The sequence below is a fragment of the Amblyomma mixtum genome, chromosome 3 (genome assembly GCF_055824585.1).
Source record: "Amblyomma mixtum isolate Tamu chromosome 3, ASM5582458v1, whole genome shotgun sequence".
Lineage (NCBI taxonomy): Eukaryota > Metazoa > Arthropoda > Arachnida > Ixodida > Ixodidae > Amblyomma > Amblyomma mixtum.
The window spans coordinates 427,192,389-427,264,477 of NC_143014.1; the positions used below are offsets into that span (position 1 = coordinate 427,192,389).

The following is a 72,089-nucleotide window of genomic DNA, read 5'->3' on the forward strand; positions in this document are numbered from 1 at the left end:
GGTTGGTTCAAGAAACATCGATTCGTTTAGCCTGTTGCCCAAAAATCTAGACATACCTGGATTGTTAGGAGAAGGTAAGTGACGCCAACCAAGTAAAATACAGGAAAAACACGACGTTTCGGGACCGGCTCGGCCCCTTCTTCACGGTGTGACTACGGGCGAGCGCAGCTTGGCTTTTTAAGCCCCTGTGTGGAGGACCTGCGGGTCAATGGCCGCAGCCCATGGACGTAGGATGAGGGGAGAGTCCCCAGGGAACGATTAACATTCTCTCGTGTTTGCTGTATGTGCCACGACTCGAGTAGAAGCCTCCTGCGTGGGTTAGCTTCCGTTTCCAATACAATGGTGCTGTCGAAGTCAATTGGGTGGTCACACCCTTCACAGTGTTCGGCCACGGCGCTGCGTTGACGATTCATGTGACGGACGTCCGCTTTGTGTTGGTTCATCCTTTCCGCGAAGTTCTTCGTTTCCCCTATGTACGACGCCGGGCAGACGGAACACGGAATTTTGTACACGACGCCCTGGGCCTTTTCTCTGGGCTGCCGGTTTTTTGGGCGGGGGAGAAGGCGACCGATAGTGCTGGTCGGTTTGTGCGTTGTCAGCACCCCTTCTTTTCCGAGAATGCGACCGAGCGTCTCGCTCACGCCTCTCACGTAGGGGATGCAAACACGTTTCCGCTTCTGGCATGCGTCTGAGGAAATAATGGACCGGATTTTGTTTTGCCTTTCTTGTTTCCTGATAATGCGCCGGATGAATGAGCTTGGGTAGCCGTTCTTTTGGAGGTCAGAAATGACTCGGTTCTTCTCCTTCCTTTTATCTTCACTTGAGGAACATATGGAGTCGGCTCTCTTCAGTAATGACGTCACGACAGATGCTTTGTGCGGGATGGGATGGTTCGAATCGAAATGTAGGTACCGTCCTGTGTGGGTTGGCTTCCTGTGCACCGAGGACTGCAGGCCTTTGTCGTGCCTTGTAAGTAGGACATCCAGAAAAGGCAGGCTGCCCTGCTGTTCATGTTCAACAGTAAATTGTATGGCCGGTTCAACTGAATTTAGATGACTCTGGAGGTTTTCTATCTCTGAGGTTTTCACCACACAAAAGCAGTCGTCTACATAACGGAGGAATAACTTTGGCTTGGGATTAAAGGAGGAGAGGGCCCGGCTTTCGACGTCTTCCATGGTTAGGTTAGCCACTGTGAATGAAATTGATGCCCCCATAGCAGTTCCGGTTGTTTGCTTGAAAAATTCTCCGTTGTAGGTGAAAAAGGTACTGCGCAGACAGAGGTCGAGAAGGCGACATACCTCATCGACGTTGAGTGGAGTTCTCTCGTGCAGCGTTTGGTCGTTTTCGAGTGCGCGGCGAGCAACGGACACAGCAAGGGGAACCGGTACGCAGGTAAATAGCGACACTATTTAGTGTCGCTATTTACCTGCGTACCGGTTCCCCTTGCTGTGTCCGTTGCTCGCCGCGCACTCGAAAACGACCAAACGCTGCACGAGAGAACTCCACTCAACGTCGATGAGGTATGTCGCCTTCTCGACCTTTGTCTGCGCAGTACCTTTTTCACCTACAACGGAGAATTTTTCAAGCAAACAACCGGAACTGCTATGGGGGCATCAATTTCAGTCACAGTGGCTAACCTAACCATGGAAGACGTCGAAAGCCGGGCCCTCTCCTCCTTTAATCCCAAGCCAAAGTTATTCCTCCGTTATGTAGACGACTGCTTTTGTGTGGTGAAAACCTCAGAGATAGAAAACCTCCAGAGTCATCTAAATTCAGTTGAACCGGCCATACAATTTACTGTTGAACATGAACAGCAGGGCAGCCTGCCTTTTCTGGATGTCCTACTTACAAGGCACGACAAAGGCCTGCAGTCCTCGGTGCACAGGAAGCCAACCCACACAGGACGGTACCTACATTTCGATTCGAACCATCCCATCCCGCACAAAGCATCTGTCGTGACGTCATTACTGAAGAGAGCCGACTCCATATGTTCCTCAAGTGAAGATAAAAGGAAGGAGAAGAACCGAGTCATTTCTGACCTCCAAAAGAACGGCTACCCAAGCTCATTCATCCGGCGCATTATCAGGAAACAAGAAAGGCAAAACAAAATCCGGTCCATTATTTCCTCAGACGCATGCCAGAAGCGGAAACGTGTTTGCATCCCCTACGTGAGAGGCGTGAGCGAGACGCTCGGTCGCATTCTCGGAAAAGAAGGGGTGCTGACAACGCACAAACCGACCAGCACTATCGGTCGCCTTCTCCCCCGCCCAAAAAACCGGCAGCCCAGAGAAAAGGCCCAGGGCGTCGTGTACAAAATTCCGTGTTCCGTCTGCCCGGCGTCGTACATAGGGGAAACGAAGAACTTCGCGGAAAGGATGAACCAACACAAAGCGGACGTCCGTCACATGAATCGTCAACGCAGCGCCGTGGCCGAACACTGTGAAGGGTGTGACCACCCAATTGACTTCGACAGCACCATTGTATTGGAAACGGAAGCTAACCCACGCAGGAGGCTTCTACTCGAGTCGTGGCACATACAGCAAACACGAGAGAATGTTAATCGTTCCCTGGGGACTCTCCCCTCATCCTACGTCCATGGGCTGCGGCCATTGACCCGCAGGTCCTCCACACAGGGGCTTAAAAAGCCAAGCTGCGCTCGCCCGTAGTCACACCGTGAAGAAGGGGCCGAGCCGGTCCCGAAACGTCGTGTTTTTCCTGTATTTTACTTGGTTGGCGTCACTTACCTTCTCCTAACATTAAATTTCCCAACCAGACAGACTTCTGTCGAATGTTTTCTTTTGAGTCTATACCTGGATTGTACTGACTGCTTCCAACTTCAGTGAAATATTGGTTGAAGGCATTTGCAAGGGACGGCCCAGCGATTTCCTTGCCATGTATAACTAGGCTCGCGAGGTCCTGATGTTGGTTATTTCGATTTAGCAGAATATTTAGGCGTCTCCACTTTTCTTTCGGGCGGTCTGAGGGATGCGCATTAAACAAGTTATTATAGTAGGCAGTCCTGGATGATTTAATTTCGCTATTTAAGCGGTTCCTTAGCGACTTATAAGTGGCTAACACATCGGGGGCTCTACTTTTTATGAAAGTCGCGAAGAGCTTGTGTTTCTTTTTTACCAGTCGTACCAAGCGAGCAGTCATCCATGGCTTTCGTGCTTTTTTTGAAGGTTTTATCTCAACGATGGGGAAACACTCAATATAAATTGGGAGAAAGAGCCGAAGGAGCTCACTGTATGATTCATCGGGTGTTGTGTGCTGGAAAACAGGATTCCAGTTCACAAGTGAAATACTGTTCCTGAAATGGTCAAGGCGGCTTTGGGAAAGTAGCTGTCGACGGACTTTCAAGGCTGTCTTTGCGGAAGGTTCTTTTTGAAGACGGACGAAGATAGGAAGATGGTCGCTAATGTCTATCGCAATACGACCGGCAAATGACGCATCCTCGCGATTGGTGGTTAGTAAATCCAAAGAAGAAGAAGAATCTGAGGTAACACGTGTAGGTCCGCGGATTTCATTTTGGAAGCCAGCTGTTTGTATGGTGACTAACATGCGCTCTTGCACTGAACTGCCTGTGCTCATATCTATGTTGAAATCGCCCCCGATGCACGCCAAGAAGTTTTCAGAAAGAAAAGATAACTCGTGTTCGAAGCTGCCAAAAAAATTGCTATATTACCATGTGGGGGACGATAAACAACGCAAAAAGCTTGACCGCCACACCTAACTGTCAGCATTTCTATGTCATCGTTACTTAAGCAGTGATCAGATAAAATGTCACAGGGATAGTTTTCTTTGATCAACATTGCTACGCCTCCGCCCCGCTTCGTAGTACGATTAAGAAAAAATGATCTGTACCCGGGAAGATGGATGACGTCAACGTCTGAGCGATACCATGTTTCCGTCAATTGAATGACATCGAAGGGACAGGTTAAGCTGCATAAAAAGTATGTTGGTTGGTCAGCTTTATTTACGGCCGATTGCATATTCAAATGTATGATTTGGCAGCATTTGTCTTTGATTTGGGAAAAATATGCGTTGAGCTGTGAAGGTGTGAAAAGTGGCGATTCCTCCATTGGCAATGTTAGAAGAGCCATTTCCACGTGTGCTGCTTTACGGCGTCCCTAATTCATCTTCGATAAGTCTGCTTGTGAGTAGATGTGAACCACCGAAGAATCGTCAGTTTGGCGGGCTAGAATAGTGCCGTTCCTCGTCCACACATGTTTCCACGAGACCTCCTTCTTTCTCGCAATCGCAGCGCCTAGAAGCCTTTTGTTGTCTGGTGTAAGGTGTTCATTTACATAAATCGGTGGTGAAGTTGGCAAAGAACAATCTACACTGATGTCCCCATTTGTCAGACGTACTTTTTTCACCTTTTCCAGCACTGCGTTCCTTTTTACATGGGATTTAAACTGAACAACAATGTTTGAATTATTAGGGTCACGAGTGGGCACTCGGTGGCAACACGCTACGTCCGACTCAGTGATAGGTTCATGAATAGCATCTCCAAGGTTTGTAACAAGATTAAGAACATTTTCCTCGTCTTGCTTCAGGACACCTTTAATTTCAATGTTCGACCTTCGTGAATACTGTTCTGCATGATTAAGCTTTCTTTCAAGCTCCTTTGTCTGCTTTTCTAGAGCAGCACACGCCACGCTCAATTCGTTGGTTACTTGCTCCAACTTGGCGTTCTTTTCCTTTTCATTTTTTAGTTCCTTTTTTAGGTCCTCAATTTCAGCATGCGCGTGGTCAATGCTCTTAATCATCTGTTTTCTCATTGCGAACTATTCGGATTTCATTGCGCAGGTTTCGTTCGACAGATTCTCGTGAAGCTTTCAGTTCCTGCTTTATCTCTTCTTTCAACTTTGACAGGTCGGCTCGCATTTCGTCCTTTACTTTTGCCGCATCTTTTGACATTTTCAGAACAACAGGGCACACACCAGTTGGCAGCAGCGGCGACGGAAAAGAAATGAAAAATTTCGATGTGTAAATGCCAAGCACTAACCTGCGGAACCGGGCAAACGGAGCGTTAGGCGTTGTTTTCCGTGCGTCGTCGCTAATGCCAAGTGATGAGGGTAGCCAGCGATAGCGGTTTTATAGCCAGGTCGCGGTACGTCACTGCTGCTGGTGATAGCAGACGCCCCTCGTCGGTGACGATTACGTCCCCTGGTGCCGGTTGTCCGGTAAAGGGCAGAGCGTCCAAGCGGAGGGAATGCTCGGTCGGCTAGAAACTGTCGATGCAAAGGGGCGGGAACGACCTGCGGAACCGGGCAAACGGAGCGTTAGGCGTTGTTTTCCGTGCGTCGTCACACGGAAAACAACTAACATCTCAACCACACATCAGTGACACAAGCAGCAACATCGCGCTAAAGCCTTTCGGCTCACCGCCCTTTAGGTCAACAAAGTGTCCCCCTGAATTTTTGGATCGAGATTGCCAAAATTTGTTGAGTCACAGCGCCGAGGGTAATCGCGCTTACGAAATCATAAACCCTGATACGGCTGTTGCAAGCCGCCCACTCCAATTGTCCAATTTCAACCAAGCGCCTAACTGTAACATAAAAATTTAACAATCAGAATTTATTTAACCATTTCACTGATTAACGTATGTCTCGTGTTTTCGGATGTCCGCCAACACTGGTATTACTTTGTCACTTAAAGCCATCTTTTTACATTAAAATGTCATTCTTAAAAATAGCAGTCGGCTTCTCTGAAACATCGGGAATAAGGTGTTAATATCTGCTTTTTTGCAATAGTTGATTAGTGCCCATGTTGACGGTACATTTAATCGACAATCAAAGTTATACGAAACGCAGTTTCTACTGAAAATCGGGAATAATGAAAACACTTTTTGAAGTCTTACAAGCAATTTGCCAGAAAGACTTCGGCTGCTGTCACGTGTCGCGCATGTCTCCAAGTGATAGAGGCTGATGTCTAGAGTGAAGCCAAGAATTGTTGCAATTCACTTGCTGGTGAAGAACTCAATACCGATTGTAGAGACCAAATGACATGACACGGGTGAAGCGGCATCGTAAAACCACCGTGACCGTTTCTGGAAATTTGTTGGCAATGTTTGTTAGTGGATGCTACACGAAGGCAGTTCCAGTCACACATTGGTGGTCGACAGCATACTGTGCACCGGTTTCTTAAAGCCACCACTGAGCCATGTATAGATTACCTCGGCCAAATGGGCATGAAAGATGTACGAAGATGACAGAAAAATTTGAATGGCAGACAGACGTTTTTATTTAGTTTATTCCAACGCACGTTGTAGCTGAACTTTGATGAGGACGTCCCGAAGTTTTCGGGTTCTTCTTTGCGCTACGATTTTTTAATCCGAAAGCGTCATCGGAACAAAATAGTTAATGAAAGTGTGAACACGGTCGCACATTTTCTTCGTACGAGAGCAAATGTTCTCTTTCTTAAACTAAAGGGAAATATATTTGCCAAATATGAGTGTTGCCATGAACGTACATAACGATTTCTCAGCGTTATGCCCGATAGTTCTCTATCACAGCTTTCTTCATGCTCTGTGTTAGGGGCATTTATGCTTTCAGAAACGTGCACACATGTCTTATGACAAGAGTCCAGACTTGTCGGTTAAAAAAAAGACTCATTTGTTTTTTTTTAAGTAACAGTCTGAAGAAAAATGTCAGTAATTACCTTTCTCGGTAATACGAATAGAGAATGACGCTCGGTGGGGACATAAGACCATAAGTTAGATGGGGAAGCTTGGGACTTCCATGTATGCTAAAATAGCCACACTAAACACCTTGTAAGCAAACCCATTGGGCTAATTACTTTTGGCAAATGTTTTATTTTTTCTTCGGTGCGGAGAACGGACTAGACCACGCTATGAGACAAGCAATGCAGGACGAGTCTGCTAATAACATGTCCTATTTCTTTGAGGTTTTGCCGTGCAACTTTTGCGTAGGCCTCTTTTAGCGAGCTTCGGAGATCTTTGCCGGTGGCTGAGCGAGGGATGTTTTCCATGAACTCCACACCAGCGTACAAGTCCTTGTGGGCAGCGAGACGGCCTGAAATGAGAAAAACGTTGGGTTATTTTACGCTCGGTACTCGTCCGCAGTTCACCACCACAGAAGCCGTCAGCACTAGACAGCAAGCCATAGCCTTCTCTTTTAGAGCAAAGTGGTAGCAGTATTCTTGAAAGGCATGTTATTGGAGAGGTATTTTTTTAGTAGCTTCTGCGAGTCAAGCGTCATCGTAGGGATAAATTTCAACTTCCTGGGTGTCCTTAGCATGCAGCTTACGGCTGTTATAATATTTTGCTGTGATTAATTCCGCAACTTGTTTTGCAGTTCAATTATTCGTTTTTATTTTTACAGAGTGCTACTTGTTTTTACAAGTTATAGCATTTTTTTCACGCATGCGCACAACTCGACCACGAACACCTTGTTTACAAACAAGCTGCCCTTCGGTCACATGTAGAGATGCTAATAAATAGCAATGAGAATAACAGTGCCACAATGCGAGGAGCGGAGGGCGAGTCAGGAATCAATGCATCGTGTGTTTTTAAACAAGGGCCTGGAAATTAGGCTGTCATAAATTTTTTCGAAAGAACTTCGGAATTCCGAATCAGTTATACTCTGGTGCACAACACATCTAAGAAAGGCAGCAATAGTTGAGCGGTTATAAAGCTGGATTTCCATTCCTGGTATGTCTTTAATTTACAGCGAGTGTTCATAGAGAAGGTGGTCTACAACAGTATAGCTAAGCGCGCCAGTTGGTGATACATTATGCAAAAAACTGTGCGAACAAACAGGGACGGAAGGAAGAAAACACAGGAACAAGCGCTGACTCTCAACTAAAGTTTAATCACAGGAAACACGCTTATAAAAGGAAACAGAAAACGAAAAACACCAAAACCAGAGCGCACGTGCTACTAAGTGATATCCAGTTATGCAACCTCAGAGTCACGCAGGAGCAGGGATGGTTTGCTGACACACAATCTTGCTTTCTTTGCCATATTATACGCCTCGATGATTTCCCTGGTCAACTGGTCGGGGTGTTTGTACAAAATGTCAGTACAATGCAAGGACGGAAAACAGGATTGACACTCTCGGCAATGACCAACTAGATTAGTGGAGCGATTAGAATGTAATGAATTGAGATGTTCTCCGAGTCGTGTGTTAATACAACGTCCCGTTTGCCCAATGTATATCTGACCACAGGTCATTTTGTTTTATTTCACACAATTCTTCAAAATAGCTCGAGTTTAAAGAGAGAAAAAATATCACTTATCGGCAATATTTTCGCCACAATCGCAACACTTCACCTCCTCTGGTATTTAGAGGTGTCAGTGTGTGAGGCAAAGCTCCTCACGGTGTCAAATGGACTGCTCAACACGACGCACTTGCATCGCAACAGATCGTAGCTGATAATGATATCTTAGTTTTTTTTCGCATAAGGATCAGTTCTTGTGAACACAGACTGGCCGCATTAGAGGGATGTTGCGACAGATGCTTTGAAACGCAACAGCCCAGATTACGTACCACACAGGGCTCATTTTAATAAAGCAATCAAACTTCCATTGTAATCTTATACACAGACCACTAGCCGATTCGCTCTGCTACCCGAACTACTAATTTTTCGTCCACGGTAGAGCAGCGCCCAGCAGAAGCCCAAACAGATCCGCCTCAGATTCGGAAGGTGCTTGGTTCGACCTCCAGAGTCGCCGGGTGCCCACCGGTTTTCTAATGGCTACAAATTTCCCCCGAACTGGTGCTGGGCTTTTCTAGGGTGAACTTCTTGGTAAAGGGTCCTGGACCTAACCATCGATAATATTCAGATTGCAAAGCGTACCATGTTACGCTATTGAAAGAAAGAATCCAATATGACCAGTGCTTTTGGCTCCATAGAAGGAGGGTCTTTACTCATTCGTGCGCAAGTAAAGGGGGAAATCAAGGGAGAGAGAGAGAAAGCAGCAGGCAGCCTGTTTTGCACATCGTTTCCGACAGAAGGGTGTAGTTGAAGCGCGCAAACAAGTCCATAAATTCATAATGGAAATAAGCAAAAAATAGTGCCAACTACAAAGACCATTAATCTTCTGCGGGAGGCGGGAAATATAGAGAAAGAAAAATATTGAGAGTACTGTTACCACTGGTTAACGCGAGATTCAGCGACTGCTGTTAAGGTATTGGTATTTGATGCGGCAGAGTATCAGAGCGACCTTACACCTGTGTAGTCTAGGGTTTGCTCTTTAGTTTTTCACATATCGTCGTTTTTCGTCTAGGTCTCCTCTGCAGACCACCGTTCTAGAAGCGCGGCGCCGCCGATGATCCCCACGTTTGGCGTCGCTTTTCGCAGTGGCTTCACAGAGGGCCGGTGCTACATTCCGCTCCTCTCACCATACCGTCTCTCTTCCTTGCATCGTAACCTAGTTGTCGGTGGTTGCCGTGATACGCCTTCCTACACTTTCGCCATATCCTCCCCCTCTCTCCATACCCTCCTCCCGCAGCAATCCTCCTTCTCATTCCCGTATTACTCCTTTTCGGTTGGCTCCCATGCCAACTACTTACCAGGTGCACATTCTCACTCACTCTCTCGCCATATCCTCTTCCTTTTACGGTAACCACCTTCCAGACGGTTACTGCTGAAGCTAACCTCTGGTGACGCCTTCCTATGCTCTCGCCATAAAGCCTCCTTCCAATAGTATACCTCTTGTTGTCCTTCCAGGGTAACTACCACCCGGATGGTTTCTGTGACAACCGCCGACTGGTTGCGCATTCTTACCCTCTCGCCATTCCCTTCGCCTCCCACGGTAACCACCCTACAGATGGTTCCTGTGGTTCCACCTGTTAAGCATATTCAACACAAGTGATACCTTCCTCCTGGCATGGTAACCACCCTCCAAATGGTTCTCATAGCAACCCACCCGCCGGTTACGCGGACAACTACGACAGGCAACGACATACTACTACGGGGTGAAACCTAAGAACGGGCACTTAACAGCTGTCGCTGTAAAATTGGCTGCCTGGTTTGGATTTGTGCAGTCTCTACATTCTAGCGCGGGGGTCTCAGGTCCCTTGATAATACTGGTGGGGGGCCCGGACCACCTGAGACCCACCCACATAACGAGGCTATCACATGTACTGCCGTACTTCTCTCTAACTTGCTTGAACCGTCACCGCTTCCGGGGGTTGTCAAAATCGCCCATCAAGAATCTCAACCACTTCCGCCGCTTCTCGCCGTCCCCTCATTCACGTCTACGCCAGATGATGGGGCTATAGTGCGTCGCAGAATGTCCTTGACCTAAAAAAGGCTTTACCCATCGGAGGGTGAGTAGCTCGTAAAACGCCAGCTGGTTTTGATAGGTTGGCAGTGAGTTTAAAGAGCTCTTTCGACAGGTGTCGATGCAGTCTGCTAAGGGGCGGCTACTCCAGTCATCCACTGAATCTTTTTATCACGTAACTCTAAAACTCTTGGAACACCAGACGCGTTGTGAAGTCATTGTAGTAAATCGAGTTTTACACAAGTAACTGAATTAACGCGCATTCTTTCACGGCTATAGTTAAGCCCAGAACTGCCCAAAGACGGGCATGTGCGAGTGTAAGTAGCATGTCTACGAGAGGGCTTAAACAAATAACTGCAGGACTCCAGCGCTGGCTATGATGTCAGAGGATATGCCATGGAGACGCAAGGGCTGAGAATTTCATGTGATGAGCAAAAGATCGCGTGATTGGATTCCGGATGAGGCGTCCCCACCACATTCAGTTGACGATAAAGATACCAGGTGGTAAAAACAGCTCCGGAGCTGTCCTTTAACGCGTGTCTGATAGTTCACATGAAGCTTCACGATGTGAAACTGCATCACTACACCAGGCACTACCATGACTGGTGATATGTGAGTTCTTGGAAGAGACAGGTGCAGCAAAGGCTGAGGATCGCGTTCATTATAGAAACGTCCAGGATAGTAACCCGTCCTGAACGCGGATTAATATTAGTGCGACTAAGTTCACGCGAGCTGCGGTCGCCAAAGTGAAATAAAACAAAGTGAAGTATAGTCATTCCTGTAGTGGCATCAGCATCTGATTAGAGAGGCTCTTTTGTGAAACGGCAATGCCCTCCAGTAGCCTGTCCCCAAACCAATTTGAATATCAAAGAAATTTTCGGACTCTTGAAAACAAGTATGGAATATGCTTTTCTATTGTACCGCGATAATGTTTTGTAAACAAAAATTTTTCATGAACATTTACGCACGCATAAAACCACTTGCGTTTGCGCTGCTGGTTTTTGAAAGTCAGCGGGAAAATATTGTCTGTAAACCAGGCTACACGTCAGGCTCGTCGGTTAATCGTACAAAAAGCAAAAGAGGGGTGTGACAGCACCCGAAAAAAAAATGTGGTGGTATTAAGTGCCGCCTTCCATCGAAAGTAGTCCGAAACCCATCCATCACTGGTCAGAGCTTTGGCAGAGTCGAGGGAAGGTAGGTGGGAACACTATGTTTAACTGCTATATATAGAGCCTCAAGTTCAGCAAATATCACTAGTTGTCCGACTGTATCCCGCGATGTTACGCGTACAGTTGGGTTTTACGGCTCAGCTTCATCGCGTACTTTTTTTCATGACAATGGCGCTTCTGCATTGCTGGTTAGCAACAGCAATCAGCAATGCCACCACCGTTCAGCGCGACAATTAATACCGGCCACGAGCTCCTGCAGTCTCTGGGCCTCCCTCAGCTCTTCGAGGCTTCCCGGTTGGTGCAGTCGCCGAGGCACCACAAAAGCTCGCGCCGCCTCTCCGTACTGAGGATGTGGCACTCCAACGACGACTACGTGGCGCACTTCAGGGTCGGAGCAGAGCAGCTCTTCAAGCTCGGGCGGGGCCACCTGCTGGTCCATGCACTTGATGAGCTCCTTCAGTCGGCCACACACGTAGAAGCGGCCGTCGGGAGTGTAGTAGCCTAAGTCACCTGCAACGCGACGAAAGAGAACAGCAGTGAAAAATCCTCGTGGCCCTCCTTTCGCATTCTGTACATCATGCACTTTGATTTCACACCTCGTACGTAAAATCACTTTGTGGACGCCACTAAGGTAGCGCTATGTAATTGCTTCTTAAGCAACTATAAGTTGTGGCCCTGCTTAGTTGTCCACATACAATAAGCCTCCCTTAAGAAGAGTTTAAAAAACTAAACTGATTTCACAGCCATGTGTTTATTCAGTGGTGTGATAAACGCTCCTGATTCGCATAATTTATTTGCTGCAGGTGCACTTCATACTTAACTCTGAAGAGAGAGCTTCCACAAGAAGCGACAAAGGATGACTTCAGTAAGATTTCTTTCCGCACACAGTGATTACATGCCCAGCTGCCTGACTCCTTTTACAGCGGTAGCTGTTAATGCGAAGGCCCTCGGTAATCCCGTAGTCGGCGTAAGCATTCGTGTCCGCGGAGGAGGACGAGGGGAGTGGGATGAAGAGGAAGCAGGTGAGGGACAGGAAGAAGCGTGTGAGGAGGAGAGCACAGGCCTTTACCTCAAGCCTCATGCTGCCTTCGTAGTTGAGTGTTGGAGAGCGCGATCACGACAAACATCCACAAGGCGTCTGGAAACGCCTCTCAGAATAAACATCTCGAAATATTTTAAGCCTTCCCTCGTAAATTTCGTTCGCACTTCGCTAACCGGAAGCTAGGTAACGTCCTGACTGTGGGGGCCGTGTTTCAATTCCGGTAAAACGCTAAAGACACCCATGTGTTGTGCGATGTCAGTGTACGTTCAAAACCCGCAGGTCGTCGATATTAATCCGGTGTCCTCCACTACAGTGTCTCTTCCTTCTTTAACTCCCTCCGTCATCCCGACCCCACTGAGCGGCCGAGGTTCTCGCTCTAAGTGAGAAGTTACTGCGTCCTTCCTTTCTGCACAACCGATGATGTGCGTTTTATTTCTTCCTTGTGCGTACTTCATTGACGGCGGCGTAGCAGACAAGCCATTGGTCGTCTACAACTCTTCACGAAACTTCACTCCCGAGAGCGATTCAACGCATTCGACAAAACCGCGCTACACCACCGGTGAACAGCCTGCGCGGTAAAACTGTGCCTAACGTGCTTTTAGAAAATAGCTCTGGGAAGACCTTTTAAAGATTGCAGTGCATTTTGAAGTGCACTACAGAAAAGAAAGGGGGAGCAAAGCCTAGGATTTTGTGGCCCCTCATCTCGCCTGAAGGCCGTGCAGTGATTCGTCATGAAGGCCAGACTTTGACGCAGGCGAAATGCAGCGCAAAATAACCCGTGATACCACAGCTAGGCTGCTCTGAGCGGGGCAGCAAAAATAATTCCAAGTGCTTCCTTGTGGCTGTGGATTTTGCACTAATAACAAATACAGCTTTCTCTACCGAATTACAGTTACCAGTCTTTTCCCTTCTGCATGACGACGGTAAAAACTAAGGGTGACAGCTGATCCTTGATTCCTTTTGTGAATGTTCATACTATGCAGCGTACTATGTGGCTGGCAAACTCAACTGCACAATGAAGAGAACAGGTAAGGAATAAAGCAATCTTTCAATTACAAAAATAAAATGGAGGATGCCTAGTGCGTCCGTCGATCACCACAATGAAAGTTGACAAGGCAGTGTCTTCTGTTGGGACGCTTTGCCTTACTGTGAAGGCTCACTGCATCAGTTATGGGATGGCCCCAGAATGACTTGAGGTCAGGCAGAAATGAGCGACAGGCTGCTATGTGCCTGTTTTTCTTCTTTTGTAGAAACCGCACTATACGAAAAATCGGACGATAACTGCCTCAACTGCCAGAAAATTAAACACCTATTTAGTTACTAATTTAAAATTAAATAAAATCCATACAGTATTTGCATCAAACATGGTTCCACCCCTTTAGCTATCATCTTTATAACGCCGTCCTGAATAGAAAATAAAAAGTGTGCCCCACCGGTGCGAACGAAGCCGTTCTCGTAGGCTTCAGCCGTCGCCTTCGGGTTATTCAGGTAAGCCTTGAAGGCCCCTGGGCTCTTCACACATATTTCTCCATGCTCGTAGGGACCCAGAGTTTTCCGAGTGTTCTGCTGCACCACCTGAGCACAGCACGGCAACATCAAGAATGTCAGAAGTGCTGATATATTGTTGAAAGCTTCTAAGAATACGAATAGAAAATGAAGACGGGAAAGCGGCTCTCCCTAGAGTACGACTTTGGCGGGCGTCACTAGTTTTGTATGCATCAATGGAGGACTTGCAAGCATAAGCTGTTTCTCGTTTTTGTTTTATTTTACGCCTTGCTTTTGTTGAATTATTTCACGCCACTGCGATGACCGATACTAAGGAAAACGTGTACTCTAGGTTGTGATTTCATTGGGCACTAAATTAGCGTAATGCAGCTGGGTGTCTCACTTGTAGGCTTATCACTGTTCCCACGGCCATAGATTAGATAGTGTTATGACATATGTACCTCTTTCTTTGACAGCACGCATGCATTAGATGGACGGATTTTGGTAGGCCGCTTAAGTTTGTCAAAGTTCCATAGAGGCAAAGGATACAATGTAAGCCGTTATTTTCACGTCTCAAAGCGACCCATGCAGCTGCAGCCACATCAACAGCAACGTCAGCATTGCATAGGGAAAAGAATGTTCTGATATTGGTTAATTTTCCTGCCTTCGGACATGTGCTACCGTTAAAAGCAATAAAGAATAAGTGTTGATGCAGCCGCGAAGAGAACACAGCATCACAGCAGACGCTGTGCGCTGCTTGCACGTGTGTCAAGATTGCGGGCAATTTTCGTCGAGCCTGTCATACGGGTAGAAAATAGCCGCAGGAACTTCCGCCTTCTAATTGTTCTTCAATATGTAGCCAATTGATTCAGCGCTAATAGGTGTGCTGTAAATAAAAAAATAATAGCGGTTGATAATATTTTTCTGAACGTTTAACTTGCCAAAGTCAATACGGGATCTGAGACGTGAGCACTTAATTTAAGATATATCAAGGCTTGCTCTATAATCTAGGGTTTGAGTAGTAAATTAAGAAACGGGCTTAACCCTTTCAGGCGCCATTTCCAATTTCAATTCAAAACAAGCATCACTTCATTAATGCTGCGATTGGGTGTGTTGGTGAGCTCAGGGAAAGAGCTCGCATATTTGCGCATGGGCAAACGCTAGTCCCTGGATCGGACATTGTTGCAAGCTCCGATCGGAGTTGTTGCAAGTTCAGTGCTCACACTTGTCTACTCTCTGTTCGCGTTCCCCTTTTTTTGCGATGCTTTATATTATTTCTAAATATTATTTGCAATAAATAACATATCCAGGCCTCAAGAAAAGCAATGCCTGAGTTTTCGAATGAGCACCAGTGGTTAATTTTTACAACTGTTTGCGAGACGAAGGATGCTAAATTCGCCTAAAACGCAGAAATTTGTACTAGTCAGAGGACGCTCTGCAAAAAAGGTTTGAGTTCACAATGGGCCGAATTGTGTTGAAAGCTCAAGAAAGGGCTATAAACCCACGCGGTATAAAAATAAAGGTGAAACATTGCTTTCCGAAAAACAAGGCAAGAAAAAGCAAGAAAGTCAAGAAAAAAAAGTATCAATGCCATTCTTATTCTTATTGAGCTCCCTACAAATGTACCTGTTTAGGCCGTTCGACATTCTGGACATATTCGCCAGTTTATTCTGGAAAATTTTATACCTTCATGAACAATAAATTGCACGGTTTCTCATGGCAGTAGCTATTGTTCTTTTTTTTTCCTTCTCTAATTGAAACGCTGGAAAATCTAATATTTTAGAATAGCCTTCTCTCGGAGGCGCTCGCCTTCTTGTTGACAAGATGGCGCTCATTTTATTGCGGAATTGCACCTGCTGTGAACGGGCGAACGCTGACGTAGTCTAGCCCTCGCGGTTTCCGACCTTTGGTTTGAAAATAAAATAACTGAATAAAGCTTTCCGCTGTGAAATGACGGTGTTTGCAGTTGTTTTCGTTACACTGCAGTTTACTACTGAAATATAAAAAGCTTCCTATCTGGAAAAGCAATAAATAAGCTTTTACAATTTTTTACCGTTTTCTTCTCTTGGCTTGCAATAAGTGGGAGTCTGGAAATATTTCCATCGAAGATTATTGTACAGGCAATAGCATTCGTATATAGGAATTTTTTACCTCCCGAATGTCTTCCAGTTTTTGTAAGAAGTTTAGTGAGAGAAGTAAGAATAGAAAAAGGGAATCGAAGACACAATAGAATGGAAAGCTGGGCTAGTTGTAGGTTGTTCATGTTGAAAATTTCTGGGCGCGAACAAACAAAGGACAGCGAAGAAACCAAACCATGGGACAAGGCGCTTGTCCCGTGGTTTCTTCGCTGTCCTTTGTTTGTTCGCGCCCAGAAATTTTCATCATGAACAATCGAAGACACAGCTCAAAAAATACATTCACACTCATCACCTTACCTCTTCGTCACAATCTCAACACAATTTATAAAAAATGTGTTGCCTTTCACAGCTACGGGTATATTTTTGATATGACATAACTTTGTTCATGATATTGCGACAACATATTTCTGATGCTGCTATATGAAATGAAGTGAATGGTTGGATCGGTAAATGCGTACCTGTTCATGGGCGACAGCAATGCACATATTAGTGTCTATTATTCGCTTGGGGACTTTTTTTTTTCCTAAAAAGCCCTTCCGCAGGGTACTTTTTTTCTGGGGGCATATCTTCCGGGGACATTTTTTACCACGCCCAGGTATACAGAGATCTTATCGAACAGCACAAGCGCGAAACCACGGCAAATGTGTTTTTCACTAAGCGCTCTAAGATTAGGTAGAAGAGCTCTCCCCCCAGAAGACGGATCACGTAGGCTGATCCTGAGAAGAATCTTCCTTCTTTCCTTAGGCAACATTTTTGTTACACCCATTCTCAACTAGTCCAAAAACAGGACGAGCACTTCGTTCTTGTTTGTCCTGCGTACATGGGACAACTTCCGCACCTAGTAACGACAGCGCATCCACATTTGTCTCTTCACTCCGCTGTTTCTCCCACTACGTCCGTTAGTTTTAAAAACGAAAACCGCATTGCACAAAATTGCGAGCTCTAGAATTTGCCATTTTCCAGATATTTCAATTATCAGTCGTGATTTTGTGTTGGGCATGCGGCTTTAGGGAGGAAAGCATAGAGTGGAGTCTATTCTTGATGTTTTATTTTTCTACAAAGAATACTCACTTTCATTTCCACAAAAGGCCCCGGATTTCCAACACTCCTGACGTCATTCATTGCTGGCGTCGAATATGCAACGCAAGCGCCCAGCTCTGTCATACCATACACTGAATTACGAGAGAAAAAATACACAAGCACGTACTTATTACACCGGTCATGGCAATAATTTTTCTCGCATTCAATCAGTTCAAAAAATATACAAAGCAACAACTAGCTTGCGAGCTGACTCCAGCGTCCTAGAAATTCATTTTCGGAGCAGTTGCATTCCGTTGCTCACCTTGGATTTCAATACAATAACAATTTGTAAAAGCACCAGAACGGCAATTAGTGAAGAACACAGAAGAGACTCATTGATTATTCGTAGGGCAATATTGCTAACGAGTGCGAAGAGGTGACTTGACTGCAAAGAGTAACCACGCAGGTTCCCGATTTATTCTATCGTTTTCTCCCCCAAGCACCCCTAAAGAGAGAAAGCTGCTGAAGGTACTTTTTCTAAAGACTTGAGTTTTTTTTTCTTGAGAAGCATTCCACGAAGTCCACGGTCATCTTAATGCACCCTTGGGCAGTTTCAGGGCGCACATGTGCAAAGATGCTGTAGCTCATTAAAGTGCGAGAATGTGCTAGAATGTATCGGAACTTTCAGCGTTTCTGAACAATTTCCCAGCCGATTATCAAGCCCGTTTACTTTACCGAAAACTGAGTGAACTCTGAGTTCAGTTGTAAGCTGAGTTAAGTTGAACTAAACTTGACTCTCACGGCTGGTCAGTCATATTTAGAGAATTAAGTAACTGACCTTAGCACCACTGCCAAGTGGACCTCACTTTAATGGGCGCTCGCAGGAAAGCCTGTGTGTCGCGGGAAAATGCTGGCCACGTTTCTGTTGATTCAGTCTTTTCTTAGCGAATGATGTTTAGCTGAATTCAATCACCTAAGAACTTTGGTGCGTCGTACTGCGATGATGCGTTAGTTTTGTTACCTGTTATTGAGGCCTGGCATGGATATGCTAGCAGAGCCTGTTGTACAAAATAGCTCGTCATAGATTGCTTTTTCTTAGAGGAGTGTTTAGTTTTAACCACACAAAAAGAGAGCATACAGTGATGATCCTGTAGGCATGAGAACGCGACCCCGCAGCGAACGTCTGCAGGGAACATGTGGAAGGCATATACATCTGGCTATCTTCATCACAGTCATGGTTCGTCTAAATATAGGTCTGGAGTCAGCATTTTGCAATAGACCCTTCTCGCTGTCTCCCTCTTCCTAATCCAGAATAGTTGCTAGTGTTCTCTACTCAACACCACCGTTCCTATAAGAGTGCATGAATCACAAAAAGAAAGCGCTCTTAAAGGCGTCGCTGTGAACAGCGTTATCTCTGTGATCAGCCACGCGACGTTCTAACCTGCTCGTCACTAGACAGACTTGTCGCAGACTGGTTTCGAGCCTGCCTCCGCGGCATCCCATGCCAAAAAAACGTTGAGCACTCCTAACCGCGGAATACTTCAGAGATTCTGCAGCAAGAGCCACACGCAGAGGTAAAAGGGTGAGTGTTTGTTTCTTTTATAAAAACTGCTACGAAGCGAACTGTTTCTACGTCGCACAGAAATCCCTCTTGCGAATATGCACAAGCAGCTGTCCTTGAGCACTTTGCAAGCCAAGGCCCCTTTTCTGTGATGATAGCTTTCACACAGCGCTACTTGCGCCACCATTCATTGCCGGTCGGAAGCTGACGGAGCAGCCTTTTCATCGGCTCAGAGCGTAAAACGAGGCGCACCTGGTGCGCTTGACTAGAACTGGGGGCACTGCGCTATGGTACACGGGCAACAGAAGAGGGTTATGGACGGGTCGTGCTGAGCGCGCATTCCGTTCCTGCCTTGGTAATATGTTATGATGCTACATTTCAAACTACAGGTGAAATTTACAAAATCAAATATTCTTGACTGAATAATAAATTGACAATGACAGGGATGAGTTAACATACCTTGTATGACGCCCTTCAAGCCGAGCTTCATTATGATTCTCGGCAGTACAGACGAGTTCACGGAGTTCCCACCTGTTATAAGCTTTTTGACGCTAGTTGTGTCCACATGGTTCAGCAATGGATGTTCCTCAAATTTCGCGAAAAATACAGGGTACAGCGGAAGCATTCATTGTAGGCTGTGAACAGCGGAAAAGGTTGTGTTCACTTTTACAACCTGGCTGTTCTTACAGTGCTAGAATGCCTATTTTCTGACTTTCTTTAAGCGATCTCAAGTTCGTCCAGCGAACAGGCCGCGTTACTGGAAATAAAACCTTGTGGTTCTGTGAACGTTAGGAGGAAACTGCAAGCTTTGTTGTTTGCGTGGAGTTGCCCCAGAACTGTACAGATAAGTGTACGACGCCATTTGCTTCGGATCGGCGCGCTGGCAGGGTTCGATTAACGAAATGACACCATATATGCTGCTTACATCACTAGGTGCTGACCACTGCAGCCTTGTGCCGGAAAATAGCCTGCGCGATTACATCACACTTGCTTGCGCTGAAGTCTGCTTACCGTTCCGAACTAAATGCGCAATGAAGAGGCAAATATGAAGAGATGAAGAGTGTACCAAGTAATCACTAATTATGCGCGTTTGCCTGCAACAAGCCGCCAGTTTTTTTCATATCTAAACGAACAACTCCATGCATTAAAATTATTTGATTGGCCGCGGACATGCACGAATCAAAAGTTTACAAAGCTGCAGACCGCCGCAAACACCGCAGACTAACGCTACCTTTAAAATGCCTTATTCACCACTCCATACTGTGTTTTCTAGCCGTTCTGGAAGTAGACAACTAAATTTTATTTGGTCGACATTTGCCATAACGCAAAGATATTTATATAAATATCAACGTATATATAAACATATAGCATATAAATATATTGTATGTTTCCTACGCTCAGCGTGACTGGGACGTCAGTTTACATTTCGTCACGTTCATCTAAAACTCCTCAAGCCACGATAACGCGGATACTCCCCCTTCTATCTGCTCCTTGCCCGCGACTCTTAGCTGCTATTCGGCAGCTTACTGTCTCCTGACGAATATACAGCAGTTATGCTTGTGTTGCCACTACCTGCACTGATGACACCCACCATTTTGCTCGGTACAGGCTCCGTGCTTCTCAGTTCGCTAAAAAACACCGTTACGACTTGAGTCACCGTGACTCCGATACCCCCCTCAGGCTCTCCGCCCAATGTGTGGGCCTGGGTGAGAAGCTACCGTCCCTTTTACGTTAGTCCTTACCTCACCTGGGGGCAAATGGTCAACTTGACCAACAGAATTCCACCCCTGCACCACATGTCTCCTGGCGGGGGGCAGTTACGATATTCAGTCGCAAGACGACGAGGACATTTTTCTCGTGCGGTGCTCTGGATGATGACGACATTGCGTCTGCTTCTGGTGCGAGCTTGTCTGTGTTCACGACTACGCTCTGTTGCAGCTGCCGCTGAGATAAATCACCGTAAGAATATTTACGTAAGAAAAAGTTTAGTCGATCGCTAAAAACACTACTTCAATCCATTTCTCAGTCGAAGAATATACTCGCATTGTCTAAAAGTTAGCTCCGTGCTTCTCCAAATACTCAGTGCAGAGTAAGCCTCTCCCTATTCCTAAGTATTGCAGTGTGGCGATCATTTGAAACTAATTTGAAAAGAGCAGCTGTGGCTTCTTGCAGTTCTCAACTTGTGAAAGGTGTAAAAGACCTATCTTCACTCTATTGTCGGATACAACTTAGGTCTGCAGTGAAGCTCCGCCCACATTCAGCCTCCGCGCTTAGAATTCTTCCACGACGAAAAAGTAGACCGCTACCTAAACGTCTCTTACTGCGTAAACACGAAGCTTACCACAACAAAAAAGTTGTGAGCTCTAGAATTTTGATACGTGTATTGTTATATAGTCAAACATTTAAAATCTGATTTCGTTTACAGTTGCGTTTGGCCAACGTAGTAATGCAGGACGCCGCGGACCGAGGCACAGTGCTACCAACTGCAGTTTAAGTTGTATCCTACTATAGTAGAAGATCACCAAAGGTCTGCGCTAAGACATTCTTCACCTGGTTCAAGTTTGGCCGATATGAAGAAGAAATGGAACCGCTACTTGAGACTAGGGCAGAGAAATAATCGGTACAAGAAGCGGTAACAAGCACATGTGCTCCAACCACACGCTGAAAACTGGTTTCCATAAGGTTGGCTCTTAGAAAAATTACATCTAGCAGCGAATTGACTCCCGTAGGGATGGTAACTACATGGGCGATTCATAGGTAAAGTGATATAGCTATCAATTCTCCTGCTATTGAAACAACAGTCAGATCAAAACATCGAGAGCCAGTCAATACCAAGCCCATTGAAATTGCTCAGTCAAAAGAGGTTGGGTATTGCAAGGCTGCGTATGAACTGGCCTCCAGAGTGCCCGACTTTTTCTGAAGGTGTCTTCCAAAAGATTTCTTCTTCACTGACACGAAGCAAAGTCGTCACGTGAGCATTTTATCCCCCGCAATGATTTTTCTTCTTCACTTAGAGTAGCGCTCGTGCCCCCTTCCTGCAGCTTGCGTGCCGAAACAATATTGTGGAGCCCTCACAGGAAATCACAAGAATTGTAGGTATTTTAACACGCTTTTAACAAGTTAACACTTGAATATATTTATGACAACGTCTATCAGTGTCATTAGCAATGGTCTGTCAATATATGACTTTCAAAAATGATGTTTTCGATAATATCGGAGTAATAAGAGTAATTGGGATTAACAAGTGAAAAGGCACGTTCAGGATTAGCGGCAAAGTAAGGACTATTTATTTTTACGCGATACGTAGAGCTGTAAATAGTTGTTACTTAGCGCTTTCTCTTGTCTTTATGCTTTTTATGCTGTGTATGATCAAGCTTTGGTGCACCGAAGCCATTCCTTTGGCCGGCGTCACCCAGCCTTAACTCCTGAACTCGATCTGTTCGCCTAGTGGAGGATTTATTCCATAGTGCTGCTTGAACCAGTCTATACAGCTGTTACTTCTGTCGTAATCGTTGAAGCTCAGCTAAATTTTAATTAAAATGCATATCTTTAAAACAAATGCTTCTCTATGGCAAGTCTCAGTAAAAGTTGGACGCCTCATTAAAATGGATTGCTTGGGTAAGCAAATGAAAGCCCGAATTTTCAGACCTGTAGAAACGATTGAGCAGCTTGCAAATAAAACTCTCCGGTGACCTTTCGAACCATGATAAACCAGTGTACGGTAGCGAAGGCGCTCGTATATCAGTGATCGCCCGAACAGGTCCGAATTCAGACCTTGATTTGCTGGTTTCATTTGTAGCTTCCAATAACATGCCAATAAAAAAAAATAAAAATCCGCTATGCTCCTCGCTTTCGGTGACCGTTGGCCTCCGTCATGTATGACAATTTGTAGGAAGTTAGACTACAAGGAGGCCGTGCCTACATGCTGCGATCAGGAATGACTAGGATGCTTCAGGAAAGTCGTCGAGGGTTCGACTTCGTGCCGTCTGGTCAGGAATCATGGTTTGATGAGATTCACTGGCCACTGACTATGGTCAAACACAAATGATGTTTCGGGAGCGCTACGGCTCCCTTGTTCACAGTAAGCAACCGGCTGGACGTCCCGTACGTCCGGACAGCCGGTACGTCCAGCCGGTGGCTCATTGTGAACAAGGGAGCCGTAGCGCTCCCGAAATGTCATTTGTGTTTGAGTGACCAGTGAATCTCAGCATGCTTCAGGGAAGTATTATTCTATCACAAAAAAAGCAAAATTAGCCTGAGCGTCTCTATTATTCCTCTTTAACTTTCCGTATACCATGTGTCAAAAGTTTACAGGCCAAGAAGGTTAGCTTCTAAGCTCTGTAATGAGGCTCTTTTATAATCCGTGAAAGTCATAACCATCAGAGATGGGAGGACGGTTCCTCTCACGTTCAAGATATTTGGAACTCTGGGGATGAAAAGAAAAGCCACACGTTGTGTCCCAGAAGCAAACAGCACTACTCTAAACTTTGGCAAAGGGTGTACACGAGGATGATGATGATGATGATGATGATGACCAACACTGTGGCCGTTTTGCGGAGTCTTTTCACCGGCTCGTGCGCCGTAAAAAACCTAGAGGCGTGTGGTTGGAACCGGGACGGAACCCGCGGGTCCGTGGCATCATCTCGATGCAATCTTTGAAAAATGTTGCAACATTTTTTCTCTAACTGTATGAGAGTCTTGCAGTGAACTCCTTGATAAAAGGTCACGGCCAGTGGCGATGAATTGCCGAAAATTGGGTCTTCGCCTTGTAAGGGTGCATGTGCAGTGCTCCTGTGCTTACCTATACATTACCACTTGTGCGATAACACTGCGGTGCGTGAGCTGTACGCCTTTAGGCAGTCCCGTGGTGCCACTTGAGTATATTATCGCCAACACCGAGTCTGGGCCGACATTCACATGAGGTTCAGGGTCGTCAAGAGGAGATTCCTTTAGTTGCGACAGAGTGGCTGCTCCTCCGGAAGCTCCGGTGATAGCGACGAATACCTGGAAAGCAAATAGATGTGCGCACCAAAGCTGCGGCAGTCGCAGGGAACCATAACAGTACATATAAACCACAGGTGACGCACTTAACATTTCTGTGGTTCACGTGTGTTAATAACAGACGGGATTCGTGTATCATCCTGACTGGGTATTCTTATTATGTGCGAGAAACGTATTTCGCATCGATATTACGCCATGAACTCGAGCGAAACCAAATGTGTGCACCTTTTTTTTTCTTGGGGGTTGGAGGGTCGGCCTTACTAGCTGTGACAATAATTTATTTTAAATGACAAAGTTTTCTGCTGCAGTGAGCACAGAAAGGCAACTGCATGGAGTTGTAAGCATAGCCAAAATCACTTTTATTTTTCTCATATCACTAACTGGTGGCATATTTTTTAGTTTAAATTGGCTGTGCAAGTACTGTACACTGAAAATAGGTGCACATTGGCTTCATGCCCATGCGGCTCCGCTCAGGGCTTTTGGCAGTGCGTTACACATACAAAGCTACAAGCATCGATTTCAAAATTCGCATTTTAGCTGGATGGTTACAATGGATTCAGTGTGCCAGATGTGAGTGAACCGAACAGCTTGATTTTTCCAAACGATTGAGGTTTTTGGGACTCCTTCCGCCACCTATTGCGCGCAGCTCTATTCAGCGGAGAGGCTGAAGGTAGAAGCTGAGAGAAAAGGAGAATTTGTTGCGCCGGATTGCTCGCTCACCTCTGCTGTAGTAGTCAGAGGGGGGAGAAAGCACGATGTTTGTTCGGCGGGGAGAGCGAGGCTCTGGAACTTTGCACGAGATCACGTTCGTACTGCAGTCGCGTGCAGCATTAAGCGGCGGGTAGATGTAAGGGGGCAGGAGGGTCACACAACGCCTAAATTCAATTCTCTGAGATACACCGAGCTCCCACGGAGCGTCGTGCTACAGAGCGTCAGCGACAGAGCCGGGCGTGTGTTGCATGTCCGAGCTGTGTACAAAACGCCTCACTCGAAGTCGTGCTAAATTCTAGACACTAGCTGCAATCGTGCTGCCCCAACTATTTCTGTGCCTTGTGCATCATGCAACATAGCGCAAACGTTGTCACTTTTTTGCGCCTTCTGCGCGGAAAGTGCATTGATAAAGAGAATGATGTTAGGCTAGCGCATTGCTACTTCTGTACTGGGCATGTGTGCTCGAGGACTGCAGAGGAAATTGTCGGAAGGATCACATCTGCCTCGTGCCTCCTGCACTGCATGCGCGCAAGATTCGTGGAAACGGCGCTGCCCCCAGTTCCGCGGGAATGGCGGCCGGGCAGGTGTGAACGAAGTTGTGAAAAATGCTTCCTTGCCTGAAGGAGTGCCAGGGAGCATGCGACACCGAAAATAAATAATGTGAACAGGACCGAGCTCCACAGCAGGCGACGGATTCCGTGTGTCACTTTAAAGCAGGGCCTTCGCCTTTAACCTTTAATGCGCTAAATGAAAAAAAGAGCACTGGAGTTGTCAGCTGGGAATTCCCAGCGCCATTTAGAACCGTTATCTCGAAATGTGGTGGAGGATGTAAACAGGTGCATGAACAGAGAAAAAAGAGAATTATGGGTTATATAATCTGCCCAAATAGTTACCTCAACTGAAGAAACTTCTATGCAAGCCTGTTCAGTTTTTTCAATGTCGTGTCCGTCACAAAAAACAACCTTTGGTTGGACATCTTCAAACTGGTACCGAGACTCTCCTGAAAAAAATAAATAAATAAAAACTGAACAATGCAAAACCGGTGCAATAATATTAAGATGACTCAATAAGCTCGTTCTTTCAAGTTTGGATCTTTTTTACACAGTTGAAAAACGAAATCTTAGGAGCATAAAAAGCTCCCTTACTACAGGTTGTTAAAGTGTTAAGGCAGAAAGGTTGTTAAGGTGGTTTAAGAGGCGACTGTGATAAAGCTTCGCCATATGGCCAGCACTAACCTCCGGTGAGATTGGTCTTGATCAAAGTGATGGCGCCCCCAGCAAAGAGAGTGCCGCATATGGCGACTAGGAGCTCATTGCTGGTGGCGGCCTGGAAAGCGACCACATCTCCGGGGCGCAGGCTGAGTCTCCGAAGCCCCGCCGCAACCCTGCGGCACACATCCAACAGTTCGCCGAAGGTGTACCGAGAGCCAGACTTGGCATCAACCTGTGAGAGAGCACATGACGGCAAATCAAGATAGAGCGGCACGAGCACGACACCTTGCAGTGAGAAAATTCACACACTTTTTGGTCTCTTCCAGGGCTAAGTGAAACTGTTCCACATCTTTTCTCCGAACTCTGAGATATTTACCACTGAGCCTCGTCGGTTATTCGTACCTTAACAGCATTTTCGCTGGCTCAGATGAAAACTCGGGTATCTACTACGATTACTGAGCTGACCCATTTGCAACGGAGGAAGTGTCATGCACATATATCGAGCTGGAATAAAGCGTGATCAGAAATGCCTTGCTCTGTGGCATCGAGTTCTTCGCCTCCGAGGTCGAAATTGAGCGCTGCAAGGTGCTAGGTAAATTTCCTTTCAGGGGTGGGTCAACAGGTATGAAGTGCAAGTGATATATCATTAAATACAAACACGTGCGAGTTTTGAGCCATGTACTTAATTTCAAAATTACAAATATGCTTAAATCTCACCAACATTTCAAGAATTTCCATCACCGTTGTCATGAACAAAGGCGGCTTTCACTTGTGTGTCCTAGCTTAATTGTGTACCCTCAGGGGCCGTCGTTAAGGCCAAAAGTAATCACACTTCATGGTTTACTTCAAAGATGTATAGTTCAACCCTTACAGCTTGCCTAAAGGCGAAAAGATCTTGGAAGGAATGAAAAATGATCCCCTAATCTTACAGAAATTTGGAGCTTGAAATGTTGCAGACACCACCCTCGCAGCAATTACTGTTGGCAAAGATTGCACTAGTTAAACGACGTGACGCTAGTCACTCAGGGTCGATAATTTAAAAGGTTTGCTTCTCGGAGCCGCTTCTGAGGCTCAGGGGCGTCTACAAGATACAACAGAAACAACAAAAAGCACAACTGTCGTACAATCGTGCGGGGCTGCATGCTTCTGAGGCTCAGTGTAGTTTACAACATACAAAAGGAACAACAAAAAGCACAACTGTCATACAATCATGCAGGGCTGCATGCTTCTGAGGCTCTGTGTCGTTTACAACATACAACAGAAACAACAAAAAGCACAAATGTCATACAATCATGCGGGACTGCATGCTTCTGAGGCTCAGTGTCGTTTAGAACATGCCACAGAAACAACAAAAAGCACAACTTTCATACAATCATGCGGGGCTGCATGCTTCTGAGGCTCTGTGTTGTTTACAACATACTACAGAAACAACAAAAAGCACAACTGTCATACAATCATGCGGGGCTGGATGCTTCTGAGGCTCAGTGTCGTTTACAGCATACAACAGAAACAACAAAAAGCACAACTGTCATACAATCATGCGGGGCTGCATCATGGCGCTAATGATTTCGCGAACCGGGTAATGCTCATCACCTTTTGATTTCTTCTTTTTAAAGCTCAAAGAGATTTAGCAGTACTTCAAGCTAGGATGGTGCTCAGTAAAGACAAATATGCTGTTCACACCTCTATGAATATATAGCGACCAGTAACAGTACTTAAACCTCCCATTACAGGTATAGAGACACTGTTATGTGTAACTTTTCTAGACTCTGAACCTTGGTTGCTGTGTTTGTTGTCACTCATCGATAAACAACAGGGGCATATACTAGGTTGACGCGTGGGGATGGGTGCCGTTCTTTCTCTCGTACGCTTTCATTATCAGAAGCGCACAATATTTGCTTTAGTGGAACAAGCCGGATCAGAACGCACCGCTTCTACATTTTCAGGTGAAAGACAGAACATTCATTTAGCTTACGGCAAAAGTTGCGCTTATCTGCTACGAATGCCGAGGAGGGTGCTACTCACCTGTGCTGCATCTAATACAGCACAGGGGCGCTATGCTGGAAGGCCCGAGTTTGCTGAAACTCGGAATCTTCCCGAGTTCTGGCGACGCCCTCAGATGAGTGAACTAATGGTAGCAAGACAAAATCCCACCCTCGTCACGCCTCCAGCTTCATTGGGTTATCTGGATATATTCCGTGCTTTATCATCACATCGGCGCCACCTCATGGGCTTCTTGGGCGGTATACAAAGAACGGGTCACGTGAGCCAACCGCCGGTGCCATTTGTGTGTCGCTCCACCAAGTGCATTGCCTGTGCAATTCGACAAACGAGGTTTGTTGAATTTTATAAGGCACTTAGTACACCTTTATAAGCATTTCATAGTGTGCAAGATTTGGATTTAAAGCGCTTTAGAGTGATTCATGCATTTTAACTTTTGCTTTGTACCGCGAGGGAACGCTACCAACGCTACATCATGTGCAACGCTTTGAAGGCTACGGAAGTAGTCCGCAAAAAAAAAATGAAGAAAGGTGTATCACTCCCCGCTGTTTCGTGGTCGTGTGGTCTGACGCGCCGCTCCGGAGAGTCGACAGGCAATGGGAGTGCGTGGGTTCAAATCCCTCATGGTTAAAATTTTTTTCGCACATTTTTTTTTTCATCGCAAGTTGAATTTCGCGTAACTTGAATGAGAAAACTTGTTTTGTTCAGAATCGCTTGAATATTATGCCGTGTTCTGAAACGAACAGCATGCATCTGTTCATTTGATGCATACCGCATACACCATACATCATGCATACACCACCTCAATATGGCCTGTTTTCCCGTGTTAAGTGTTAAATTTTGAACATAGTGTTGATTCAAACAGTGACAGAAAATAGTACTGCCTCATGAGTCAGCTTGGCTCGATTTCCCTGCTCTCCTAGAAGAGCAGAAGCTTCTCAGGCAGGATTTTCATGCAGCCAGGTAAAAAGAGTTCCAACCTGTGGGAGCGTCAAGTAAGAATGCAGAAAAAGTTGTACAACTCTACGAAAGAACATTTGGAAAGAGCAAACAATAAATGAGACATGACAATAAAGAATGGTGACCCCGCAGTGTTTGCGAGAAATGGTTTATTCTGGAAACAGCCAGTGGCATGGATCACAGTACATAGAAATTAAAGGACACGTGCAGTGGATGTACACCAACAAACAATGAGTCAAGTGCTCCAAAACTGAAAAAAAATGTGGAGCCATCGAACAACACTACAAGATAAAACGAAAACCTGCCCAATGTACTAACAAATACATGACTCGAAACAAATTCACACTCAACTGAGCAAGAGCCAGCTTGAAATCATTCACACCTCCAAAAAATTAAGGACAAAACATACAGTACTGGCTACCTCAACACTGGCACTGCATAACATGTCAAAACGACCAGAGATTGACAGTAATGCAAGACAACACCAAACCAGGAATCCGTTTTCAGGACATGAAGATCAGACACCCATACATACCATACCACAACCTCACACACAAAATGAGGCCAATGCCTAGAGGTTTGTGAATGTTTGAACTTTTTGGACAGCATAATTGAATAAATTTCTGTTCAGTTAGTCGAACGAATAAAACAGTATATGTTCAAAATTTTTTAAATGAATCCATTTTTCTCTCAAATTTTCAGATACTTTCCGAATAATTGACACAACGCTCATTAAGCTCCACCGTATTTTTCTGCAATTAATCTTCCAAAAACTGCAGACATTGACGACGTGTACCAGTATACGTATTCTAATTGGAAAAAGTACTATTTGCACTCCCTTACAAATTCTACTTGTATACAGACACTATTAACACCACCACCTCACCACCTACACTACAAGTTACTGCCCGATACAATTTGATGCAACGAATTGCAATGATGCAATGATTTGATGGAAATCTTACAATTTCCTCGGTAGATTGATCAACACACACACCCACATGCACAGATATTTCACATTTTCCCCCACACACACACAAAGGTGATCAAAGGAAGCCGATGAGTCCTCTCTCTTTCCTCAGTAGCATGTGCATTACACATCAATTCCAAGTCAGACAAGTTCCTCGATGCCACTCAAGTCAAGACAACCGGTTCAATTTCAGCGTCAACAATCATATCGCATTGCCATGCTTCAGCCTCAACTTGCTCCACATGAACACAAGAGTTTTGCCAGTTTTCCTGGCTTACAGACGCCAGTGCTTCCGGTAGGAGCTTTTCCACTTCAGCCAAAGTGAAACATTTATTGCGACTTGCGACTATGAATATTGCATAAGAATGCAATCTGCCAAATGACAGAAATGCTACCGTTTAAAAACCCATTAAAATGCATGCATGAAATAGCTGGAAAAATCCATGCACCTATTACGTGCGCAAACAAGAGGTAAAACAAAAAATTATCTACACACTGTGTAAAACGGCTCAGTTACTGATAAACGGAAGCGGTTTTTGAGGTTTAATGCCCCAAAGTAACTCAAGCGATGAGGCATGCCATAGTGAAGGACTGCTAATAATTCCGACCATATGGGGTTCCTTACCATCCACTGACACTGCACAGTACACGGACCACTATCACTAATAAATGGGAGAACATTCCATTAACCGTGACATGCATGAAAGCAAAAACAGAGCATTCTTACAATCATTGTGTTCAATACATAATGTGCCTTCGTCGTGAAATAGTTGGCCTTCGCCACGTCAGGGCTGGACTTTGAAGGAGCCTTTACGCCAATGTAGATCCCGTCGACGCATCCCACGACGTCTGTGATGCCGCCGCGCAGAAGGAAACGCTCCTTGACATACGCACGCTCGGCCGCAGTCGAGGGCAAAGCGAGCCACCGCTTCTGCACAGCCGCGTCGACAAGCGCGTCGGAGACGTCCCTCACACAGCGGCTAACAGTGCTTTGGTGGCGTCCAATAAAGCGGTCGACGCCGACGCTCCCCTTGAAGCTGCCGGTCGCGAACAACCGGAGGGCGCAGAGGACTTACTCTTCGACCGAAAGCGAATGAGGTCCGGTACGCACTCTCCGCAGGCGTGGGTCGTCGCCTAACTCTTTACACAAACATCGTACCGATGTTTTGGAGAGGCGAAAATGTCACTGGAATTCGTCGTCGGTGGCAGTGAACGGGTCCAGCCGGCCGTACTGACATTTGCCGTCAGAGGAAGCGATGACCCAGGCTGCTGCTGCTGCCGCCATGTCAGACCCGAGATGAATTCGGGGCACTTCACCGTTCACGAGTTTAGCTCCGAGTTCACCTGTCAATCAAAACCATTGTTCACGCCCCCGGCGTGCCGTACATAAATTATAGGCGTACGCGCTATGGGTGGGCCACTCCCAACATCCCTGCCGGCTACAGGTATGCTGCGCGGCTGTGCTGATTGCTGACAGACATCGACGATGTTGACCATCGAAATATAACAGGCAAAACGGACGTCATCGCTGATTAATCTAAGCACCTCTGCGAAGGACACGGAACGTGGCGACAGCCGCCGATTTTTTCGATCGCATACCAAGATTGCACAACACTATAGCCTGTTGCAGCCACGTAAGACACAGCACAACGCTGACGGCGCGTCACACCTGCTTGCAAGGCGTCAAACACGGACCACGACGACGAAACGGTGCTTGGAGCACGTCGCACTCCAACAACATGGCCGTGCTTTCATCGGTGATAAAGCTCAGCATCAGTGTGTCAAACACATCCGGGATCGACAAACGGTCGCTGCTCTAGACCCAGTGCAATAAAGAGTTTGTAATTTCCAGCACGCAAGCACTGCGTACTTCACAACCGTAACACCTTTCTCTGTTATAAGTCCGATTCCATTATTAGAAACAGGATCCCTCACTGGCCCGAACGATATTATTGCGATGTTACTGCAGTATACAACGGCGATCGACGTTAGCGACAAAACCAGTCCGCAAAACCTTGAAGTGCGCGACGTAAACAAATACTACGCAGATACGCGCGCCACCACCTTCACAGCTTTTAGTCAGCGTCTGATGACATAGGATGAGTCGTCCGCCGGGTAGCACGCTCTTCGCATATGCAGTGCACTAAAGAGGCGTCATACACAACAGGCATACGTAATGAATTATTGAATACAGCCAAACAGCAATTTTTTTCTCACATCGCATCACAGCCGCTCGCACGGCCAATTTCTACCGGCGAGATTCGCCAAGAGCGTACTAAAAGCAATGGTTGGCCATAGCGGGGTGCGGCAGTGGCCGTAGCAGCGGAGAACTCCACCTGAGGTCACTGCAGAGAGCAGCAGTGACGCGGGGGGTGCAGTGCAGTTCAGTGCAGTGCTGTTGTGTATTATGCAAGCCAGAAGATGCATGACTGTTATATTTTGATATACGACACAATAAAATATATTACGGCAATGGCCGAAAAATAAGACAGATTCAGCGTGTAGTAGTTGCCCAGTCTTTCCAGTCGAAGACAGCGCTACCGGTGGCGTGTCAGCGCAGGAGCGCTCGTTTTCGGCACGGTAGGCTGCCGCTCTAGTTCGTATGCAAGCCACGCTGCAAGCAATGGCCTCACTATCGCCACTAGCGGCAGAAAGTGTCAAATCTTTGTTAATTTCCTAAAGCTGTGCTTTTCAACAACGCTTTATTGGATTCAGATTTTAAAATAAATTTGGAAGTGAACAAAATGTTCATAATATTATCTGTTGCCTTTTAACGTATTCGAGAGAAGAGAAAAGGTTGATAGAAGAGTGCACCTAGTGCGCACTGTTCGTCTTCGGAAATGGAGAGACAGATAGAGCGTGAAAGAGAAGACACGCCTTTGATGCGCCCGAAAAGGCGTGTCAAACAGCTAGCGGCGAGTGTGCAGATAGATAGCAGAGAAGTCACAATTTCGCGATTGCTGACATGGCGCTGATAACTTCAGGTAGCGCTGCGGCCTGGTATTGTGCAGTGTATTGTGTTTGAAGTGTGAAACAGGCGCGCAGGGTGCGCTTGTATCGCCTTTACGTGGCTTTGTCTCTACATTTTATTGTCCGCTGCCTGCGCACTTTCCGCGCTATCTTCGTTCACTGACTGCCGTCATCGCAAACTCGGATGAAACTCGGGCGAGGGCCAAACTCGGGCCTTCCGGCATAGCGCCCCAGGTGAATAGGCTGTGCAGGTGAAGATTTACGGCAAGCCACATTGTAATTCGCCGAAAATGCGTTCACGTTCTTTTGTTGCGCACGCGCTTTGCAACATAAGTGTTCTTTTGTTCTCCTTTCGACTTCTTTCATTCAGATTGGTAAGGTAGGTGGAGTTGGGTACCGCACAAAAAAAATAAAACTAGATATGCTGACAGGTTATTCAAACGAGAGACCGCCTTCTCACAGTATTATTTCTCTTGCAGGGCGGCTTTTACTGAACTGTTTGCAGCTAATAGGCAACGCTTTATAATGTTCAAGGTGGAAAAAATGTTTTAAGAGCCGTTTTTGGGTAAAACTTGTTCACAAGCGACAAAACTAAAGCTGGGCTAGCGCTGTGATTTCAAGCTCTTGGCTTACCACTCGCAGCAGTTTAATGGTTCTCTATGCCAACTTATCAAAATTTCTATCAAACACATCCTTATCCAGTCCTGAAAAGATACAGGAGCACGCAACGACTTTAAAACGAATACATTTCGTTTAATAGATATCGCCAGATATGCAGAAAACAGCCGGCCGTTTCTCTTATCGTCGTGCCAGCTAATATTAATCTTTGACCACGTAAAGTTTTAAATTTTTCTTGGTAGGCTGCCAGTGCAATCAATCACTGTTTGAAAACGACGTCCGTTCTACCATCCTCATATGTTAGAGGGCAATAGCGATCCAGCCGTCGTTGTCTAGCCCCAGCTGCCGCCACGTGTGCGACCCCGTTGCGCTCGTTTGGTTCAAAACGAGACAAAAAAATTGAAGTTCTGCGCTCGGTACAAGCTATGCAACAAAGGCCCATTTCTACCGCACGATGACGTGCGGAGGCAAACTTGCAATAATAGAGAAACCTGTCGTTTGGTGGGTGATATACTGAACCAAAGTGCGAGAGCTGCGAGGTGTAGAGGCCACAGGGTCCCAGCCGAAATCACCTCACCGCCAGTGGCAATTTTCCGCTCTTTGCACGGTTGAGGAGCTTAAAAAACAGTGTTTCGCAAAAAAAAAATGCAAAGTTATGCGGCCGGCCATAGTTCCAGCTCTTGAGCCAGTACTACACTAACTTCCTTATTTACTTCATTTGCTTATTTACAATACACTGGTAGCCTTACACAGTAGGCTGTTGCAGGAAAGGAACTAAAATATGCGTACAGCCTGGTTTCTCTGGACGAAATAAAGCAAAGAAAACCTTTGGTTGCAATATACCTAGTGGTAAGTAATGGATATGTAGAGAGACAATAATATATACAGAAAGAGTAGCAAAAAGCAAACTAGTCCAAAATACGGCACACACATTCAACCAAAATTTCATAAGGCGTCCAAGAAAAAGGATCTAAATAAGTGCAATTGAGCATATTATTCGGTGGAAGGGTCCAGTCTTGGACGGTTTCAGGAGAGAATGGAAATGTGAGTGCTTCAGTTTGAAAAATGTATTCCCACAAGTTGGGTATAGTAGTTTGGCGTATGGTGGTTTAATGTACCAAAGTGACTCCTGCTACGAGGGACGCCGTAGTGGACTACTCCGGAAATTTTGACCACCTGTGGTCCTTTAACGTCTACTGGCATCCTACAGACCACGGGCCTTTAGCATTTCGCCTCAATCGAAACGCGACCGCAGCGGCCGGAGTCGAACCCGCATCTTTCGGGTCAGCAGCCGAGCACCATAACCACTGAGCCACAGCGGCCCCTATTCGCACAAGTGCTTGCCATGTTTTGCTCTTGAATCCACAGTGTTTGGGGATGTCATGTACTTAAGTTTATCTACCCTGAATGCGTTGCGCAAAACTAAAAAAAGAATGTAAAACTTAAGTCTCTGGCACGATTTTGGATCGATGGAAGACCTGCTTTGCTCAAAAGTTGTGTTGGGGAATCGCTACGACAGTAACAGACTGTGGTGTATGAACCTTATCGCTTTCCGCTGAACGCTCTCCCGTTTGAGATTGGAGTGGTTATGGTTTATGGGTGTTTAATGTCCCAAAGCGACTCAGGCTATTGGGACGCCATAGGGAAGGGCTCCAGAAATTTCGACCACCTGGGGTTCTTTCACGTGCACTAACATTGCACAGTACACGGGCCTCTATAATTTCGGCTCCATTGTAATTCGACCGCCGTGGGCGGCATCGAACCCGTGTCTTCCGGGTCACCAACCGAACACCATGACCACTGAGCCAAGGCGGCGGTGGGGGAATAGAATGGTTAGTAGGCGCAAACCAACAAACGATATTATATTCAAGCACAGAGCGAACGAGTGAGAGGCAAGCTCATGACTTCGTTTGAGGTGTAGCGGATTTGAAGGAGCATTTTAGTGAACAGAGCGTAGGGAGTGCTGGAGATGCTGGATACGAATCGTGTCTGTTCCGTTTTAGCTCAGCCGGGATTAGGATTCCTAGGTGATTATGTTAATCTGCTGTTTTCGGCGTGTTATGTCAATTCCATTAGTGTAAATCAGTTTGTTTATTTCTAGCGATTGTAATACAGACTGTCCAATCTTAGCTTAGCTTTATAGGCTAGCCGTGACATCATTCAGAAATTTTCACGAATTAGTTCTATGAGTCAGGTGATATTCATGAAGTTTGACATCTCTGTACATGATGCAGTCGTCCATGGACATAAGGCCCTTGCAATTTATGCTATCATCAATGTGACTGATGAGTATACAAATAAGAATGGAAAGTAAAACTATGTCTTGCGGCACAACGAACGTTACCTCAACGTAGCTTGAACGTTGCCCTTCATATTATATAAACTGCTGTCGACTTGGCAAATAACCTTTTAACCAATGAGTGGATTTCACACATCCGAAAATTTTGTGTAGTTTTATGTCTCAGTAATGTCTCAGTGATGAGCGTGATATGAGCGTCTTCGTAGTGTTGCCAGGAGGCTGAAAGCGCGAGCAACTTCCGTGCAGGCTAATTGCCGAAATCTCCACTGGAGCCGTAACTGCGCCGCCATCCGTTATGAACGTAAGTGAAGGAGGCATTGGAGGCAGCGCCTATAGCAAAAAACAAGATCTGGTTTGGTTGGTTTGGTTTGTGGGGTTTAACGACCCAAAGCGACTAAGGCTATGAGAGACGCCGTAGGGGAGGGCTCCGGAAATTTCGACCACCTGGGGTTTTTTAACATGCACTGACATCGCACAGTACACGGGCCTCTAGAATTTCTCCTCCAAAGAAATTCAACCGCCACAGCCGGGTTCGAACCCACGTCTTTCGGCACAGCCCGCTGCAAACGTGGCGCGCACTTTTCTCGTTTCGGGAACTCCGGCAGTCACGTTATCTCGAGCGCTGTCCCCTGCTTTGCGGCGCCGGTCACAAGCACTTTAGCGTCATGTTCCACCATGTGTTGGTGATATCGGTGCTGCGACAACTATCGGGGTGTTTGGTGTTGTGCTCGTGACCTTCGAAATTGCGAAGGGGGCAGCGAGACCCTCCTGTATACAACGGGTACGGCTACCAGCGGTGGCTTTCTCGGAAGCCATCGCTCATTTCGCTGCTATGGATCATGAATTACGATTTAGTCACTTCTGTCAACGACACAGTCATCGTGTTTGGTGCGCAGAAGAGTGAGCGCATCGTGAAAACCGGTAATGCATATGTATGTTAACTGAATTCTATTGATTCCGCGTATATAGAATAGACGGTGAAGGCCTCATGCATGATAGTTGTTTGCTTTCACGCCTTTACAAAAATACTACACAACTGTTTGCACTTATCTACGATTGTAAGGTACATCGTGCATGCATCAGATTGCGCACACTCACTGTGCACATAATGAGCCTTCTATATTGTGTGCACAGTATGCACTGAGTGATCGCACATGTATTGTGAATCATGCAGGAAATGATGTACTGAAAATGTCAGCTGCGCCGTTTGAGACAAACTTAACACCTGTCGTGCGTCGACACACATTACGTGTTTTGTAGGGAATGCTTTAACATACAGACATATAGCCTATTTTGAGAAATGTGTGTTTTGGACTGACAGTAGCCCGCGGTCGCCTATGGCAGACCGCGGGCTACTTGAGGCTGCGGGGAAGGCAGGAGACGACAGCTGCGCGCTGCGCTGCCAGCCATATTGAGTTAGACTCTGTGTGCATTTTGCGTACTTTTCCTGTTCCTGGAGACCGATATCGTGCGTTAAACCTTCGCATGATCTCCGTAGCTGGCCTCTGAGCCATCGTAAGACTTTTTGTTCTTGCATCTTCGTTCTATTTTCTTGAAATCCACCACACACGGACGCGCGTTCAGAGCTGCGAGCGCGTATTGTTTGCTCGTGTCGTCAAGAGGTTCTTGTTCGCTTGTTTTGCGACATGCTGTCTGCGCGCTTACCTGAAAGCATCGCAGGTGAACCACTCGTATACTGGAGCAGCTAGAGCGCTTGTTGTCCATATTATTGCGAAGGCTTTTGTCTATCTGCCTATCCGCAGCGAGTTTGGTTACTTGGGCGAACTTTGCCGTGAGCAGTAGCGGCGGCCATACCCCCGAAGCTGAGTTCTGTATTCCACCTACGCTAAGCTGACGGTACGGTCTTCAAATCGACTCAGTATGACGATCGTACGCACGGCGTTGCTTTGGCGTCATGGTGGCTATGGCTTACGTCGTCTGCTAGCAGATGACAGCGTCCTGGTACAGTAACCGAGGGGGAGCCCGGCTCTGGCGGCGAATCCGCAAGCAGCCTCTGGCGAGTAGGTCATCTGACCATGAAGCTGTTTCCTGTCAGAGCGGAAGCCGACACCTGTCAGCAAGTAGTCCGGGACTGGAAAAACAAATGCGCCTATTGTTGGATCGCTCCCGTTATCCCGTGGGGCCTCTTATCTACTCACTTGTGTGGATTGTTTCACCCGTTGGCCAGAGGTGTTGCCCACTGCTGACACTACAGGCGAGACCGTTGCTTCGGCCTTCATAGCTGGCTAGGTATCTCCCTTCGGCTGCCCGTCTGTCGTCACCACCGACCGCGGCCGCCAGTTTCAATCAGTCCTGTTTACTGACCTTGCCAATATTCTAGGCGTCCGCCACATCTATACGACCGCCTACCACCCTTCGGCCAATCACAGGGTGGAACGTCCGCATCGACAACTGAAGGCAGCCCTTACCACTTATCAGCCAAGGGAACGCTGGTACGACCACGTTCCCCTCATCCTCTTGGGCATTCGCTCGCCATTGAATGCTTGCCATTGAAAGTCCGTTACATCCGGAGGAGGATACCCTAAATTTGGTGTGTGTGCGAGGGGGAGAGGCGACCCGTCGCACGCATCAACCTTAGCGAAGAGGTTACCGGGAATATGGGACAGCTCGCGCCCAAGGCTTTGCGGCCAATAGTGCTTAGACGGGAAATGTCGCCTTTTTTGGTATAACAACCACCCATGTAAAGGACTCGGTTCTGCACAGGATTCAGTTCTTGCTATTTCCGCAACGCACCACAAGCCACAGCGTGTCGATGCCCCACCTAACATTTGTTCTAAAATCAAGAGTGAAATTCTCCAAAATTCACATTTTTCTATTTACAGTTATGCCATCTCACGCTGTAGGGCTATATGGAAATGCCTGTACAGCATATATGCGCCACGCTCTAGCGCTTTACAGGGTTAGTTCAACGGTGCACCGCGCAGAGAAAAAGGTACTCAGACATAACCTTCACTCGGCCCGTGAATGCACGGCCCGAACAATGAACTAAAACCATTGTTTAGCTCACCAGTGCGGTTCGGTCCTCATAATTTTGCCAAGCTTCAGTGAAGAATGTTGAAAAATCGACATTTGGAATGGTTGTTCCTGCGACTCGAGACTTTACAACGCAGTCTTCAATTACAACAGATACCTCTGAGCCCAAGGGCTTTTCTGCGGACGCTGAGGGAATCTCCGGCGCTAAAACTTGTGCAGACATCGCGTGTAATTCCCTTTCCTGGGTGCAAGAGTTTGTTCCGCTGAAATAAAGCCTCGGCCAATGATATTTTAAAGCCGCTTATTACTGCCGAGAGGAATTTCCACAGCTGCAGGTCAAGAACAGAAGGAACATGCAATCGAGTACATGTGCATGCGTCGGTGGAACGTTTTTGAAAGCTGTCAGTTTCCTGCTGGAAGTTACGGCCCCGATTTTAAAGCAGCCCCCTGCCTGCGAAGATACGTAATCAGGTGAAATCAGCCTAGTAACAGCTGTGTGCGCTATTGTCTTCAATGTATTGGAGCCGACCTGGGAGAAAAAAAACCACGAGTCAGACAATGATAGATAATGATAGGAAGCAACGCAAGTACTGCATTTTTTGCCACGTTATCAAAGAATACCAAAGTGGTGCTTTTCACTATGATTTGCGGTCTTCTTGTGAGGAAGTGCAAGATACAAAGGGCTTGCCGCACTTCATGACCGCACGGGGGTGCAGTAATCAGGGAGGGGGTTTGTTCAAGTCGAGGCTACTCAGTACGCTAGCATTCGACTCACTGGTGGCCGACACCAAAGGTGACAGACAGTTAAAGCAGCCGCCTCAGGTGACGGTTCCGCGTGAGCCGAGGTTTCGCCTCGGCATGGGCTTAGGCTGGGCTTGAACCGTCCGTCCGTCCGTCCGTCCGTCCGTCCGTCCGTCCGTCCGTCCGTCCGTCCGTCCATCCATCCATCCATCCATCCATCCGTCCATCCGTCCATCCGTCCATCCGTCCATCCGTCCATCCGTCCATCCGTCCATCCGTCCATCCGTCCATCCGTCCATCCGTCCGTCCGTCCGTCCGTCCGTCGGGATAAAGTGGGGGGGGGGGAGGCGCCGGATTGCGGACGATTACTGGAAAGGTCAAACTCCCTTCAGGGACGGATTTATTAGGTCGCATCTTGTGTGCACGTGCTTGCTACGAGGCGGTATCCGCGTCACAGTGCGTGGCTTTTTTCCCATGTCTGCAGCGGCGTGCGTTGACAGCTTGAAGCGCGGTCAACAGGATATTGCCACGCTAGCTGCAGGCATGTGGAGCGACGATGCGGAGCAGATGGGTGTAAGTGACTTTCCTTGAACCTGGGTCAACCGGACGTTGGGAAAGTGTGTGTTCGCGAAGCTCGCAGCAGGAAAGCATAATTATCCGAAATCGTGATGGTAGAAAGTGTACATATGTGTACGGTTTCGCGACGAGTTACCTTCTTTCCCCAATCATTGATTGGTTGTGTTATCCTATCCGAATTGTGGATTGGTGATGTTTTCCTTTCCCCGATAATCTATTGGGTTGATGTTTGTGCACTTAACTGATTGGTTTTTCTCCCCGCTAAGGGCGGGGACATAGGGTTTGAAACCAGCTGTTTCGGCAGGACCGAGGGCTGGTTTCATCGCGTCGAGTGAGTCAAGTGTAAATATGTTTTCTCCTTGCTTGTATCTTCCTTTGTGCTTTTAATTGTTATAAAAGTTAACCTCTCCAGAAGTCTCCTCTTGCAATGTGATTGAGCAATTCGAAACTGCAAGACGACAAGGATCCTACAACAATCATCTTCAACCCAATTCCCTCTACGACATCCAGGGGGGATATCAACTATATATATATATATATATATATATATATATATATATATATATATGAGAGAGAAGCCAACAGCCACAGAAACCAAGGGGCATAGGAGATTTTTAATTAATTTATTTATTTTATATTAAATAAATAAATTAATTAATTAAAAATCCCCTGTGCCCCTTGGTTTCTGTGGCTGCTGGCTTCTCCCATATTTATAACGAGCCCGTCATTCCCCTTTCCTTGTCTGTTTTATATATATATAGCACAATAAGATAAACGTACTTGGTTGCTAGAAATAAGATGCGAAATTGAGAAACGCTTCTTTTAAGTAAACATTTATTGGGAGTCGACGTTTCGGACAGAGCCTGTCCTTTTTCAAGTCTTGAAAATGGACAGGCTCTGTCCGAAACGTCGACTCCCAATAAACGTTTACTTAAAGAAGCGTTTCTGAATTTCGCATATACATATATATATATAATAAGGGAGTAATTACTCACTGGCATCCACCCGAGCGCAGCCATACGGCTACAAAGGAAAGCTATACAGCTTTCTCAGAAATTTCGTAGATAAAGAAAAATTCGTCCTGGTCCGGGGTTCGAACCCAGGACCACCGCTACACCGGAGGAGTCGCTCTACCAATTGAGCTAACCAGGATGGCAAGCTTATGGTAGGGCGAGATCGAATTGATCAATAACTCGAAGTGGGAACGGTGTTGGTCAAATGTATATATATATATATATGGTACAGCATTACGACAAACGCGACTGTTCTTTTCAGGTTTATTTTGCCAACACTTTCGGGAATGGTATCCCTTCGACAGGGCCGGGGTACAATAAATCGGTTTCGTCAATATAAGGACACAGAACAAGCGAGGAGGCATAATCTCCGTCCTCGAAACAAACTTGAGAATGAGGGCAAGGGACCGCATAATAGACAGTGCGACAGCTCTCACACGGGCCGCGGCTGAACAACAACAACCAGAAAAACAAACGGGAAGGTGGAAATGATAAAGTAGTAGCAAAGAACAAGTTTAAACAGCGAGAAAAGAGGCAAAAGAGCGTTAAGCCCGGATCCCGGAGCACACGGAGGCCGTTACCCTCTTCCCCCCCCCCCCCCCCCACACACACACACATGAACACAGCCCGCAGGACGCCGCTGGGTCCTAGCGGGCGGCCCGTATCAGGTATCCTGAGACTCTTGCGGGAGAAACGTTCGAGAGACAGCCAATACTCACTTGTTAACCGCCGCAACGGAAACCTGTGACTGTGCCATCTGCTTATTTTTTCTTCATTTCTTCGCTTTCCTCTCCTGTGGAGCTTTTCTACAAGACAATCTACCACCCTTCTTCACATAAATATACTAGGCTGTTTCAACCCGTGTCACGCAGAGCGCTTGCCATGAAAAAGCAGCATCTCTAGGGTAAAATACTGAGATAGCCCGAGCGCGTAATGGGAAAGCAAAGATGAATTTGGGGGAACAAAAAAAAAAGGATGCAAGAGGAGAAAAAAAAATTTACACAAACATATTGAAGAAGTATATAGCATAAGAAATATTAACACACACAGAAAGAGAAAAGAAAAAAGAAAAAGGTAATCATGAAACGTGGCGCCAAACAAATATGACATGGTGATAGTAATTTGATAAAGCTTGGCGCAGTGCATCTGGTTTCGAGACTTGCATGCACGCGCAGGTTAAATCGTTCAGAGATTATCAGTTCAATCGATGTTGGTGTAAGTAAATAACAAATGACAAGGTATGTGTAGAAAAATGAACATTAAAATGGCACGCAAAAGATAAAACAGAGTACAAAAATTATAAAAAATTAAAAAATTAAAAATATTAACACGTGTGTGGGAAAGACGCGAAAGGTCTTCGGCCCGCAGAGCTGCCGCGTGGTCACAATGATCTAGATTACAGATTATAGGTGTCTATTTGGGGTAGAACGTGGATGCTGGCAGGAGGTTGGACAAAGCAATTACTCATAAAGTAAACTGCTAGATACCCTGTCATTTCAAAGCGTGGCTGCAGTCGTCAAGAACAAATTCAGGCGTATTCCAGTTCCTGCTTAAAGGAGCCAACGTAGGAAATTTCGCCGGTCATAGGCCTTCGACAGCGTTATGAACCGGAACGCGCCGGAACTTGTTCTTGACGACTGCAGCCACACTGTGAAATGGCAGGAAATTAGCAGTTTATTTTATGAGTGCTTCCTTTGTCCAACCTCCTTCCAGCACCCACGCTCTATCTCAAATAGACACCTATAATCTATCATCTAGACCATTGGGACCACGCGGCAGCTCCGCGGGCCTCCGTGTGCGCCGGGAGCCGGGCTTAACGCTAATTTGTCTCTTTTATCGCTGTTGAAACTCGTTCTTTGCTACTACTTCACCATTTCCATCTTCACGTTTGTTTTTCCGGCTGTTGGTGCTCAGCCGCGGCCCGTGTGAGAGCTGTCGTGCTGTCTATTATACAGTCCCATGCCCTCATTCTCAAGTTTGATTCTAGGGCGGAGATTATGCCTTCTCGCTTTTTCTGTGTCCTTATATCGACGAAACCGATTCATTGGAACCCTGCCCTGACGAAGGGAATACCATTCTCGAAACGGTTGGCCGAATAAACCTTAAAAGAACAGTCACGTTTGTCGTATATTGTCACGTTGTAGTGACGGCAGTCCAGCGGTCAGGAAGACACCAGCCAGTCTTGGAAACGAAGCTCTTTATTTGGGCTGACTTGCGCCCGCAAAATAACTGAATCACTCGGCGGCGGCGTAAGCAACAAACGTGCTCGTCGGTCGTCGAACTACGAATGTCTGCCGCACGCGGCATCGCTCAATTTAAAGCCGGCAAGGAAACTTCCAGATAGCAGGACAAGATCATCTACAGTAATCTGGAAAAACCTAGATGCAGCCTTTCATGGCTGCGATCAATCGAGATTAGACTGGTCGCTTCTCGCGTCACGAACAAAAATGATAACAGCCCTTTCCTGCAGCCTTGAGCGTGAACGAACAAACAGTACAATGATACGTGGCAATATGCTGTACCTAAACTAGTAACCTGGGCCATTGGAACCCCTAATGTATATATAAGCACGCGCTCTCCGAGACCACTCCCGCTGCAGCGCGGTGACTTTTTCGTCCCTGCAGTATATATATATATATATAAATACCCCCGAAAGCAGAAGATTTGACAGTCGTCGCCGTAGCTCAGAGGTAGAGCACCGGACGCGTAATTCGGAGGTCGTGGGTTCGGATCCCACCGGCGGCAGTGGTTGTTTTTTCTTCTGCTTTTCTAATTAATTAGCTCTAAGCCATAACATATTCAGTAATATTCTAAATTGATCAACACTACAAAATAAATAAATAAATAAAAAAAAACCCTGTGCTCCTTGGTTTCTGTGGCTGTTGGCTTCTTTCATATATATATATATATATATATATATATGAGAGAAGTCAACAGCCACAGACACCAAGAAGCACAGGGGATTTTTAATTTTTTTTTGTGGTGTTGATCAAGTAAGAATGTTACTGAATATGTTCTCGCTTAAAGCTAATTGATTAGAAAAGCAGAAGAAAAAACAACCACATGCCGCCGGTGGGATCCGAACCCACGACCTCCGAATTACGCGTCCGGTGCTCTACCTCTGAGCTACGGCGACGGCTGTCAAACCTTCTGCTTTTGGGGGCATTTATGTTTTACAAATAACCTAACCTTGAGAGTGTTCATCAGCGCCACCCACGTTTGTAAGCGGCGGACGTGGAACGTCCTGAGTTACGGCTGGTGTGACGTAGAACGCCATCGAACGGCGAGGGTGAAAGCTGTGTGAGAACCCTCTTATGCTTCCTATGGCGTCAAGGCTGCCAGAATATATTTCTTTATTTATTTATTCAAATACCCTAAAGGCCCTCTGCAAGAGGGTATTACATAGGGGGGGCACACGAAACACACTAATAAGAATATGCGAGAAACAAAATAGTAAGAATAAACAATTTGAGCAAACATAGCAAGAAAACCACAAAATACGCAAACACCAATATTAGAAGTGGATTAAAGTTCGAATAAAGATAAGATAAAAGTGTGAAAATTGAAACACCGGGGGTTCAAGGATAACACAAAAAGAAAAAAACTACAATACGATATCGAACAAGATGCAAAGATATTAAATTAGTCCTGAAAAAAAAAAAAACCAGCTAACCAGAAAAACGCACAGAGACGTCAAGTTCTGATATGAGTCCACAGCATTTGATGAAATTGATCGGTGTTAACTTCAGTGGCAATATCTGATGGTAGGTTATTCCAGTCAGCTATGGTTTTGGGGATGAATGATTGTGCGTAATGGGCCGAGTGGCATGCTGGGCGTTTGACTTTGCAGGGATGATCACGGCGAGGAAAAATGACAGGGGGTGACTGAAAGAAGTCGTCGCGCAAACGATCATGATTATAAAGTTTGTGAAAGAGAGATAGGCGGGCGTGTTTCCGTCGTAGTGATAGCGGATGCAGTTCGGCACGAATTTTTAAAGATGAAACACTGGAGTACGGAGAATAATCTGAAAAAATGAAGCGAGCAGCACGGCTTTGCAGGGATTCAATGTTACGTATAATGTAGTCTTGGCTCGGGTCCCAGATGGCACATGCATATTCAATTTTAGGCCTGATTAACGTGATGTACGCGAGTTTCTTTAGATGTGAAGGCGCTTGCTTTAGTCTGTGTTTCATGATTCCGAAAGTACGGTTAGCAGATGCAAGAGTAACGTTGATGTGATGATGCCATGTTAGATCCGATTGCAAGTTGACTCCTAAGTATTTGTACGTGGTAGTAAGTTCGACAACGTTGTTACCTATAAAGTATGAAGTTGGAATACGGGAAGAGGAGTGTGTAAATGACATGCACTTAGTTTTAGTATGATTTAGGGTCATTTGCCAGTCTGAACACCATCTGTTTATTGCGTTGAGGCTGACTGCAATGCTTGATGGTCAGTGTCAGTAGAAATGGTTCGGTAAATTACGAAATCATCGGCGAATAGTCTTACTCTGGACGACATGCAGTTAGGCAAGTCATTAATATAGATTAGAAAAAGCAAAGGGCCAAGCACGCTCCCTTGTGGAACGCCGGACGTGACAAGAATAAAAGGGGAGTTGTGATGATTAATATTTGTGAATTGAGTTCGAAATGACAAGAAATCTTTTATCCATGCAATGTCTTGTGCGTCAATGTTAAAATTTTTTAGTTTCAGCAGTAGCCTGTGGTGAGGAACGCGGTCAAAAGCTTTAGAAAAATCTAAGAATATCGTGTCAACTTGGTTGCCAGCGTCAATACATGAAAGCAAGTCATTAGTAAACCCTGCAAGTTGCCCATCGCATGAATATCCCTTGCGAAAGCCGGGCTGGTATTTGAAGATTATGTTATGTTCTTCTAAGTATTTTATGATTTGAGAATGTATGATATGTTCCAGTAGTTTGCAAATGGTGCTAGTTAACGAAATAGGCCGGTAGTTAAGCGGTGATGAGCGATCGCCAGATTTAAAAATTGGTATAACCTTGGCTGTACGTCAATCATTTGGAATTTGGCCGGATGACAATGACTGTGAAAAAAGAGCGCACAAGATTCCCGAAATGCTTTGCGATGTACTTTTAAGCAATTTGTTGTTGAACCCAGCGTGGTCAGATGCAGATGATACCTTACGATTATTAAGTAGTGATATGATACCGGACTCACTAATATTTATCTGTGGCATGATGATATCGGAAAGTGTACCTATGTTTGGGCATGAAGTGACGTCCTCGCGGGTGAACACAGACGATAATGCATTGTTTAATATTTGTGCACACTTTGACTCGGGAACAGTGGCGCCTGTGGTATCGGTAAGTGTTACATCTGGATGATTGCTTGGATTTATTACTTGTCAAAATTTGCGAGGATTGTTAGTCAGCATAGATGATAGGTCGTGGTTAAAAAAGTGATGACGACTGGATTTAAGTAACTCTTGGTATTCTTTGTCGCACTGTTCGTATATAAGCCACGATGATGAAAGACCGGATTTCTGGGTTTGCCTGTACAATCGCTTTTTTTTGGTGTTTAGACGCCGAAGTTGCTTGTTAAACCATGGCGTAGAGCTCCTACTCCTAATTGTTATGGACGGTATATACTTGCTAACGACGTCAGTAAACATATTTTTGAACGCGACCCAGTTTTCTTCAACTGTACGGGACAAGAAGTCATTAAGAAACTGGTCTCCAAAAAGAGATAATTGTGCATTCATTCTATCAAAGTTAGCTCTGTTATAGCATTTAATTTTTTTTTCAATGATCTTCCTACTGTTATGCCGACAATGTTCCCAGTAATGACGTCATGATCGGAGAGCCCATCTAGGTGACTAATGTTGGCGCAGATGTCAGGGATATTAGTAAGGATTAGGTCAAGAATACTGGAGCATGTGGCAGGGCGCCGTGTGGGTTGCATGATAAGTTGGGATAATGAAAAATCTAAACATGACTGAAGAAATGCATTCGATTCTCTTTCACTCTCCGTGACAGATAGCGTTGCCCAATTGATGCGTGGATAATTAAAATCCCCAAATATTAATAACACACAATTTGGAAATCGGTTACACACTTCACTCAAAATGCGATAGAACTCTTCAACAAAAGCACTGCCCATATCAGGGGGGCGATAAAAAACACCAATAAGTATGTCAGTACTGCTACCGTTTAACAACACCCATACACATTCAAGAAAAGTAGAAATTATGATGGGTACACATGATAATTCTTTTTTTATTGCCAACAGGACACCACCGCCTCTCCGATTTGACCTGTCGCAGCGAAATATGTTAAACGTCGCCTCGGTAACAAAAATGCTGTCGTCGGGAACATTGTCTGTAAGCCATGTTTCCGTGAACGCTATTAAGGATGCAGAGCATCAATCGATGAGCTAGGAAATGGGAACAGCTTTAGAGAAGATACTTCTGGTGTTTGTATAGAGGAAAGTTAATGCGGTATCATGACAAGGCTTATGAACTGACGGCAAAGGAGGGTTGATTACTTGAGCTGAGGCAGGAGAATGATTGGGTCATTCGTCAGCACTTCCGTGGGCGCCGTCCCCTGCCTGTGGCGCATCATTTCCAGATGTTTGTAAACGAACTGCGCAGTTGGCATCCGTGTCCCAGACGTAAGCGTCATTATTTAGAATGAGCTTGGTGAAAGCAAGGCGGGGACGATCACCCTCCTTTTTTATTGACTTCGAGAACTGCCAAAGCTTTCGGCGCTTATCGCGCGCAGCAACTGAGTAGTCCCGTGCTATCCTGAAATCTGTTTCCTTCAGCTTGCTGCCATTGCTGAGCAGAGCCTCGATTTCTTTTTCATTGTAGAATTTAGCTATTATTGGCCGATTTTTCTCGGCTGAGAACCGACCCAGGCGGTGGGCGCTGACAATAGACTGTACTGAAACCCCCAGTTTATTTTTACAAAATTCTCGAACTATAGCCTCGGTACTGTCCCACGTTTCTGAATGGTCGGTGTCTGCAATACCAAAAAACAGTGCATTCGATCTTCGTGAATGGTTTTCGAGGTCATCAATTTTCTCTTAGAGTTTGCGAACGTTGCTGTCACAGGTTTCTGGAAGTTGCGTTGGAGGCATAGGCACACATTTGGATTCAAGCTCATCGACGCGTATAGTTAGCCCGTCTAAGTCTTTCTTAAGGATGCTATGCATTTCTAGAGCTTTTTTTACAGATTCTAGAAGGCTCGCGTTATTTGTCTCGAGACGCTTAATTGCATCGCTCACTAAGTCAAGCTTCTCCTCTTGCGCCTTTGTCATCGGACCAGGGTTCGACTCAATATCACCACCTAATAGCAAACGACGCCACAGGTACAAAGCCGCAGTACGAAAACGCTTGCAACAATCGGGTGGCCACGACACCGCAACAAGACAGACATTGTTATCACGAAAGGCGTAGGAATCGTGGTAACTAACCTGTACAAATGCAAACGGTGAGAACAACATCGCAACTGCGGTGGCGTGGCCCGACGTGTCGAAGATGTTGGCGTCCTTTTCACACTGCGGATCAGCTGACAATGTTCCATGTTGCCAAACGAAGGGTGCTCCCATGTCCAGAAGTGGTGGTGTAGGTAGCGGCCGGCTCGAGGATAGGACAGACTGTTCCATTCCAAGGGCGGCGGTCCTAGTTGATGCGTCAGCACACCATCCGTCCTTTATCTTGAAGAGCCGAGTCGAAGCAGTAGGCGTTAGCAGACCAAGCCCAGTCACCAGCACCTGTACAAATGCAAACGGTGAGAACAACATCGGAACTGCGGTGGCGTGGCCCGACGTGTCGAAGATGTTGGCGTCCTTTTCACACTGCGGATCAGCTGACAATGTTCCATGTTGCCAAACGAAGGGTGCTCCCATGTCCAGAAGTGGTGGTGTAGGTAGCGGCCGGCTCGAGGATAGGACACACTGTTCCATTCCAAGGGCGGCGGTCCTAGTTGATGCGTCAGCACACCATCCGTCCTTTATCTTGAAGAGCCGAGTCGAAGCAGTAGGCGTTAGCAGACCAAGCCCAGTCACCAGCACCTGTACAAATGCAAACGGTGAGAACAACATCGCAACTGCGGTGGCGTGCGGTGGCATATATATATATATATATATATATATATATATATATATATATATATATATATATATATATATATATATATATATATATATATATATATATATATATATATATATATATATATATGTGCCTGTGGCTGTTGACTTCTGTGGCCGCTCCTACACCATCGCTCGATGCTCTCACCCTGTCTCCTCTCTCACACCGACCATCCTCTAATGTCCTGTACAACCCAATCAGTTGAGACCTTCATTCAACATACCGTGACCAGCTGTTCGCCCTTTTGTGTGACTTTCGTTACTCTTTTGATGCGTGCAACATTCCACTCAGCCGTGTTTCAGCTGTCAACCGTACCATCGATAATGGCACCCATACTTATCTGAGCCAGCGACCATATCGCGTGTCAGCTCCGGAGCTTCGCGTCATCATTGAGCAAGTGGAAGACCTGTTAGAGCGCTGAATTATAGAGCCTTCGAAGAGCCCATAGTCTTCTCCATTCGTGCTCGTTCGGAAGAAGGACGGCTCTATCAGATTTTTCGTGGATCATCGACGGCTGACCTGTGTAACCCGGAAAGACGACCATCCTCTGCCACGCATAGATGACGCCCTCGGTTGCCTATAAGCAGCAGAATTTTTATGGTCACTTGATCTAATATCTGGATATTTGCTGATATCTATGGCCGAAGGTGACCGTAGAAAAGCATCATCTGTCACGCCTGATGTGTTATATGAATTTAACTTCATGCCATTCGGGCTTTGCAGTGCCCCTGCAACATTAATTATGGATAATGTCCTGCATGGCCTACGCTGGAACGTGTCTCTGCTACCTTAACGACGTCGTCGTATTTTCGGCCGACGTCTCAACACATCTTACTCGCCTGCGCCAAGTGCTGACTTGCCTTACGACCGCAGGGCTGCAATTAAATTATTAAACATGCCATTGCAGAGCTCATCTATTGAGCATTATCGGTCACGTTGTCTCCAAATACGGCATCTTTCCTGGTCCAATAAAGCTTCTTGCGGTCGCTGCGTTTCCGAAGCTGTCCTCGCCCAAAGAACGGCGGAGTTTCATCGGCCTATGTTCATAATTTGGGCGGTTCATGCGGAAGTTCGCCACCATCATTTCACCTTTGACGTGACGCCAAGCCGAAAATTCCTTGCCGTCATGGCGCTCCAAATGTGATGATGCTTTCGCCACATGACGCAGGCTCCTTAATTCACCACTCATTCTTCGCCATTACGATCTGAACGTTCCAACCGAGATCCACACGGATACTAACGCCATCGGCATTGGTGCTGCTGGCAGAACAGAAGCCTGGATTTCGTTAATATGTTGTCACTTATGCCAGCCGCACGATGTCTAAAGCCGAGATCAATCACTCCGTGTCCGAAAAAGAATGTTTGGCCATTTTGTGGGCAATAACTAAATTTCGACCATACCTCTATGGCCGCCCGTTCTACGTAGTCACCTTTATGCTGGCGGTCGTCCTTGAAGGATCCATCCGGCCGACTTCGTCGTTGGGCACTGCGACTTCTGGAGTACGACATCCGAGACATCTCCCGTTCTGGACGCAAGTACTCTAACGTCGACGCCCTCTCCAGGTCACCGCTACTTGCCGACGATGCGCCCATCTCCAGCACTGACACAGTGCTCTCTTCATTACCATCTCAAAACATGCTTCTGGAGCAGCATAAAGACGCCTGGATAACCTCTCTCGTGCATCTCCTTTCCGGCCGCACTACACCAGCGGCCTCCCGCTCGCTTCATCAAGCCCGCCACTTCACTCTGCAATACGGTCTTCTTTATTGGCCGAATTGCATGCCAGATGGTCGAAGACGGGCACTTTTCATACCTCGCCCCTTACGCGCTGAGGTCTGCGCATATTTTTAGGCCGAACACAAGAATGCTCATGCTGGTCTTTTGAAAACACACATGCGACTTCGGCACCGGTACCTCTGGCGCGGCATGTGCACCTTTCTACAAAAGTACATTTTCTCATGTCTTGACTGCCAACTCCGAATGTCCCCACCGCAGCGCCTTTCCGGACCATTGCAGCCTTTACCTTGCTCGTCCCATCCGTTTGATCGTATGGGCATCGACCTTTACGGGCCTATACCGCCTTCTACTTCCGGTCACCACTGGATTGTCGTTGCCGCAGACCACCTCACGTGCTATGCCGAGACGTCCGTGTGGCGGCGGCTACAGCTAGAGAAGTAGTTTTCGTCATTCTTCGCCGGCTGGTTCTTCGCCAACCAGCCAACCAGCCCGATCCCTCACGTGCCACGGTCAACATTGACAGAAAGAACGCCCCGATTCTTGTCAACCCTTTAACCGCCTGCCTGCTGGTTCCCTTGTTTGACTCTAGGTCCCTTCTGGCACTCCTGGCCTGTCGTCCGAGTTCCTGGCCAAATACCACGGTCCTTACCGTGTTGTCTCTAAGAGTTCCCCCGTGAACCACGCCGTGGAACCGTTTACAGCCTGCTCTGACCAACGCCCTCGTGGCAGTGAAACCGTTCCCATTAGCCGCCTGAAGCCTTAGCACGATCCCGTGATGTGCACCACGCTTGAGTCGCCAGGATGGCTCATATTTCACCGGAGGCCATTGTAACGACGAAGTGCCCGCCCAGCAGTGGGTCTGCTCTCGGCGAACGCGTGCTTCGGTTGGTGCTGCTAGCACAGCTGACTGCCAGTGAACGCCCATCTGTGCTATATATATATATATATATATATATGTATGTATATGTATATATATATATATATATATATATATATATATATATATGTATGTATATGTATATATATATATATATATATATATATATATATATATATATATATATATATATATATATATATATATATATATATATATACATACATACAGGGTTTCCCAGCTAAATGTAACCAAGCTTTTAGAAAACAAGAGATGTCTTAGCCGTCTGAAACCAGCCGAGGGTTGTTTAGAGTCATGTGAACTAGTGTGCAGTATTTTTTCGTTCTTCAAGGTTAACTAATTAGTTAAGCTTAATAAGCTAACTTTTTAATAAGTGATTTGAGGAACAAAGTGCCAAAGGAAAATTTGTAGATCGCTTTGAGAAACAGCTGACTGAAACATTTTCAGCAAGATAATATTTACGTAAAGTACTTTTTTTACCCGCCTTTAACCATAACTCGCACAATAAAAAAAAAACTTCATCTCAAAACGGCGCACAGAAAAACACGCAGAACACAAGAAGAACGGACAGGACAAGAGCGCACTAGCAACTGAAGCTTAGTCGAAAAACACTTCTCACTCGGTAAGCAAGCGCCAGGAAATTCAGCACGTGTCAATAAGATAAAAATCCAAATAAAAACTTGACGTTGCTGTACGATAGACAAACGGAATAAACCAAGATAAAATTTTTTTTTTAAATATGTAAGACAAGAATTAATCAAAAACCTAAACCCCTGGGATGACCGAAGCACATAAACAGCACATGAGAAAGGCGAAACCTGCATGAAAGCGCTGCCACTCCTGCTAACGGATACCGAGGAACTTGCGCTCTGTTGTGCTTTACTGAACAAAAAGCTTCCACGTGACAACAGTGCCGCTTCAACATCCCAAAATGCGCCTTAACGAATAAAATCCTGTTTTTTCTGAAGTCCTCTCCTCGATGACACTTTGGGCACACATAGGTTTGGTTTGGTTTATGGGGTTTAACGTCCCAAAGCAACTAAGGCTATGAGAGACGCCGTAGTGGAGGGCTCCGGAAATTTCCACCACCTGGCGTTCATTAACGTGCGCTGACATCGCACAGTACACGGGCCTCTAGAATTTCTCCTCCAAAGAAATTCTAGCCACCGCGGCCGGGATCGAACCCGCGTCATTTGGGTCAGCAGCCGAGCACCATAACCGCTGAGCCACCGCGGCGGCTGGGCACACATAGGGGCAGAGATGTGAGCGAGCAGCTGGTCACTTGATAACTTTCTTTTAAGGCTAATAAATAAAGCCACGTAAATCGTACCTTAATGAAAACAGCTCTACTAACGGTTTTTCGAAGTGATCTAAATTTTTTTCATTGAAACTTTCTTCGTGAAATCAATAATTAAAAAGTTAGCTGATTAAGATTAGCTAATTAATTAACTTTAAAAAACGAAAAAATACTCGACTAGGCCACGCAGCTCTTAATAACGCTCTCTTCGTTTCACTAGACTAGGACACTTCATTTTTTTTTAAAGGTTGGCTTCCTATGGAGTCAAGGCTGCCAGAACCGAGACCATAACCGAGGCTGTGGAAGCATAAGAGGGTTCTCACACAGCTTCCACCCTCGCCGTTCGATTACGTTCTACGTCACATCAGCGGTAACTCTGGACGTGCTACGACCGCCGCTTAAAAACGTGGGTGGCGCTGATGAACATTCTCAAGGTTAGGTTATTTGTAAACATAAATACCCCCGAAAGCAGAAGATTTGACAGCCGTCGCCGTAGCTCAACGGTAGAACACCGGACGCTTAATTCGGAGGTCGTGGGTTCGGATCCCACCGGCGGCATGTGGTTGTTTTTTCTACTGCTTTTCTAATCAATTAGCTTTAAGCGATAACATATTCAGTAATATTCTAAATCGAACAACAGCACAAAAGCACAAAATAAATAAATAAATTAGAAATACCCTCTCTCCCTTGGTTTCTGCGGCTGTTGGCTTCTCTCATATATATATATATATATATATATATATATATATATATATATATATATATATATATATATATATATATATATATATATATATATCAAAAATTACTTCTTGGCAGCTGATTGATTAATATCAGATAGAGTCACCAGAAATTGAAAAACATAACAAGATTTAATTCACGACGTTTCGGCTGGAGGACCAGCCTTTTTCGAGTGCATTACATTATTTGAAACAAGCAGCTTTTATAGCATCCGCGAGGTACAGAAGAAAGTGTGAAACACAAATGCAAACTGTGGTGAGGGGAGAAGTTAAAAAAAAAAGTTGGTTACAACTTGAAAAGGCGGCAGGTGTTGGGAAGGAGGTAACGACAGAAAAGTCAATGACAAGCGCGAAAAAAAAAACTTTACTGCACAAATCGAGGTGACAAGCGCGAAGCGCCTGGCAGCCGCACAGCGAGAAGGCAACATTTCAGGAGAAAGTTCTAGGCATGGGGGTCCGCAGGAATGTCAAAGAAACACCTCCGATAAAAACAGAAAAACGCTACTGCACAAGAATATGAAAAATCCCAATCAGAGAAGGGTTGTGGCAGCACAACACAATACAAGATAGGCCATTTGGAAAAAAACAGTTTCTAATGAATCCTTACACAACCACTCAATATACAAAAAAGGAGAATCCTTACACAATTACCTATCTTGTATTGTGTTGTGCTGCCACAACCCTTCCCTGAGTGGGATTTTTCATATTCTTGTGTAGTAGCGTTTTTCTTTTTTATCGGAGGTGTTTCTTTCACATTCCTGCGGACCCCCATGCCTAGAACTTTCTCCTGAAATGTTGTCTTCTCGCTGTGCGGCTGCCAGGCGCTTCGTGCTTGCCGCCGCGATTTGTGCAGTAAAGTTTTTTTTTTCGCGCTTGTCATCGACTTATCTGTCGTTACCTCCTTCCCAACACCTGCCGGCTTTTCAAGTTGTAACCAACATTTTTTTTAAACCTCTCCCCTCACCACTGTTTGCATTTGTGTTTTACACTTTTTTCTGTACCTCGCGGATGCTATAAAAGCTGCTTGTTTCAAATACTGTAATACACTCGAAAAAGGCTGGTCCTCCAGCCGAAACGTCGTGAATTAAATCTTGTTATGTTTTTCAATTTCTGGTGACTTTATCTTATATATATATATATATACAAACATTGCGAAGGGCTTGAAGACGACGAACTGTGGGCAGTGGCGCAGGCAGGAGTGCTCGCGCCAGGCCAATAAACCATCCTGTAACCAACAGTCATCTCGTCCCAGTAATCGGCTTGCCGTCCCGTAACATTTGGTGTGAGGTGCGGGGTACCTTCATCGCCATCCTACCCCCGGAGCTTCGGCATCCTTCTTCGGCCGTGTGTACCTGGTTAGCACCACCCGGCGGTGCCCAGCCCGCCCAGTCCGCCCAACCAGAAGCGACCTCGCCGCTCACCCAAGCCCCGTCCCGCGCCCCGACCAGAAGACACGACGAAATGACGCTGCCGCTGCAAGACCCTACATGTCCGCACGGACCCGAGATGCTGAATACAGCTAAGAACGCAGCCTCATGTCCGTACCGTTCGGTGCGTCTATGGGCCTCGGCCGAGGGCTCCAGGTGGCCTGTGGCCCAGAAGCTTCGTCGGCCAGCGCTCATCGGCTGATCGTCTCATCCACCATGGCGGCAGTCCCTTCACCTCCTTCTGTATTCCCACATTTTTTACATCCATCGTCACCTACTGTTTCTTCAGTGTCGAGCTTCTCGTTCGCGATCGGGACGATCGTTGAGCTGCACTGAGTAGTGTGACGGAGTAGAACACGACGAACAGAGCAGTGGCGAGGGCAGGAGGGCTGGAGGGCTCGCTTCAGAGCGTCCGCCATTAAATCATCTTGTACTCGTCCGTCATCACGTCTCAATCATCGGCTTGTCATCAATGTCATGCCATTTCATGCATATATATATATATATATATATATATATATATATATATATATATATATATATATATATACACACACACATAAGTAAAGTAAAAGGAGGAACCTCGCTTCATATCGAAACGTCGACCTAATAAATGTTTCGATATGAAGCGATGTTCTTCCTTTTACTTAACTTGTAAACAGCAGTAGAGAAAGTATTCCCACGCATATTAGAAAACTTATGAGCCCTTACACAGGGATGTTTCCATAGGGAAGATCCAGTTTAGAAGAGTGGAGACTTGGGCTTGTTGGTTTCCGATCATGCAGGGAACAGCGCTAATACAGAACAGAGCGAGAACACAACACTGGCGCTGACTAGCAAGAGGCTAATATATATATATATATATATATATATATATATATATATATATATATATATATATATATATATATACATACATAATGCAACCCTGCTATTAAGATAAGCAGATTCAGCTCGCTGCGCGAATAGATGGCGAAGAAAAAGACACGTGCTCAGCTTATGACAAAAAAACTTAACTAAAGATCAGCCGGCAAGAAGGTCAGTAGGGGTAACAACAGGGTGACCGGTTGAAAACAAACAAGAAAACCAATAACAAGGGTAAGCAATTTTTAAGCTGCTACAGGCGCGCGTCAAGCATGAAATGAAAGTAAGTGGCGAGGTGAATGGCACATGTTCACTTCAAAAGGAGAAAAAGAGGCGATAAAACGACACCAGAAAGCGGATGATCTGGTGAAAACAAACAAGAACAACACCAACAAGCGTAAAGGCACATCAGGGAAGCTACTAGCGAGTATCAGGACTCATGCCCAAGAGAAGCGATTTCTTTTGAAAGTAGTGTGATAGACGGCGCACTCACACAGCTGTGATCTTTCTTATTGATGATAAAAGCTTCCCAGATTTCTTGAGCATGTTGGCTAAAATGCTTCTTAATGATGCGGGTTTTGCCAAGCAGGGGAGAGCATTCGCATTTGGTGCGGTGAATGACTAAATTATAAGTACTTGCTGTTGGGCTAGTTGGTTCATCATAAAATTTTTCAATGGCACAAAGGAACAAACACAGGAAGACACGGAGAGAAAGGCGCTCTTTCTGTCTCCATGTCTTTCTTCATTTGTTCCGCGGCGCAATTCAAAAATGTTATGACTAAGCTAGACCGCATAATGGCATTTTGAGAATTAGCAGGCTCGCGCAACTTGTCGTTAATACATCGGCCAGTTTGCCCTAGATAGCACATGCAAAAGGAAAGCAGAATTTCGTACACAACGTTTTCGTACACTTCACAAGCGGATTATGGTGTTTTCTCTTACATTCATTACGTTCAGTCTCCTCCCTATTACACGGTTGCACAGAGCACCAAGTTTGTTCGGGGCATAAAAAATTACATGAACTCCAACCTTAGCGCCTATCTTCTTGAGCTCGTGGGACACACATAATAGATAGGAAACAACTACTGTGCGCGATCGGTCGCTGTCCGTGTGATTCTGCTTACCATTTCCGCGTATTTCCTCAACAGGTTTCGCTGCCAGGTTGCGCAGCAGGTCCTTCGGGATCCCAGCGTATCTGAGCAGGCTCACCTGCGAGTTGAAGCTAGTGAAGGCTTGGTGTTGGCAAGATCTGTAGAGGGCGTTTCTGATTGCGGACGTGGGATGCCTAGTTTTATAAGCTTCGAGTGCACGGAGGTGAATTTCAGCTTGCTCTTCTTTAAGCGGGGTGCGTACTGCCAGCAGATGCGACCAGGGGAAAGGAGCAACAAAAGATTCAGGAAGCGAAACTTGTAGTCGTGGGATGTTCAACCGCGACGGAGAGATCTTTTTGGTTCAAAGAGAATTCGGTGATGGTGCGGATGGTCTCTTCAGACGCGTTTGGGTACGGCGAGCTCTTGAAAATTGCGAAATAATCGTCAACATTTCAGGAAATTTTGTACTCTGTTGTGGTCTCGAGACTGGCTGCTAAACTCCTGTCATACCGGGAAGTACTCATAGCAGGTCGCTGAGAACTGGTGCAAGCAGGAGCCGATGCAAATCTTTCCATTGTGAATACATTTTTCCTTCGAACTTCGAACCACGGAAGTAGAGAGATAGAAGGTTAACAGCTACAGAAATGTGCTCATGCTGCACCCCAAGGCGTTCTGGAACTGCCCACTTTTGTGGCTGTCGATGCCGTCAGACACAGTTTCGAGCAGCGCAGCATGCGGAAGGGAGTAGTACAGGCCCTTGACGTCAATGGAAAACAGGTTCATGCCATCGGTACACTCTTTCTGCAAGAATTCGGACACAGCAATGGAATTCCTAACGAAGTGGAGATCTTCAATCTTGAGTCTGCGTAGGGAATCGCTCAAGTAAACGCCGAGTGGTCTTTGCCAGGTGCTGGGCTCACCTACAATGACCCGGAAAGGGGAACCTTCTTGATGTGTTCTGGCAGTGAAGAAGGAGTCGAGGCAGAGTTTTCGCCGCTCTTTATCGACGTTTCTAGTCCTGTTAGGTTGACTTCTTCGCACTTTCTCAAGGCTTCGGCCTTCGCCTTCCCCGGACGCACCTTGACCTGATGAAAGTTGGTAAGCATTGCTTCTTTCGCCTTGTAGCTGTAGTGTTCTGAACTCGACACCGCAAATACACCTTCAATATCAGACTTCAAAAGCGTTATTCCTGCAGCTTTATGTGACGCCTCTGTCCCCGGAACGTCAATGTGTGGTCCACACGTGGAACGGAGGGCAGAGATTCCACACCTGCCAGAATGCATCGGTCAGCTTCAGACTTCGTCCTTGCCTTTGACGCAGTATATCGCACCAGGGTAAGCATTTCTGTCTTATCGACCTTTAGTTGGGCGCATAATTTTTACCTTCGCTCGAGGGTGTTCAGGACATCCGGGGGCAATGTGACGCCACCTATCTGGTGAACCTCTTTTCGGGCGGGCAGTGATGTACGCTTTCTTGGTAGCGAAAGGAGCAACCTTTGCCAAGTGAACTCGGTAGTGCGGTCGGCAATTTGAAGTTCTTGCTGCAACCTACTGTGGTATCCAGCTGGCTGGCAGATTTGGTTGCAAGCGATGAACAGGCATTCTTGGAAAAGCCGTACCTGTCTCCAAGCCTCCGACCGCAAGATGCGGCACAGGCGCAGTCCGTGTCCGCATGCAGCGCCACCCTCCCGCCAAGATGTTCAACAGATAGGTGTCACATTGCCCCCGTATGTCCTGAACACCCTCGAGAGAGGGTCGAAATTCTACACCCAACCAAATGTCTACAAGACAGAAATGCTCGCCCTGGTGCGATGCAGTGCCTCGAAGGAGAGGACGAAGCCTGAAGCTGACCGATGCATTCTGGAAGGTCTGGAATCTCGGCCCTTCCGTTCCACGTGTCGACCACACATTGACGTTCCGCGGACAGTGGCTTCACTAAATGCTGCAGGCATAAAACTTTCCAGTCTGATAATAAAGGTTGCTTTACGATGTTGAGTTCAGAGAACTACATCTACAAGGCGAAAGAAGCTATGCTTGCCAACTTTCATCAGGTCAAGGTGCATCCGGGAAAGGCGAAGGCCGAAACCTTGAGGAAGTGTGAAGAAGCCAGCCTAAGATGACTAGCAACGTGGATAAATAACAGCGAAAAACTCTGCCTCGATGATTTTTTCACTGCCAAAACACATAAAGAAGGTACCCTTTTCCATGTCATTGTATATGAGCGCAGCACCTGGAAAAAACCGCTCAGCGTTTACTTGAATGATTCCATACTCAGACTCAAGATTGAAGATCCCTACATCGTTAGGAATTCCATGGCTGTGTCCGAATTTTTGCGGGAAGAGTGTACCGCTGGCATGAACCTGTTTTCCATTGACTTCAAGGACCTCTACTACTCCGTGCCGCATGCTGCGCTGCTCGAAACTTACGGCATCGACAGAAGTGTGTAGTTCCAGAACGCCGTTGGATGCAGCGTGAGCACATTCCTGGAGCTAAGAACCTTCTATCTCTGCACTTTCCTGGTCAAGTTCGAAGGAAAAATCTGTACACAAAAAAGGTGTTTGCATCGCCTCCTGCCTTGCACCAGTTCTGAGCGGCCTTCTACTTGCCCAATATGGAAGCAGTTCAGCAGCCAGCCTCGAGACCACAACTCACTACAGTTTTCAGATATGTTGAGGATTATATGATAATTTTCAAGAGCTCCCTGTACCAAAACGCCTCTGAAGAGGCCGCCCGCATCATCTCCGAATATTACTTACACCTAAAAGGTCTTTCCATATCCCAAAGACTACAAGCTTCGCTTCCTGAATCTTTTGCTCTACCTTTCCCCTGGCCACATATGCTGGCAGTACGCACCCCGTTCGCAGAAGAGCATGCTGTCGTTTACATCCGCGCACTCGAAGCTTATCGATCGAGGTATCGCCATGCCCGCAATCAAAAACGCCCTCTACAGATATTGCCAACACCAAGTCATCACCAGCTTCAACTCGCAGGTTAGCCGGCTTAGATTCGCTAGTTTCCCGCAGGACCTGCTGCGCAATCTGGCAGAAAACTTGTTCAGCAAATGTGCGGAAATTTTAAAAAACGTACGGGCATCGAACGATCGCGCACAGTCGTTTTTCCCTATGTGAATGGCGTGTCCCACAAGCTCAAGAATATAGGTGCTAAGGTTGGAGTTTGTGTAATTTTTTCTGCCCCTAAAAAACTTATTCCTCTGTGCAAACGTGGGAATAGGGAAGAGACTAAACGGAATAAATGTAAGAAAAACACCAGAATCTATTTGTGCAGTGTAAGAGAAATCTCGGCTCGAGAAATCTGGGCAGCTTTTATCATCAATGGGTAGCTGTGTCAGTGAGCTGTCTATTACATTACGTTCAAAAGAAGTCGCTTTTCTTGAGGATGAGTCCCGATTCTCGCCAGCAGCCACCCCGATGTGCCTTTATCCTTGTTGGTGTTCTTCTTTTTTGCTGTCGTTTTATCATCCTTTTCCTCCTTTCGAAATGAGCGCGTGCCATCCACCTCGCAACTTACCTTCATTTCAACCTTGACGCACGACCGTAGCAGTTTTGTTTGTTTTCTCCCGGTCACCCTGTTTATACCCTGTTCACCTATTTGCCGGTTCATCTGTAGTTAAATTTTTTTGTCATGAGCTGAGCACGAGCCTTTTTTTTCGCTACCTTTTCGCGCAGCAAGTTGCATCCGTTTATCTTGATGGAGTGGTTGAGGTATGGATTTATATCTGTATTTCTAAAATATACGCCTGTGCATAGTCAGCACCTGTGTTGTGTTCTTGCCCCGTCCTTTATTAGTACTTTTCCCAAAATGATTGTAAACCAGCAAGCCCAACTCTCCACTCTTCTGACGCTGATGAGGTTACTCTAAAAAGGGACCGCAAGCTTACCTCACATTTACAGCAAAAGTAAACCAATTACTTCCCCAAAACTGACATGCCTTTCTTATCTCATCAAGCTACTCCTTAACCTCAATTTTTGCGTCGCAGAAAGGCAAACCTGTGAGGCATTTTTATGGACAACCGAATAAAAGTAGCCTCAGACTATGCGTCTAAACCGTGGCCACGCCAAAACAAAGCGTCATACAACGCGCATAATTAGTTTTTTTGCATGCATGTAAATTCTCTTGTTTGACCATTAACGGCCGTAGTCTTTTTACTCCTGATAACATAATATCTAGCTGTCAGAGGATCTCGCATTGTAGGTATCCTGCGAGCTATGTGCTGCCGGTTAGATAAGCGTAAGCTCCCTTTCGCGCTCTCACTGTGCGTTCCCAAGTAGCCACCACAACACTTTCTGCCGCCATTTCCCACGATAGCGACCGAATCAAGCTAATGATCTAAGAACTGGGGAGAAGGCTTTACATAATCAGTCATTCCATGCCGTCCGACACCAATGATGATCTTAGCCGCATGATCGGTATGCGGAGGAAATGTGAGAAGCAGATTTAAATTCAAGGTTTCTTCGTGCGATTTGATGGTTCAGTGTTGGTAAAAAAATATTTCGAACCACTGAAAAAAAATTGTGTTTTGTGTCCTTGTCCTACTGCCCAGCTTGCCAATCTTATGGAACTAATACAAAATTGATCAGCGTAAAAGGATTCAAACTTCATAAGCAAGTAAAAAACAGTTTGGTTGCAGCTCCGTTTAGTTTCTGCAAACCCATCCAGTGGCTGCAACGAAGCAATAACCTATGTCTTAGCCACGCAAACGACTCCTCTTACTCTTTTTCAATATTGTCGAGCGAGACTTTGTGCTTTCTTTTGAAGACAAAAAAGAAAGAAAGCTATGAGGGAGTTTCTCGTGGAAATCATTTAGATCGCGATATTTGGTATTGCTAAGCCAGCATGTTATACCTTTCTTTTCATATTTTTGGATTGAGATGCCACTGCTCCTTCTTCGCGTAGGTAACACTGACCGTCATTCCACACTGTGGTAGGGATCATCACGTATCCGGGCCTTACGTGATTGATGCTGCGTTGATCCTGCATGGCCGGAGCATCACATGGGTACGCCTGAGAAGCGATGGCAATGCTGACGCACACCGTGCGAAGGGAGAAAAAAAGCCATTGCCTAGTGTGCCTTGTGCTCTGCGATATCAGTGGAAAATAAAGAACCGCATGTGGTCAAAATTAATCCCTCATAGCCAACAATTCAGGATCATTAACTGCAGTATCTCCTTTTTCTTCTAGTGTCCAGAGCGTGGCCCTCTGCAGCTAACTCGATGTGCTTTTTACATGTGCTCTAAATGGAGAGAGAGAGAGAGAGAAAACTTTATTTCAACAGGAATTCGGGGCACGCCCTAGGGTCCCCGCACGACCCCACTGCTCTCAGGTGTTTATGTTCCTGAGGTCCATAACACTCGCAGCACGGCCGGTGGCGATGGTCTGCACGGCCGGGTCCTCCGAGCGCAGCAGGGTCTCCCAGCACTCCCAGGTCTTGAGGTTCTCTAGGTCCCGCGGGGGTGGGTCCGCCGGGCAGAGGGAAAGGATGTGGAGGGAAGAATCGAAGGGTTCTGGCATACGGCACATGCGGGAGTGGGAAAGGATGGATGATAGTGGGCTAGGTTAAGGGGTGAGGGTAGAGTGTGTGTCTGTAGTCTGCGTCAGAGTGTTGCGTGTTTGTTATCTAGGGAGGGGTGGGGCGGGATGTAGGGCTGGCGTGAGGCTCTGTATGCCTGGGTCAGCTCCCTGAATGTGTGCATGCGCTCCTTAGTATTCTTATGATAAATGCGTTGATGCTTTAACTTATGATAAATGCGTTGATACTTTAAAACCCGAGGGCCGTGTAGATAACGACTTGTTGCCAAAATAGAGGGGCTACTATCGCTTTGTGACCTCAAGATCAGACGTCTTTTTGCTCTTTTTATTATTCGCTACTCTGCGAAATTATTGCTCAGTGTCAGCGGCAGAATTTGCCTGGATATGACAATTTTTTTTACTTTCACGGAGCCTTGAACAGATAGGACAGCTTTTCAGCAACCCTCCTGGAGGAGGCGGCATCCCTTTTGTACTGCTCCAGTGTGATGCCTCCGTTCCTTTGGTATGATATATGATATATTTGGGTTTAACGTCCCAAAGTGACTCAGGCTATGAGGGACGCCGTAGTGAAGGGCTCCGGAAATTTCGACCACCTGGGGTTCCTTAAAGATGCAATACCAACTCGCCCACTATGCTATGTTGATTCTTTAACGTGAACTGACATCCCACATTACACGGGCCTCTTGAATTTCGCCTCCCTCGAAATTCGACCGCTGCGGCCGAGATCGAACCCGCGTCGTTCGAGAGAGCAGCCGAGTGCCAGAACAATGCGCCAGCGCGGCGACTCCTCCGTTTCTTTCAACAATACTGCGCAGTGACTGAAAGGAAAGGCGCTAATCAAACTGCCAAGTGTCCCTAGAAAGGACCGAAACACTTGCGGATGAATATGGGTCTAAAAGATGCCCCCACAGAAAATAGAGGAACACTATACGCGGCAGCGTACTGGTGATAAGGTTCTCCTAGAGTGCCTGAAAAAACCAAACTATTCCAATTTCCCATGAAGCCGATTCGCAGCAAGCGCTGACAACTGTGTCATGAGGGCAAAAAGAAACAGTCATCTTGAATTTTATTAGTGCAAACACTCTTCGCAGGCAGTATACCGTCTTTGCGAAAGCTAACCAGACAACCGACCTCGCTTCTCAGCCACATGGTGGCGCTATTACGGCACCCTTCAAAGCCAAAAGTCCTCGAAAGGCAAGAAGGGTTCTCCTTTTCTATATACATATTTAGAGCTGAAAGGTTGTCATACGGGCTCCGTTACAAGCGCAAGAATAAAACTAATCACTTGATTAGTTTTGGCAAAGACGCCACGTAGTTCTCATAGCTTTTCTCTTTAGACTAACTCCACCGCTGAGGCCTATTGGAGTGTCCCCTCTTGCTTTTAGATTTCTCTGGCAAGTGTCTGGTGTGTCTGTACTTCGCTAAAGGTGTGCATCATGCAAGGCCGCGTCATACGTGCATGTGCTGAATGCCTGCCTTTTTGGAGTTCGTCATCAATACCTGGATAATATAAGCACTGTGTGCGCTGCACCTGATAAGGTTCGCTAGATCGACGTTTTAACCGGAGCATGAGGTGAAACTGAAGCGGAGCTTTAGTTGCAAAGTATTTAACTGTGGGGCGTATAGCATGAAAACAAAATCGTGACAAACTTCTAGGCTTGTTAGATAAAAGATATTCTCTTTTCCGAGCGTTTACGAAGCTCTAGAGGGAGGGATGTGCGTGACGGTGACAACCGTCGGAGCTGCCTCGCCTGCGCCATACTCAAATGGGTATCCGCGATCTTAGCTGACTGTCGCTGTTACCATTCGAATCACCAGCTAAAACAAGAAATGGGTCCACGGAAGTCCCGCAGACCACAAGCTCCCAGGTTTCGCGACGCGTGAAGCGAGAGCTGCTACCAGTCCCTCCCCCTCCCCCTCCTCCACCCCACACACACACCTTTCGGCCGAGGTGGGGATCTTTTGTGCCAGCCGAAGAAACGCCTAAATTCCCTTAGTCGAAGCTGACACTACACCTCAGAAGTCGTTTCAAGCACTATAGATGCATTGGCAACCTGAGCCTATTAGTACGGTACCCGCTTCATACATTCGTTCTCCCTCTCCCGTCAATCCGTCACTGGTGACTCCATCACTAAGAAGCAAAGAGCACCAGTCTCAACGGGCGCCAAGTTTTCGAATGGCGGCGCACAAAACAGATGCAGGTCTCCGCAGCGCTGTGTTAGTGCAGATTTCATCTGCTTATTTAAACTGTGATTGAAACGCTGGCCATATTTTAAAAAAAGCAACACTGTACCTTTATAATTACTGCAGTAATCCTTTTAAAAATAGTTCCGCAGTGCTGAAATATTTTAGAGGCTATTTCCTGGTGAGAGCTGGTGAGATGGACTATAGATCACCTCGCCGCCTGCCGAAGCTGTGACGTTTCCATCGAGTCATGCCCGCTCAACCTCGCCTAGGGAGGGATACATCACATGTCCGAATGCAGCTAAAGCCATGTAGCAGGCGATGTCCGTCTCTAGTGGCATTTCGAGCAATTACGTGACATGGCAGAGGTTACGCAGTGCGGTGCATCGATTATTTAGCTGTCCTATGGACGCCAGCGGATTACAAATGACTTAGTGTGACAGGCTGAGGAAGTGGGCTGAAGGCTAATTAAAGCGACTCTGCAATGATTTTGATCGGCACATTCCAGTGCAACAGATCTCTAGAGGTGGTCTTTGTGGGTCACCATCATCATCATCAGCCTGACTACGCCCACTGCAGGACAAAGAGCTCTCCAATGTCTCTCCTAATGACCCTGTCCTTTACCAGTTGCCGCCACCGTATCCCCCCAAACTTCTCAATTTCATCCGCCCATCTTACTTTCTGCCGCACCCTGCAACGCTTATCTTCTCTTCGAATCCACTCTGTTACCTTTAAGGACCAGCGCTTATCTTACCATCGCATTACATGCCCTGCTAAAGCCCATTTCTTCCTTCTGATTTCGAGCAGAGTGTCATCAACCCGCGTTTGTTCCCTCACCCATTCCGCCTGCTTCCGATCTCTTAACTGTACACCTATCATTTTACCATCCATAGCTCGCTGCGTTGTCTTTACCTCAAGGTGAACGTTCTTCGTTAGCCTCCACGTTTCTGACCAATAGGTGAGTACTGGTAAGATACAGCTGTTACACTTTTCTTTTTGCTGATATCGGTAAACTGCCATTCATGATCTCAGAGAACCTGTCATATGCGCTCCACCCCAATCGTATTCTTGTAGTTATTTACATCTCATAATCCAGATCAGTGGTCACTACTTGCCCTAAGTAGAAATATGCCCGTCCTACTTGCAGCGCCTGGCTACCAATTGCGAACTGCTGTTCACTTGCTAGACTGCAGAAGTTTACTTTGCATTTCTGATTGTTATTTTTAGACCCATCGTTCTGTGCTTCCTGTCTAACTCACTGATCTAGCCTTGCAGTTTGTGTGCTGAGTGACTTAGCAAGGCAATGTCATCAGCGAATTGCAGATTACTTATGCATTCTGCATTAACTCTTATCCCCTACGGTTCCCAACCAAGGCCTAGGACTACCTCCCGTAAACAGGCGATGAATAGCAATGGCGAAACTGTGTCTCCCTGCCTGACACCTGTCCTTCTTAGATTTTTTTGCTGAATTTACGGAGGACTATGGTAGCTTTGCAGTCGTTACAGATAACTTCCAATATCTGCACAACACTCTCTTTTACACCCTGATTGCGCAATGCCTGCACGAGAGCTGAGGTTTCCACTGAGTCAAACGCTTTCTCGTAATCAATGAAGGCTGCATATAGGGGTATATTGTATTCTGCGCATTTCTATATCACCTGATTGATACTGTGAATATGATCTATTGTCGAGTATCCTTTACGAAAGCCTGCCTGATCATTTGGTTGATTCAACTGTAAGGTTGACCCGACGCCATTAGCGATTACCTTACTAAGTACTTTGTAGGCAACGGCCAGTAAGCTGATCGGCCTGTAATTTTACAAGTCCTTGACGTCTCCTTTCTGATGTTCACGCCTCTTTGATTTGCATCAATTTCGACGGCGCGTACTATCGTGGACAGAAGTGCCCAGGGCGTGTGAGCTCCGGCAAAAATGTATCGCCGGCGGCACTACATTTTCCTATCACTGTGTCCATTCCTGATAGAAGGGACGGTGGCGGAGCAAAGCTCCGGCAGCCCGCAGAACCGAACTGGTGGTAAAATCCAAATACAGGTTATGTATGCCTATCAGAGTGGCAGCATACACTGAGAAGCGCGCCAGCCTGACAACACATTGCGTGGGCCGATTTTTGCACCAAGCCGAAAGTATGCAGAACGGACGCATCCAGACCAGCGCCCCTTGGCGCACGCAACATGGACGCTCATTCTAGGACCACTAGGTGACTCTGGTGAAGCAGCGACGCATTTACGTAAGCGACTGCGCGTCCTTAAGGCCCTGAATCATTGAGGGGCTTTCGCGCGTCCCGGGGCCGGATTCTGCGTAGCTGGTTTTCCCAACCAGTTGTCTTCGGCTCGCGTGATTTCCCAACGCTGCGGTTGTCGTTCTACAGCCTGCGCCAGCCAATCGCGCGACCCGAAACTAACTGCATGGTATTGAAAGCCATCCACTTCGGAATCCGTGCCCTGTGCACTATTGTCCGCGATATTAAATCTGGATTATGGGACTGGCGAGGGACCTCGTGTCGCGCCGAGGTTTTTCGGCAGACATTCAGAATGCGTCCTACTTCTTTTCCACCCGCCGCACGTTTGCGGGCTCTAACCACTCGCTTACGTGAAGCATACCGAGCAAGACACCCTTTTCCAGCTCCCAGCTTCCTCCATGGCCGTCAAGCACTGAGATCTTCTTTTCAAAATGGTTATCATAATTTATCGGGAACTTATCAGTACATGATTATAGGCAAGTCAAGCCCAGACTAGCCCAGCATCAAGTTTTACTATAGGCAAGGGCTTTTCTAGGAACACAAACATCTCGACTTTGCTGAAATATTTCTGCAACATCAAGCGGTACGAGTATTTCGCGAAGTAAAATGTGGTGAATCTGGACTTCTCTACACATTTCAGCGTACTCATTTGTCTGCAACGTCAGGAAAATAACGTATATTACAAAACCGGATACAACATCTTTCAGTACTGCAGTCAATTAATTACTAAAGTGCTGTACTATTAGACTTGCTTCGGGAACTCTTTGCTATGGCTTGTTATCAAATGAGTAAGTAGCTATAAAACACAAGTCAAACGCCGCCGCGGTGGCTCAGCGGTTATGGTGCTCGGCTGCTGACCCGAAAGACGCGGGTTCGATCCCGGCTGCGACGGCTGGAATTTCTTTGGAGAAATTCTAGAGGCCCGTGTACTGTGCGATGTCAGTGCACGTTAATGATCCCCAGGTGGTTGAAATTTCCGGAGCCCTCCACTACGGCGTCTCTCATAGCCTTAGTTGCCTTGGGACGTTAAACCCCATAAACCAAACCAAACAAGTCAAACAACTTTTTTCAGATAAAACATAATATCTGCCTTGTTGCGGTGCTTACGGTGTTGCCTTCTATTCTATTTCAAATGTTGCTTTTGAAACGAAAAAAGAATCCTGATCGATCCGGCTATCACAAGACAACTGCCTGACTTGCACTGAGCCCTCTTCTCTCCCTTTCTGTTAGGGTATATATGCTATATAACTGATGGATCCATTCGGGTATCAACATGCACTGTTTTTACAGTTCATTTCTACTTCCATACGGCTACTGTTGATCGCACGAACAGCCCATTTTGTATCAAATGGTCCCATGTAATCGGACACGAGGCCTCGCTAGGCGTGCACTAAATCCCTGTTGCCTTGCCGACCATGGGAGTACTTTGTAAATTATCTGTGACTGGTTTTCTTTCATTTCAAATACAACTTCTGTGAAAATAAAACAATCATAGCAAATGTTGCGACTGTCAAGGCAAGCTTGTTGTACCAAAAAGGAATAAATGGTGATGCTTTCGAATACTAGATTTGTTTTCGATAAGCAAGGTGTTTCGGATCTGTTTTCAAGAGCATTTTCAGGACATTATTACCCCATGTAACACTGCCGTTTCCTTGGCATACTTTTACAAATGTGCAGTTGCATTCGTAATTGAGTCAACAGCCCGCAAACCTATATGCCCGCAAAAGTGAAGCTGTACTAGCACGCATTTATAGCTCTTTGTTTGCGGGTCACGGCGATTCAGGTTTTTTATCGAGCTGTCACCCCAGAAACATCTGCTGCAAAATGTACCCCGGCAGGTAATTGCACCCCAATGCATGCCTTTGCAGTCTGGCCACGTAGCGCGAACCTCGACGTTATTACAGCGTCCCGAATAGGTGAAGAACCGCTAGCGTTATTTAGTGCACATAGATACGCATCGAGCACTGCTCTCGAAAACCTGTGATAGGCTTCCGGTATCAAATTAATTGTACCTTGGCGTCTGTGACACGTACGCGAAAAGCGCCTGAGGCACATAGGCGTAAGGCACCAAGCTGGTCGGTACACCGCGGGGCCATGTGCAAGAAAATTGCGGCCCTTTGCACCGCGGCGCAGTGAATAATACGAGGACGAATACTCAAAATTGCGATTGAAACCGATCGTCTCCTCTGAAGGGCACTCACATTCAGGTACCCGACAGCCTGTGGTACACTAGTTCCTTTTCGAAGCTCCTGCATTTATTGCGTGGGTATATGATAGACAATCTCAGTGTCGAAAATACCTTGCACTCGGCTGGTTCCGCGAGGTTTCTATATTAAATATAGAATCGAAGCACTGCTTTAAAGCCTAAATGTAGATGAGTAAAAATACTGTGGTTTTACTTGTTAGCATTGAATAAGTGTGACCAAAATTGTTTTTAGGACAGGATGGCGCTCTAACTGTGTCAGCCGAATGGGAGAGATAGGACAATCATTACCTACCTGCCGATGGTCAGAAATGTACCTAGCCGTCTGTGACACGTACGCGACAAAAGCTTGAAGCATACGAGGTCTATTAGAAAAGTATCCGACTTTATTTTTTTTTTGCGAACACCTTATGGATATGAAACAAGCGCGCTTACAGCAGCTGACCTTGAACCCTCGTGCGCATGCACGAATTTTTTCCCGCCTGCCGATAGCGTCAGTCGCTGGGAAGCAGCGTTTGAGTGAGGGAGTGCGCAGTGCTCTAGTCGGTTTTTTGTTGCAAGGAAAATGGCGGAGCGAGAGGAGCAGCGCTACTACCTCAAATTTTGACAGAAACTTGGCGATAGCCAAGTGGAAATTATTCGAAATGTTCAGACGGCTTTCGGTGATGATGCTATGAGCAGCACGCAGATTAAGCAGTGGTGCAACTGGTTTAAAGACGGCCGCACATCCGTGGAGAGAGAGCCACGCTCCGGCCGGCCATCAACATGCCGAAATGACCAGGTAATTGCCGAAGTGAACGCTGTGGTGATGCGGGACTGTTGTGTGACTATCCGAGAAATTGCGGAAGAGGTGGACACCAGCAATTTTTCTGCACATTCCATTATCACCGAAGATTTGGCCATGGAGAGAGTTGCGGCGAAATTCGTGCCGAAGCTGCTGACGGTGGAGAAAAAGCAGCTTGGTATTGAAGTCTCACAGGAGATGCTGGATTCCACAAACAGTTACCCTGACTTCACCGACGCCGTAAGCACTAGTGACGAGTCTTGGGTGTACGGGTACGACCCGGAAACCAAATCCCAGTCGTCACAGAGGACGCATTCCACGTCACCAAGACCAAAGAAGGCCCGGCAAGTGCGCAGCAATGTCATAGTGATGCTGACTGCTTTTTTGACTACCTCTGTGTGGCACACCACGAGTACGCACCCCACAGGGTCAAAGAATCACTAAACAGTACTACAGGGATGTCCTCCAACGCCTACGTGGTGCTGTGCGGCGCACGAGACCGGAATTAAGGTCAACAAGAAATTGGCGCATCCCTCGCGGCATTGCTCCTGCACATTCCTCGCATTTGATTCAGACTTTTCTGGAAAAAAACCAGACTCCTGTAGTTCAACAGGCTCCTTACTCTCCTGATATGTCCCCCTACGACTTCTGGCTGTTTCCTAAAATCAAGAGGTCATTGAAAGTAGCGCGATTTCAGAAAAGAAAGGACATTATGGCTGCAACGACAACAGAGCTAAATTCCATTCCGAAAAGGGTATTTTCGGAATACTTCCAACAATGGCAGCACCGCCGGGAGGTGCATATGGAGCCCCAAGGAGACTACTTTGAAGGTTATTAGGTTTCTAACGCTCCAGTTATGCCAGTTTTTTTTAATCGGCCAAAGGTCGGATACTTTTCTAACAGACCTCGTATATGCGTGATGCAACCAGCTGGTCGATGCACCGCGGCGCCATATCCAGAAATACTGCAGCCCGCAGGCGACTACTCATAATGGCGCTTCAAACTGATCGTCTCCGTTGAAGGGCTCTCACGTTCGGGTAGCCGACAGTCTGCAGTACACTACTGGCATTTCGAAGCTCCTGCATTTATTGCGTGGGTATATGAGATACACTAAATCTCAGTGTCGAAAACACCTTGCGATACGCTGGTTGCGTGAGGTTTCTATGCGGAGAATCGAAGCACTGCTTTCAAGCAACAATGTAGTTGAATTGAAATACGGCGGTTTCATTTCTTAGCCTTGAATCAGTGTGACCTAAATGATTTTTAGGAAAGGATGGCGCAGTAACTGTATCAGTTCCCCGGGAGAAATAAGCATTACCAGCCATTGGTCCGAAATGTACCTTGGCGTCTGTGACGTGTACGCAAAAAGCGCTTGAGGCACATATGTATGCGTGAGGTAACGAGCTGGTGGATGCACCGCAAAGCCATGTCCAACAAAACTTCGTCCCTTTGGACGGCGGCCCAGTGAATAATTTGAAGGCGAAAACTCCGAATTGCGATTGAAACCGATCGTCTCCTCTGAGGGCCATCACGTTCAGATACCCGGCAGTCTGTGGTACATTAGTGGCTTTTCGATGCTTCTGCTTTTGTTGCTTGGGGATATGCGAGACAATCAATCTCAGTGCCGAAAATACCTTTTACTCTCCTGGTTGCGTGAGGTTTCTATGTGAAATACAGATTCGAAGCACTGCTTTCAAGTCTAAATTTAGTTGATTTCAAACTTTTGTCCCGAATACTCCTGTTTCATTTTGAATGAGTCTGATCGAAATGGTTTTTGATGAATGGATGCTGCAGTAACTATGCCAGCAGCTCCCCGGGAGAGATATGACAAGCGGTACCGGCCGATGGTGAGAAAAGTACCTTGGCGTCTGTGAAATGTATGCGAAAAGCGCTTGAGGCACATATGCGTGATTCAACCAGCCGGTCGATGCGCTGCGGAGCCATGTCCAGCAGAACTGCGTCCCGTTGCACGGCGGCGCAGTCAATACTGCGGAGGCGAATACTCCGAATTGCGATTGAAACCGATCGTCTCCTCTGAGGGTCCTCACGTTCGGATACCCTGCATCTGTGGTATAGCACCTTTTCGAAGCTCCTGCTATTATTGATTGCGGGGGTGTATGCGAGACATTCAGTCTCAGTGCCAAAAATACCTTCCACTCTGCTCGCTGCGCGAGGCTTCTATGTGAAATATAGA

The 72,089-nt window shown here is 46.4% G+C and overlaps 1 protein-coding gene across 1 annotated transcript; it reads right to left on the reverse strand.

The window, feature by feature from the left end:
- Positions 1–6,846: 6,846 nt before the first annotated feature.
- On the reverse strand, positions 6,847–38,628 carry LOC149357997 (uncharacterized). Its single transcript, XM_089576708.1, has 9 exons — positions 38,440–38,628; positions 25,618–25,825; positions 25,276–25,382; positions 23,483–23,674; positions 19,130–19,292; positions 17,161–17,261; positions 13,900–14,041; positions 11,665–11,934; positions 6,847–7,040 (listed from the first exon to the last, which is right to left on the reverse strand). Exons 1-9 carry the CDS (start codon positions 38,626–38,628, stop codon positions 6,847–6,849), a joined length of 1,566 nt encoding a protein of 521 aa, XP_089432834.1.
- Positions 38,629–72,089: the final 33,461 nt, after the last annotated feature.

Coding starts and splice junctions, on each gene's coding strand:
- LOC149357997 (XM_089576708.1), bottom strand. CDS start 38,628: ATGTCTGCACAAGTTTTAGCGCCGGAGATTCCCTCAGCGTCCGCAGAA. Junction 25,826..38,439: donor ATGAGGACCGAACCGCACTG/GTGAGCTAAACA, acceptor GCTCTCTCACAG/GTTGATGCCAAGTCTGGCTC. Junction 17,262..19,129: donor CTTGAAGGGCGTCATACAAG/GTATGTTAACTC, acceptor CTCGTAATTCAG/TGTATGGTATGACAGAGCTG.